Below are 72089 nucleotides of genomic sequence, written 5' to 3'. Positions count from 1 at the left end.
GGATTCAAGTCCTCCTTAAATATATACAAGTTAATCTCTAAATGCCTCCAGGCAATTTTTTCAGCTCACATAATTTGTCAATCTACATCTGAAGAGGGAGTTTCCACAGGAATGAAATCACAAGTTCATACCACCATTCTCCCTGGAGGGGAAAAAAAAAAAAAAATGTGTTTGGTATTATGCACATGGATGATCATACCCAGGATCTCATCATTATTCACAACTGTTCCACTTTCTTGATCAAAAATTCTGACATTTCTTGATCTGACCATAACCCATCATTCTACCTCTCCCTTTGCTTCACCCCTTCTAAATCTGTCATTTGTCCTTATCATAACCTCCAATACTTCTACCTCCTAGTGTCTTCTTAGGCCATTACCCTGGCACTGACTTCACTTTTCTCCCTTTCTAATCTTGCCCTTTGAGCTAACCATTATAACTCGACATAAAACAGTTCTCTATAATACTTCTTTTATGTGTCTTACCTACTTATCCCACCACCTACTTCAAACTCAAATATTGATGAAGGACATTGACCAAGATGCTAGTTGCGTATCTTTTAAGTTTATTTTTATCTAAACCTCAACTGGGCCCTCATGGGAGGAAGTAAAGCTCTCCATTTCCCCCTAATTAAATCTCCATCTCAATCATGGCAAAAACCTTCTTTTCTCTCTTCAAATTTCTTAAAATTCTCCTTTCTCCCACAAGATCAAGTGAAGATGACACCTTTTATATGAGAAATTTTTGGTCCTTCCCTATCAAACCCTCTTCTCATTTCTCTTTAACTCATCCCCCACTCTTATCACCCTTAAATACAATCTCTAATAATAAAATAATCTTTATCTTTTCCAATTTCAACCCATCTATATGTGCTATTTATCTCATTCCCTCTGAACTCACCAGCAAATTAATTCTTAATAATCAGTCAACTATCTCTTTCTTCTTATCTATTAGTTCCTTCTCTACTTCTTTCAAATAATACCTAGTTCTTTCTCATCCTTCCTAAAAATTTTTTTAAATTTTTTTAAAATAATGTTCCTGAACTATGATCCTATAGTTTTTTCTTTTCTCAAATACCTAGAAAAATAAATTATGTATGTGTGTGTGTGTGTGTGTGTGTGTGTGTGTGTGTGTGGTTTTGTGTGTGTGTGTGTGTGTATAAGGACAGTCATTTCCTCCATTTACTCAAAGCTGGGTAAGCAGCAGACGATTTTCAGGATACCTTTTCTAGCTCTTTCCTCACCCTTGAAGGTGAGCAGTGCAAAAAAGGCTGTTTATACACTTAGGGCTCTATCGAATCCCACTGCTGCTTGCAGTGAGATGACCCTACTGATGGGACTGATGTAGACAGTTGATGATAGGCACCAAATATTGGGGTCTAGTCATGTGAAGAATTCACAGTGGTGATTATCTTTGGCAAAAGGTGGGTTTATTTAGTTAAAGAGATAATAGACAAAATGAAGAAACATAATAGATATCAGAAATGGTAAATATGAAATAGAGTTGGAGGAAAGACACCAAAAAACAGTGTACCATGGCTGACTGACCCAAAAGAAGATAGCAGTGAAGTCATGGTCATAAATTGTCTTATATAGGAAATTTATCTTCAGGTACTTGACATGACTTGGATTTCTAACTGCATTATCTCTAGAGGGTGGGGCCACAGAACTAAACTGTTCTAGAGTATGAGAGCCTTCTTCCTGCCTGCCCCAGGGAATAATTTTTATTAATTCTTCAGTTTTCTCTCTGGCAACCATACCAACTATTCAGGACCTCACCACTATGTCCGGCTTAGTCTATGTACAGGATTGTGATTATAGCTCCCAGTATATATGCACCTGCTGCTTGCCATCACAGTCTTTAAGGAAGGAAATGGTAAAATGGTATGATTTTGATTCATGTATAAGTTGGATTTTAGTGAAGGAGGGTTGCATGAAGTTATCAACTTATTCTCTTCCAGAGCTATTGCTGTCCAATTGCAGGAGTCATGACGTGATCCCTCAAGATGCAGTGGATAACCTTGGTGTCTTTGATGCCTAATAAAATTCTCTATATACATATATACATAAGGGTGTGCCAGAGCCAACCCTAAATAAATCAAGTAAGTCCATTGTTAAATTTTCAGTATGAACTAATAAACCTGGATTTTAAAAAGTGATGAGGAAAATGTTAATAATGTAGAGTAAAATTAAAATATTCCATGAGCCCATCCCCACCCAGCTGGTTGTTAAATATTTACTGATGGGAACTCTAAACCAGCTTGTGAATTAAACCAGCTTATTCTCAGGAATTGCTAAAAGGAGCCCATCTGGTTCCTATTATGGTGCATATAATCAGGTCATTTCTCCCAATAGATCCTGTTTGCATAGAATAATGTAAAAACTAGTTCAAGTTCATTGCTAATCCATCCATTGTGTCTTCAGTCTCTGAGACTGTCTTAATTAGTATATCTTTTGAGAACCAACTCCTTTCTATTTCCTCCTTTACTCTCTAGATCCTGCCCCCCACCTCTTCCCCTGAGATTTTTAAAAGTTACCCCCTCCCAAAGGAAAGTTGTTTAATCACCTGAGTCTGCCTTGCTAAGTCATTGTTCGTTAAGTCTATCATACACACACACACACACACACACACACACACACACAAAACGCATATATGGACAAAGTATAACAGTATTTGGAATAAGAAAGACCTATGCTTAAATCTGGCATCAGACATTAGCTGGGTGAGCCTCAGTCAACCCAATTAATTTTTTTTATCCTTAGTTATTTCAACCATAGCTAAAATAACTTATACTCAAAGGATTGATAGAATATATTATTATATATTATTTTATTATTTATTGTTATCATCTATACTTAAAAATGTGATGGAGAAAATAATAATGTAGATTTTAGTTAAAAGTGTGTTTTTTTCTCCAGAGAGCTAGTTGTTAAAACATCTGAGCAAACCACTGCAATACCTTCCTCCTGATAATATTTTGAAGTTCAAATGGGAACAACTATATCAGAATGATAATGTGCAAAGTCCTTAAAAATATCATCAAAAAATATTGTGCTTCAAAGAAATCATTCAAAGGATAAGGGTTAAACCTATGATTTTATTATTACACAAAACTCCTAGATAAGCCAATATCCTCTACTAATGCAAGTCAGTCTCAGAGTTTCTTACACCAGGGTTTTGTTGTTGTTTAATCATTTCAGTATGTCTGACTTTTTGTGATCCCATTTGGGGTTTCCTTGGTAGAAATACTAGAGTGGTTTGCAATTTCTTTCTCTGGCTCATTTTACAGATGAGGAAATCAAAGCAAATACGGTAAAATGACTTGCTCAGAGTCACACAACTAGTCTCTCAGGTTGTATTTGAGCTCAGGTCTTCCTGACTGCAGACTAGGTACTCTATCTATTGTACCATCTATCAGAGTATCAAATTCAAATTGAAATAGTGCCATTGGATCCATACATAAGAATCCCTGCAGTTTGCATATTGAATTAGAAAAGTACATTTTAACATTATCTATATCCTATTGTATTTTCATTTATCTTGTTAAATATTTCAAATCATATCTTAATTTAATGCATTGAAATGTTGGCCAGTTGAGATGCTTAATACTTGTGGCTGAAAGCACTGAAAGATGAAGTGAATTCTTTCCAGGGTCACTAAGTCAGTACATTTCAGACCATACCTTTCCATTTGAAAGAGTATAAAGATCATTTGATCCAACCCTTTCATATTAAAAATTAGGAGAATGAGACTAAGGAAGTAAAATGATTGCCTTAAGTCTGAAGGAAAGTACAAGGCATAATTAGAACTGATCCTTGATTTTTTTTTTTCTTTCCTGCAAGTCCAGCCTTCTATTCACCACACCAAGTTGCCTCAGGATAAATATATATTTATCAGAATTATCAGAATAAATATATATTTATTCCAACAAAGTTCAAAACTTTTCTGCTGCCTCTCTTTACTTCAAAGCTATTTTGCAAGTCTACAAGGAATTTCATTTCATTATTTTTCTCCACACCTAATTTTTGACCCCAAATTACATTATCCAACTCAACCATTTATTCTCCAGACTTGGCTGTGTTTGATCTTTTTCTGTTTCCCATACTCAAATGCCCCAAAGCACTTTGGATTATTCCTTTCCACTGATTATATTTTATTTGATGTATTTATTTGTGTCTATGTCTAATGTCCACCATTAGATCAAAAAAACTTTGAGAGCTGAAGCAAGGTGACATTTAAGTTTTTGCATTTCTACCAGTACTGAACACAGTGCCTTACATAAAGAGCATTTACTCAGTGGTTATCTATTAAATGCTTTATAAAAACTGTGCCGAGTTAAACACTCTGAATACAAATACAAAACCAAAAACTTTCCTTGCCATCAAGGAGCTAACATTACCTGGGGGTAAGTGGTTATGATGGTATGCATGTAAATACTAATAAATAATTACAAAGTAATATTGATAAGGATGCCTCATGGCTGGGAGGATCATTATGTAGGATATAGTGGTTTTTGAATAAACTAGGTATTCTAAAAATTAGGAGTAAGGAGACAGAACATTTTAGACATGGGGAAACATTTTCCAAAGATACAGAGGTGGAGTAGAAAATAGGCCAAATTTTGGGCTGGCTAGATTGTAGAATATGTAAAATAAAATGTGAAATAAAGTGTTTGATAATCAGAAACCAAATATTGTTTGAAATTACCAATTTTCAAGAATCAATATTTGCAACATCTAAAGCCAGTCAAAAGCCCTTATAGTCCCCAGTAAAGACAATTCCCAAAGTACTTCCAAAGATATTCTGAGTAATAGCAATCTCAGTGGAATAAGCTTATCATATCATTCCATGTTGACTCTTTTGAAGCATCATGGAATTACAGCTAGAAATGGTTCCAGAGACCATCTAGTCCTCATTTGAGACATCCTTCACCAGGTCCCAGTTATGGGACCAAAAAAAAAAAAAAAAGTCAGGTATGTTACCTGAGAATCTGAATTCATATTAAATTTATGCCATATGTAAATTCAAGGGAAAATTGAGAGTACAACCAACAGTACACCTTCATCAACATGCCTCCTAGACAAGGTTAGAGCTTTGCATTGCTCTTTGGATCTAAACTCAACATTAATCTAATTCATCCTCCTAATAGCATAATTTTGAAAAGGATTAGTTGGAAGACAATTACCTGATGAATCCTATACAATTGTTTCTTTCTTTCTCTTATATTTTTTATATTTTTCCCAAATTATAATTCAATCAGATTCAAAAACTGCTATGAATACATCTTCAACCAATAATCAACAATTGATGACTTGCAAGTCATCTAGATTACTAAGGAGTTATATGCCTTGATTATCATGTCAAAAATTATGTCCAAAAAGAAAAAAATATTAAAAAAATAATTTATCTGTTTCCCCCTTTGTAATTATTTCATTTTTTTGTATTTATGTTTATGTGTTAGGCCTACTTAAATTAAAAGATATATTTCTTGCCTGCCATGAAGTTTTAAATTTTTAATATCTTTTGGAAACAAAATGAGAACCAGAATGGACAATACTGCAGTAAGACTTTTACTTATTATAATCTGGAATTGCTAATGTCCTTGTACCTTGATGGAAGCATAAATAGTACCTGGTGGTACTATTCTATTGAATGGACAATTCTATTGAAGGAAGGATTGGGGAAACCAAGAAATGGAGTTTATGGGAGGCACCTTTCTTTCTAATAATAATGGGGAGGTAATGTTATATCTGTGTCACTATAGAATCTAGATAGAAGAGATCAATCCTTCAGTCTCTGATAAGAAATTAACGAGGGAGAGGGAAGTTTAGGGGCCTGTTGTTTGAGGGGACATTGATCAGGTGGTGGCCCAGAAAGAGTTTCAGCATCAACTTGGATCTGTAGACAAACAGCATGCAAGAAGGTAACACATTTCTAATTACAATCAACCCTCAATATTTCAACAAATCATTTGAGTATTTTTGTGAGTGACCTCATTTTCATTTTTCATAAGCAACTGGGGACATTTGCAGCTATTTGCAATAGCAAAAAAATGAGAGTCATATAGTAGGCACTTCACTGCTCTTGTTCATCCTACTGTTTAAAAGAGCTCCCCATGCATTTGTGACATTTTCATTGTCTGTCTTAAAAACTCGAGTTTTGAGTTGTGATTATGTTCCCTGCTGATCTGATTATGCCGATATATTCTGCACAATTTCCAATCCCATTCATCAGTTGTGAAGAACAGAGTTTGAGAGGTGATATCAAGTCTCCATGTTCTAACAATACCATCTAAGATCCCAACAACTTCTCCTTTGGTTATCAAAAGGCAGCAAAGGTAGTAATAACAATGTTCTCAAACCTCTGTCTGACACTGTTGTATGGAATAGAGAGACATAAAGTGAAGAACTTACAGGAATGGGTGAATTCTTTTTCTGTATTTTATTTTCATTATTTCTGTCTTTCCCCTATGACCTGTATAATATGTGCAGGTTCATATTTACTTGAGCCTTGGCCAGTTAGAAACATATTTACTTAACCTGAGCTGATGATATTTATTAGTATTTGACATTTATCGCTATTTAGTCTATTAGCTGGACCACTGTCTGTTTGATTAAGTCTGAAAGCCTGACTTTCTGTTTCCTAGAAATCAGGAGATTTCAGGGAAACAGAAACCTTCCATTCCAATTTTTCCAAATAGCAACAACCAATTAGATGACTCCCCCTCCCCTTCTCAATGCTCTCTTCCTTGTGATGTAATTTCTTGTAGAAAAACTATATATCTTTACTATTTCTTTAGCCCTCCTACCATGAGCTTTCTCTTTCTTATCTTGTGATGGGATGGCTCATCCTCCGAAGGTTTTCAATAAACAATTTTTCTGCCTTCTACTGAGTGATCTCTAAGTAATCATTTTGGGTAAGAGTCTTCTACATCCCTAACACTGTGGAAGGTAATATTCAGGACCCACGGGCCAGATGGGGCAGCTGAGGACGATTATCCCCTCACCCAGGGATATGAAGTTTCTTTATTTAAAGGCCCACAAAACAAAGTTTTTGTTTTTACTAGAGTCCAGCCCTCCAACAGTCTGAGGGACAGTGGACTGGCCCCCTATTTTAAAAAGTTTGAGGACTCCTGTATCTAGAGAATTACTAGTGAGAAAAAAATGATTTGCAAGTCACCAGTTTTATTTTGTGTACTTCATTTTATGGTTTATTTCATGGTTACTGTGTTAAGAAAAGCATTAATATGTCATTACTATGTTATTCAAAGGAATTGCATGCAGAAAAGTATATTTTCAACAATCTCTAATGAAAGCAATGACCAGTTTTTTAATGGTCATGGGAACATAACTCTCTGTATCTCCTAGGTTCCATATATCAATATTTACATTTTTTGCACCATTTTCTGATACTTATCCCTGACAAATTTGAGGATTGGCTGTATTTTGTTCACTCTGATGTGTGATCGGGGTTTACTGAGTTTGGTAAAAGTATTATCTACTTTTTGACCCTAATATTCTTGGAGCTTCTCCTAATCATTAACACCACTTTACATTGGTAAAACTACTGTGAATTACTCTTGATGTAATTCCTACCACATAATGAACCTCTTCAGGGAACCATTACATTACTTATCTTGTGTTTTTGTTTTTTGCTTTTTTTTGTTTTCTTTTACTTTTACCTCAATTGAACTTCTTTTCCAGTGCTACTTGCCACAGGCATCTTGTCCTGTAATTGTCTAATAATGAGCCTGAAGCTATTTGAATAGTATAAAGTCCCTTAAAAGACGTTGTCAAGAAATGGGTTGTAGTAGAAGTGACAGATACTCTATATGCTCTACATGCCATGAAACTGTCTTTGAAAGAACTGTCTCCCAGAGCACCACAGATCAAACGGTTGTCAAAGCTTAATTTTTTTTTTTTCTGAGTGTCAAAGTCCTAAGTGTGAAGAGTAAATCAAATCCCAGACTTGTCATATTCTTTTAATGAGGGGTGTCATTTTTGCAAATGTAGAGGAGAAGAGATTTGTATCCAACTGAATCAACACTGTGTCCTGGATAAATATTCTTTCTGTACTATTGTCAAAAAAAAAAAAAATCTCCTTTGTTAAAGGTTTTATGGTCTATGAACATTTCATCTGCTTCTAATCTTAAGTAATTAAGATAAATCCTGAACAAAAATTTTGATGAGAATGAAAAGTTCAGTTTTAGTATCCAGGAAATCTTTGAAACAAACAAACGCTTTACTTTTCCCCAAGTGTCTATTGCATTAGCAAGTTATTTGAGTTGGAAAATTGTTGCTTCTTTTAGTAAGATTCTTTCAGAAAAGGATAGAATTTTGAACACACACACATACATGCACACACACACACACACATACACAAACAGGTAAATGTCAGGGACAAAATAAATGTGAGATATTTAATTGTATAAAAAAGAAACACACTCTAAAAAGGACACTAACCACTCAAGATCATCCAGGTAATCAGTGACAAGCCAGGCATTTTTTTCCTAAGATGGGGGGGAAGGGGGACTCTGAGACACAGTGACAAATAATTTCATCTCTGAGATACAGTTTCCTTATTTGAAAATGGAGATAATGCTAGTGATACTTTGTGCACAAGGGAATTTGTGTGAAGAAAAAAAATGACAAATCTTTTTTGCCCTCCCCCCTTTTTTTATTATAGATTTTTATTTTCAAAATATATGCATGGGTAATTTTTTCAACATTGACCCTTGCAAAATCTTCTGTTCCAAATTTTCCCTTCCTTCCCCCCCACGCCCTCCCCTAGATGGCAGGTAGTCCAATACATGTTAAATATGTTAAAATAATATGTTAAATGCAATATATGTATACATAAAACTTACAAATCTTAAAAATTATATGAATTTTTATCATTATGGAAAATTTGTCAAAAGCATCTATTATGCACTAAATATGTAGTAGGTATTATAGTAAGCATTGGTGACACAAAAAAGGTATGCAAGAATAAAACAAAACAAAATGATCTCAGGATCAGTCTCTTATTTATTTATATTTTAGGTTACATTTTAAGTTCCTGATCTGTCTCCCTCCCTTCTTCCTTGCCCTCCACCATTTCATACACAAACACACACACACATATAGACATATAAATATGATTATGGGCATGTGTATATGTGGACACATATGTATGCATATATTCAGATATGTACACATACATACACAGATGAGCATATACACATAAAAGATATTTCTATTTATCAATTCTTTCTCTGGAGATGAATAACATGTTCCTTCATAGATGTTTTGCAATTTGATTTGAGTATTTATAATACTCGGAATAACTATTCATACTCAGTTATTCTTCAAGCAATATTGCTGTTAACAATTTTGCTGCTACTGTATACAACATTCTCTTGATTATTCTCATTTCACTCTTTGTTATTTCATGCAAGAATTTTAAAATGTTTTATTAATTTTTTTTAAAATCAACCTATTCATTGTTCCTTAGAGAACAGTATTACTGCATCACAAAAATCTACATCCTAATGGGGAAAACATGTAAATGACTAAGAACAGTTATATGTGCATACAAAATATATAGAGTTTAAAAGAAAGAAAATCTCTTTTATTTTATAGTATTTTATTTTTGAAAATCCATGCCAAGATAATTTCCAGAATTCACCTTTGCAAAACCTTGTATTTCAAATTTTTTTCTTTCTCTCTTCTCCCTCTCTCATCTTCAAGACAGAAAGAAATCTAATATAGGTTAAGCATGTGCAATTCTTTTAAACATATTTCCATGTATGTCATGCTATACAAAAAAATCAGATCAAAAAGAGTAAAAAAAAAAAAAAAAACACAAGAAAGAACAAAAACCCAAGCCAAAACAACAACAAAAGATGAAAATACTATGCTTTAATCTACATTTAGTCTCCATAGTTCTCTTTGTATTTAAATGAGATTTTCCATACCAAGTCAATTGAAATTGCTTCATTGTTGAAAAGAGCCAAATCCAACACAATTGATTATCACATAACTTTGTTATTACCGTGCACAGTGTTCTTTTGATTCTGCTCACTTCAGTTCATAGAAGTTTTCCCAAGCTTTTCTGAAATCATCCTGCTCATCATTTCTTATAGAACAATAATATTCCATTACATTCATATACCATAACTGAATCATGCATTCTCAATTTCCAGTGCCTTGTCACTGGAAAAGGGCTACTACACACATTTTTGCACATGTGAGTCCTTTTTCCTCTTTCATGATTATGGAAGAAAATCTCAAAGGAAAGAGATGAGTATTGGTAGGGATTAGGTAAGAACTTCTACATAAATTAACATTTGAACTGTGTCTAAAAGGAAGCCACCAGGGAAACCAAAAAGCTATGGTGGTGAAGGAAAGCATTCCAGCCGTAGGTTATCTATATTTGCCCAGTAATCTGAAATAGCCTTCCAAAGGAACAATATCACTCTTTGAATAATCTCTTTGCTATATCTCCCATTAGCATGTACTTGCCTGACTCAGTCCTACTTCTACTGTGAGAAATAGCCCAAAGCTATACTAATAGCAAAGGAAGAGTCTCTTTAATTGGTTCGAGACAAGTGAAGTTACTATTCCAAATTCAAAAGGAATCAGTCATTGAACCACAGCAGTTCTGCCATGTTTACCAAAACACGATGGCCTAAGTTTCATAGATATTGAGCTTTCTCCTTTCCAGAGCAAAACAATGTCCTCCTTCAAAGATTATAGTCATAATTAAGATCATAGAAGTTAGAATTTGAAGTAACCTGAAAAAAATCTGTTCTACTCTTTCAGTTTTACAAATGAAGAAACTAGAACAGGATAATTGACATGCTTGAAGGTCTTCAGGAAATAAGCATCAGTCAGATTTTGAATCTGTCTCTTTACCGTATAGTCAGTGTACTTTTTTGTCATACAAAACTATTTTCCAACTACATTTTTATTACTTTGCCATAAACCATTTCTTGCTACTGCTGTTGTTAGAAGCAGTCATTAAGAGGTAAGAAAACAGTGGCAGCTATCCCATATTTATTCAGAATATGAAAATAACTTTCAGCTGAGAAAAGGAGATTTTTTTTTTCAGAGTCTTGACTAGAAACCTGAATTTTAAGGATAGCTTCCTCAGCTTTTAAGGCAAAAATTAGTCTAAACTGCATGGAGAAGGAAAAACGGAAAGGAAGGAATCCTGGTGGATACACATACTATTATAATATGTATTCTGATAATCGATCAATCAATGTACACTTATTGAGCATTACTATATCTAGGCATTATAATAAAGTTTGGGGAATGCCAAGAATAGTGAAGCAATCTCTGTCCTCAAAAATAACACATTCTGTTATGGGCCAGAACTCTGAAACAAGGACTCTTACAAGGTGTTAAGTCAATGGAATTGATAAATACAATGGTTATCTAGTTTAATATGGTGCTGAATAGTTCTCTAAGTTCAGTATGATTGATTTAATCTTACAACAAATAACAGTTTCTTAGTGATATAATGATTGGTTTGTACTCAGTGTAGCACATATAAGCTGAGACAAACTCAACCAAAGGAGGCAGAGGCATTCATTCCATCTTCCACCTTTGTGGTGGCTGAAGGCTGAAGCAAAAGTCTTGAGACTCAGAGGGCAGAGAATACAAAGGACTGGAGGCAGGAGCACAAGCTCTTGGAGCCAAGGAAAGAGATTCATTTCCATCTTCATCAGCCTTGTGGTGGCTGGCCTGGTCTCCTTAACTACTCCACTGAAACCAAGACTCCTGAAGGATCTCAAGAAAGCTAGCTGGGCACTAGGCAAGGAGATAAGATTTTGAAGGAAACAATAAAGGATTTTGACTTTAACCCCTGGCTATTCTTGTGGTCATTATTCAATTGAAACAAAGGCTGCTCCCAAGACCTTTGGAAAACCACCAAGAACATTACAACATTCTAGAAAAACCACCCAATAATGGCTGTCGAACTTTTCATGATTCTAGAGGTGTAGGGGTTTTCAAGTATCCTCAGCAATGAGACACTAGCCAATGTCATGATTTTTTTTAGAATTAAATGTAATTTTAAAAACTATCACTTCTCCAAATTATCTACATTTTTCATATAATAAATTTGCATTTGTGCCAAATGAATAGCTCCTATTTTCCTAGCTTTAAGGTTTTGGTATAGTTCTTTTCCTTCCAACAATCCAATAAGATGATCAACGAAAGTATTATTATTATCTCCACTTTACTGTTATGTGCCAGACTCTGAACTTGAAACAAGGATGCTTACAAGGTACTAAATGGAATCGAGGAGACAACGGTAATCTAGTTTAGCATGGTTCAGTATGATTAATTTAATCCTACAACAAATTATGATTTCCGGACTTCCGGTTAAGATGGCGGAGAGGAGGCTCACAGTTGCATAAGCTCCGCGCTTTCTCTCACTATCCACTTCATTACAAGCCTCTGAATCAATGCTTGACTGAAAAAAACCCACAAATAGTTACCAAGAGAAGCCATCCTTGAGATCTGCCAAGAAAGGTCTGTCTTTACTGGAGGGCTGGGGCGGTTTTAGATCGGGCGCAGGCGGCGGGCAGCGGCAGTGAGAGCACGGGAGCAGACTGGAGAGGGGGTGGGGAGTGATCGCAGCTGTCTCTGCGGGAGAGCTTCGCTACAGGTTTGGAACCTGCAGCAAGTCAACAGCCCAGCAGAGAAGCTAAAAACACCGGGGCTGAAGAACACAACCGCAAACAGCTGGAGTCTCTCAGGACCTGGCCGCCCCCCCCTTCCCCCCCCTCAGTGACTCAGCACGCTTTGGGATCTCAGAGCGCAGGCGCAGCACAGTCCTGCTAGTGCCTCACTGCTGCCCCCTGCAGTCTGTAGAGGAAGCTCGATAACACACCCAGCCCCCCCCAAAGAAAGACTCCAGTTTTTTCTGTTTTTCTTTGGTAGTTTGTCTCTGATTAATAGACAGAATGAGCAAGAAGCTGAAGAGGACTTTAACCCTAGACAGCTTCTACACAGATAGAGAGCAGACTCTAAATCCTGAGGAGACTAAAAACAGGCAGTCCCCAGGTGATTCCCCAAAGGAGGAGATCGTCTGTTCCTCAGCACAGATGAACCTCATAGAAGTGATTAAAAAGGCTCTCACAAGGGAGCTAGAAGAAAAATGGGGAAAGCAGAGTGAGGCTTGGCAAAAGAGAAGGAAGCTTGGGAAAAGGAGAGGGAGGCTTGGCAAAAGAGCATGGAGAAGTCAGTTAAAGAGAGAGTGGATAAAGAAGTAAAATCCTTGAAAAATAGGATTAGTGAACTGGAAAACAAAATTGGCGAAATGGAAAAAAATTCCACAGAACAAAAGAACTCAATTGGACAATTAGAGAAAGATTTTAAAAAAGTGAGTGAAGAGAATACTTCACTGAAAATCAGAATTGAACAAGTGGAATTGAATGACTCGAGGAGACAAGAAGAATCAGTCAAGCAAATCCAAAAAAATCAAACAATGGAGAAAAATGTGAAATACCTTCTGGGGAAGACAACAGACCTGGAAAACAGATCCAGGAGAGACAATCTGAGAATCATTGGATTCCCAGAAAAACATGATGAAAAAAAGAGCTTGGACACTGTCTTCCAGGAAATTATCAAAGAGAACTGCCCAGAAGTCATAGGAACAGAGGAAAAAATAAACATTGAAAGGATTCATCGATCACCCACTGAAAGGGATCCTAAAATCAAAACACCAAGGAATATAGTGGCCAAATGCCAGAACCCTCAGATGAAAGAAAAAATATTGCAAGCGGCTAGAAAAACCCAATTCAAGTATCAAGGAGCCACAATAAGGATCACCCAGGATCTGGCAGCATCCACATTAAAAGATCGAAGGGCCTGGAATATGATATTCCGAAAGGCTAAGGAACTTGGTATGCAACCAAAAATAACTTACCCAGCGAGAATGAGCATCTTTTTCCAGGGAAGAAGATGGACATTCAACGAAGTAAGCGAATTTCATCTATTTCTGATGAAAAAACCAGAACTTAACAAAAAGTTTGATCTACAAATATAGAACTCAAGAGAAATCTAAAAAGGTAAAGATTAATCTTGGGAACTATATTTTGACTATATAGATGCATAAAGAATACATGTATACCTTGTTCTAGAAATTGATGTGGAAAGGACATTGTACCAGAAAAAGGGTAAAGTGGGGGTAGTACATCTCATGAAGAGGCATAGGAAACCTATTATATCTGAGAGAAAGAATGGAGGGGGATGAATATAGTGGGTATCTTACTGCCTTCAGAATTGGCTTTAAGTGAAAAATCTTAAGACATATTCAATCTATGGTGAAACTTCTCCCATCTCATTGAAAAGTGAGAAGGGAAAAGTGGAAAGGGAAGGAATAAGCTAAGCGGAAGGGAATACGGGAACTGGGAGGGAAAGGGGTAAGATAGGGGGAGGAACTCTAAGGCGGGGGGAGGGACACTAAAAAGGGAGGGCTGTGAGAAACAAGGGGTGCTCACAAGCTTAATACTTGGAAGGGGGGGAAAGGGGAAAGAAGGGAGGAAAGCATAAACCGGGTTAACAAGATGGCAAGTAATACAGAATTGGTCATTCTAACCATAAATGTGAACGGGATAAACTCCCCCATAAAGAGGAAGCGGTTAGCAGAATGGATTAAAAGCCAGAATCCTACAATATGTTGTTTACAGGAAACACACCTGAAGCGGGGAGATACATGCAGGTTAAAGGTAAAAGGTTGGAGCAAAATCTACTATGCTTCAGGTGAAGTCAAAAAAGCAGGGGTAGCCATCCTGATCTCAGATCAAGCTAAAGCAAAAATTGACCTAATTAAAAGAGATAAGGAAGGACACTATATCTTGCTAAAGGGTAGCATGGATAATGAAGCACTATCTATATTAAACATATATGCACCAAGTGGGGTAGCATCTAAATTCTTAAAAGAGAAACTAAGAGAGCTGCAAGAAGAAATAGACAGTAAAACTATAATAGTGGGAGATCTTAACCTTGCACTCTCAGAATTAGATAAATCAAACCAGAAAATAAATAAGAAAGAAGTTAAAGAGGTAAACAGAATACTAGAAAAGCTAGATATGATAGATCTCTGGAGAAAATGTAATGGAGACAGAAAGGAATACACTTTCTTTTCAGCAGTTCATGGAACCTATACAAAAATTGACCATATATTAGGACATAAAAACCTCAAACTCAAATGTAGTAAGGCAGAAATAGTAAATGCATCCTTTTCAGACCACGATGCAATGAAAATTACATTCAACAAAAAAGCAGGGGAAGTAGACCAAAAAATAATTGGAAACTAAATAATCTCATACTAAAGAATGATTGGGTAAAACAGCAAATCATAGACATAATTAATAACTTCACCCAAGAAAACGATAATAATGAGACATCATACCAAAATGTATGGGATGCAGCCAAAGCGGTAATAAGGGGAAATTTCATATCTCTAGAGGCCTATTTGTATAAAATAGAGAAAGAGAAGGTCAATGAATTGGGTTTGCAATTAAAAATGCTAGAAAAGGAACAAATTAAAAACCCCCAGTCAAACACTAAACTTGAAATTCTAAAAGTAAAAGGTGAGATCAATAAAATTGAAAGTAAAAAAAACTATTGAATTGATTAATAAAACTAAGAGTTGGTTCTATGAAAAAACCAACAAAATAGACAAACCCTTAGTAAATCTGATTAAAAAAAGGAAAGAGGAAAATCAAATTGTTAGTCTTAAAAATGAAAAGGGAGAACTCACCACTAACGAAGAGGAAATTAGAGCAATAATTAAGAGTTACTTTGCCCAACTTTATGCCAATAAATTCGACAACTTAAATGAAATAGAAAAATACCTCCAAAAATACAGCTTGCCCAAACTAACAGAGGAAGAAGTAAATATCCTAAACAGTCCCATCTCAGAAAAAGAAATAGAACAAACTATCAATCAACTCCCTAAGAAAAAATCCCCAGGACCAGATGGATTTACATGTGAATTCTACCAAACATTTAAAGAACAATTAACTCCAATGTTATATAAACTATTTGAAAAAATAGGGATTGAAGGAGTCCTACCAAACTCCTTTTATGACACAGATATGGTACTGATACCTAAACCAGGTAGGCTGAAAACAGAGAAAGAAAATTATAGACCAATCTCCCTAATGAATATTGATGCTAAAATCTTAAATAAAATATTAGCAAAAAGATTACAGAAAATTGTCACCAGGATAATACACTATGACCAAGTAGGATTTATACCAGGAATGCAGGGCTGGTTCAATATTAGGAAAACTATTAGCATAATTGACTATATCAATAACCAAACAAACAAAAACCACATGATCATCTCAATAGATGCAGAAAAAGCATTTGATAAAATCCAACATCCATTCCTAATAAAAACACTTGAGAGCATAGGAATAAATGGACTTTTCCTTAAAATAGTCAGGAGCATATATTTAAAACCATCAGTAAGCATCATATGCAATGGGGAAAAACTGGAACCTTTCCCAGTAAGATCTGGAGTGAAGCAAGGTTGCCCACTATCACCATTATTATTTAATATCATATTAGAAACACTAGCCTCGGCAATAAGAGGCGAGAAAGATATAAAAGGAATTAGAGTAGGCAATGAGGAAACCAAACTATCACTCTTTGCAGATGATATGATGGTATACCTAGAGAACCCCAGAGATTCTACCAAAAAGCTATTGGAAATAATTCATAATTTTAGCAAAGTAGCTGGCTACAAAATAAATCCCTATAAATCCTCAGCATTTTTATACATCACCAACAAAACCCAACAGCAAGAGATACAAAGAGAAATTCCATTCAGAATAACTGTTGATACCATAAAATATTTGGGAATCTATCTACCAAAGGAAAGTCAGGAATTATATGAGCAAAATTATAAAAAAGTCTCCACACAAATAAAGTCAGACTTAAATAATTGGAAAAATATTAAGTGCTCTTGGATCGGCCGAGCGAACATAATAAAGATGACAATACTCCCTAAACTAATCTATTTATTTAGTGCTATACCAATCAGACTTCCAAGAAAATATTTTATTGATCTAGAAAAAATAACAACAAAATTCATATGGAACAATAAAAAGTCGAGAATCTCAAGGGAACTAATGAAAAAAAAATCAAATGAAGGTGGCCTAGCTGTACCTGATCTAAAATTATATTATAAAGCAGCAGTCACCAAAACCATTTGGTATTGGCTAAGAAATAGATTAGTGGATCAGTGGAAAAGGCTAGGCTCACAAGACAGAATAGTCAATTATAGCAATCTAGTGTTTGACAAACCCAAAGCCCCTAACTTCTGGGAAAAGAATTCAATATTTGATAAAAACTGCTGGGATAATTGGAAATTAGTATGGCAGAAATTAGGCATGGACCCACACTTAACACCATATACCAAGATAAGATCAAAATGGGTCTATGACCTAGGCATAAAGAACGAGACTATAAATAAATTAGAGGAACATAGAATAGTTTATCTCTCAGACTTGTGGAGGAGAAAGAAATTTGTGACCAAAGATGAACTAGAGACCATTACTGATCACAGAATAGAAAATTTCGATTACATCAAATTAAAAAGCCTTTGTACAAATAAAACTAATGCAAACAAGATTAGAAGGGAAGCAACAAACTGGGAAAACATTTTCACAGTTAAAGGTTCTGATAAAGGCCTCATTTCCAAAATATATAGAGAACTGACTCAAATTTATAAGAAATCAAGCCATTCTCCAATTGATAAATGGTCAAAGGATATGAACAGACAATTTTCAGAGGATGAGATTGAAACTATTACCATTCATATGAAAGAGTGTTCCAAATCATTATTGATCAGAGAAATGCAAATTAAGACAACTCTGAGATACCACTACACACCTGTCAGATTGGCTAAGATGACAGGAAAAAATAATGATGAATGTTGGAGGGGATGCGGGAAAACTGGGACACTAATGCATTGTTGGTGGAGTTGTGAACGAATCCAACCATTCTGGAGAGCAATCTGGAATTATGCCCAAAAAATTATCAAAATGTGCATATCCTTTGATCCAGCAGTGTTTCTATTGGGCTTATATCCCAAAGAAATACTAAAGAAGGGAAAGGGACCTGTATGTGCCAAAATGTTTGTAGCAGCCCTGTTTGTAGTGGCTAGAAACTGGAAAATGAATGGATGCCCATCAATTGGAGAATGGCTGGGTAAATTGTGGTATATGAATGTTATGGAATATTATTGTTCTGTAAGAAATGACCAGCAGGATGAATACAGAGAGGCTTGGAGAGACCTTCATGAACTGATGCTAAGTGAAATGAGCAGAACCAGGAGATCATTATACACTTCGACAACGATATTGTATGAGGACATATTTTGATGGAAGTAGATTTCTTTGACAAAGAGACCTGAGTTTCAATTGATAAATGACGGACAAAAGCAGCTACACCCAAAGAAAGAACACTGGGAAACGAATGTGAACTATCTGCATTTTTGTTTTTCTTCCCGGATTATTTATACCTTCTGAATCCAATTCTCCCTACGCAACAAGAGAACTGTTCGGTTCTGCAAACATATATTGTATCTAGGATATACTGCAACATATCCAACATATAAAGGACTGCTTGCCATCTAGGGGAGGGGGTGGAGGGAGGGAGGGGAAAAAAATCGGAACAGAAATGAGTGTCAATATAATGTAATTATTAAATAAAAAAACTTAAAAAAAAAAAAAAACAAATTATGATTTCCTAGTGATATAATGATTGGTTTATACTCAGTGTAGAGCATATAAGCTAGAAGCCTTAGCCAAGATTCATTTGGAGAGAGACAGAGGCAGAGAAGACAAAGGACTGGTGGCAGGAGCTTAAGGTCTCAGAACCAAGGGGAGAAATTCAATTCAATCTTCCTGATGGCTGGCCTGGCCTCCTGCACTTCCCCCACTGAAACCAAGGCAGGTCTGGAAAGGCTTTCTAGAAAGCTGCCTAGCTCCAGGAAGGAGATAATAAAGGATCTGGACTTTAACTCCTGGCTACTCTTCTGGTGATTACTGAACTGAAAGGAAATCTGTTAGGATTCTTACAAGGTGCTAAGACAATGGGAATTGATAGAGACAGTAATTATCTAATTTAGCATGGTTCAGTATGATTGATCTGATCCTACAAGAAGATGTTATGGGCCAGAACTTGAAACAAAGTACTAAGTGGAATTGAGGAGACAGTTATTAAATCTAGTTCAGAATTGATTTAATCCTACAACAAATAATGGTTTCCTAGTGATATAATGATTGGTGTGTACTCAGTTTACAGCATATAAGCAAGGAGCTCTCCGGGCCAGAAGGACAAGCCCACTAAAGGACTACAAGCCCACTAGAAGCTCTCAGAGCCTCAGCCAGGATTCAGTAGAGCAGATTCACAAGCCAGAGAAGGTAGCTTATGCTCTCGGAATCAAGACTACAAAAGGCTTCTAAGAAAAACTAGCCAAGCCCTAAGTAAAGGACATAGACTTTGAAGGAGACAATAAAGAATTTGGACCTTAACTCCTGGCTGCATTTGGGGTGATTAATTACTTTGAAGTGAAACTAAGGCTGCCCCTAGAAGCCCCCCAAGAAATCTGCTCCCAGAGAACATTATACTTTAGAGAAGAACATTATAGAAAGCTGCTCCCAGAGACCTCCAAGAAAACTGAAACAGAGAACTTTTACACTTTACAAAAAAGAAAACTGAGGTTTAGAAATTTTAAGTAACTTTCACTACTCAAGCTATCTTCATTTTTATACAAAATGAATAAACTCATAGATGCATGAAACTCTAAGAGATCTTAAATATCGTGTAATCACAGAACCTTAGTATATGAAATTTAGATCTGGAAAAGAATATAAAGGACATTAACTTCAAGCCCCATAACTTTAAAAAAAATAGTTCAATGAAGCTCTAATTTTGTAGTTTCTCTCCCCTCTCACTTTTTTCCCTTCCCTTTAGAAACCTTATGCCCCAATACTGTCAAATGCTATCCAAAGTACCTAGTTTAGCATCTGGGTTAAGTTGAACCTCTCCCCCAATAGTTTCTCTGTTCCACCAAATTTCAATTAAAATTCTCATTCCTTCCTTGATCTCAGTTAAATATAAGACAATAATCTCATTAAATAAATTCACTTGAGGGACTTATGTTTATAGTAGACTGAACCTGACTCAGACTGGCCCCCGTTTATTTAGATTTAATATTGGAATGAAACAAGAAACTCATAGGTCATTCAGCTGTCAATAATATGAAGTTTACATAGCCAAAACATAGGAAGGATATTCAACAAAGTCACTGCATCACTTAGTTTGGGGAGATATAGCCATCCTCTCCCACCTCTTCACAACTATACAGAAATATTCTGAGTCAAATTCTGATCAATATAACTTTGGAAGATATGTCAAAAACTGAGAGATCTTGCCTCCATGTGTATGAACATTTTTATACCCTAATATAAACATGAAACCAAATGTAACCAAAGGCCTCCAAGAAGCTGCATTATTAGAGAAACAGTCTGAATCTTAGCATTCTGAGATAATCAAATCTTTTGGACAGCTTTCTAGCCTGTAAAAAAAAAATATATATATATATATATATATATATAATATATATATATATATATATATATATGGTTAAACTACATGACAAGGTCAGGAAAATAGATGACCCTGGAAAATACTGATCCTTTCATATGATTATCATTCAATAAATTAATATTTATTAAACATTTACTATAAGCAAAGCCCTGTGCTAAGTTCTTGAGATACAAAGGCAAAAGTGAAACAGGCCCTGACATCAAGAATATTTTAGAATACTATTTTGGAATACCATCGCTAGAAGCCACTTGGCTACTTCCCTTCTAAAATTCTGGGGGAGGGAGGAATAATTTTGAGGAGGGATTGGTGATGATTTTCTAACACTATTAGTCATGAATCCCCATTAATATTCCCCTCTATCATTTGAATACTTGATATTGACAAAATGTCAATTTGCTAATTGATATTAATCAGTTTGGAGGGGTTCTTGTTGGTTTTGATTTGTTTATTTGGCTTTTTTACAAAGGGAGCTTTATTAAGGTAGTATAAAAAAACAGTATAAAAATCTCCTCACAAAAGTTTAGGATATGCTCTTTCACAACTGAATACCTTTTTGCCTTTCCAAAATCCTCATTAAGTTCCTTAATATGTCGTTTGTTATTAGCTCCCAATGCAACATTTCTATCAGTCATTGCTATTCTTTGAAAACAGTGAACTTTTTAAAGTTTGCAAGGAATTCTTTTGATCAAGTAGTGAGGAAAAGTAGGAGGAGACAGGACTTTCTCCCCCTCCCCACTACCAACACAATTCTCTATCAAGGTTTTAATCTGGACTTTTCCAGGGCTCATAAAAAAATCTAGGCCTACCTCTTTGTAATGGCCAGAAACTGGAACCTGAGTGGATGCCCATCAACTGGAGAATGGCTGAATAAATTGTGGTATATGAATATTATGGAATATTATTGTTTTGTAAGAAATGACCAACAGGATGATTTCAGAAAGGCCTGGAGAGACTTATATGAACTGATGCTGAGTGAAATGAGCAGAACCAGAAGATCATTATTTACTTCAACAACAATACTATAGGATGATCAATTCTGATGGATGTGGCCCACTTCAACAATGAGATAAACCAAATCAGTTCCAATAGAGCAGTAATGAACTGAACCAGCTACACCCAGGGAAAGAACTCTGGGAGATGACTATGAACCACTACATAGAATTCCCAATCCCTATATTTTTGCCTGTCTGCATTTTTTATTTCCTCCACAGGCTAATTGTACACTATTTCAAAGTCCAACTCTTTTTATATAGCAAAATAACTGTTTGGACATGTATACACATACACACATATATATATGTATATATGATATATATACATATATACACACACACACATATATATATTGTATTTAACTTATACTTTAACATATTTAACATGTATTGGTCAACCTGCCATCTGGAACAAAAGGATTTGCAACTGTCAATGCTGAAAAATTACCTATGCATATATTTGTAAATAAAAAGCTATTTAAAAAAGTCTAGGCCTAGTCATATAGATCTATGAGCTATCTTCACAGAAATGAGAATTCAGCATGTGGGAATTAATGATGTCATGAAGTAAAAGAATATAGTGAGAAAGGAAAGAGATCTTAGAACCCAGGACAGAACTTTGGTGATATTTACTATTAAATGATTAAAAATAAACACTTCAAATTCTGAGATTTTTTTCTCATTAACTCAACTGATTTATAATTGATGAAATTTCTAACTTTCTGGAAGCAGGTTTTGGAGAAAAGAGAGATAGGAAGGGAGAAATGTGTCCCATTAAATAACCCTATTATTGTTTTATATGCCTATTTACATGGAGAAGAGCAAAAGGAACATTTTGATCCCCAATCCCTTCATTTCACTTTGGAGAAAAGAGGGATGAAGCTTAAAGTAGACCCTGGCTCTATAGCCTTCTGAAAAAGCTCCCTGGATTGATAAACTAGCAAAATCTGAGTTTAGGCCACTCCTTGTTTTTATGGGGTATTCATGAAGTTCCAAGAGCTTCTAGACTTCCACAACTAACAGGTATGTTTACCTCAAGGTGTTAAATAGGATCCTGAGACCAGTTGATTCAAGAAGAGACAATTCCTTCTCCTCTGCTATGAGCAATTTCACTTCACTGATTACCAAAAATGTTTTTAATATCAAGAGAAGGAGATCCACTTTTGGGGAGGATTGGAACTTGTTAAATGAAGGGACTTATGAATTCTCACCCAAATGTACAAAAGTGTGTGTAGCAGTCCTTTTTGTAGTGGCAAGAAACTGAAAATTTAAGTGAACATCCATTAGTTGGGGAATGGCTGAATAAGTTATGATATATGAATGTAATATAACATTATTGTTTTATAAGAAACAATCAGCTGAGTGATTTTAGAGAGGCCTGGAGAAATCTACACTACCTGATAGAATCAAGAGAACACTGTACATAGTAAGAAGAGGATTATATGATGATCAACTCCAATGGAGGTAGCTCTTCAATAATAAGATGATTTAGGCTAATTCCAATGGATTTGTGATAGAGAGAGCCATCTGCATCCAGAAAGAGGATTGTAGGGACTGAATGTGGATCACAACATAGTATTTTCATCTTTTTTGTTGTTGTTTGCTTGGTTTTTTCTCATTTTTTTTCCTTTTTTCAATCTTACTTTTCTTCTGTAACATGATAAATGAGAAAAAAAAGTATAGAAGTGTTGCACATTTAACATATATTGGATTGCTTGCTGTCTGGGGGGGGGTAGGGAAGAGAAGTAGAAAAACTTGGAACAAAGTGGTTTTATAAGGGTCAATGTTGAAAACTATCTTTTTATGCATTTTAAAAATAAAAAATATTAAAAAAATAAAATCACATGAGGACCAAAAAAATGTTCCTTTCTCTTTCCCATCACTCCAAAATCAATTTCTTTTTTGTATACCAAAGAAACAAGATTTGCTCCCTAAGACCCCCAAAACAGGGATTCAGAGGCCTAGAGAAGTAGCTTAGTACTTTACCCATTTTGAAAGTGAAAAGGAACCTTGTACCTTGTACTTGCATTTTCAGAGAACTTTTTACTTTTTCCACTTATTTGGGAGGGGAGGGATGATATAAAATTTTTCCCAGTAACAATAACCATGGTTCTCTGAGTATTTCTTTAAAACAAAACAAAACAAAACAAAACAAAATAACTTCTTGAATTCTTTGAAAGGCTTTTAAAGTGTTCCAGTTCACTTTTTAAGATCATGCAAGAACCTCTGCTTACAATACATTTAGATCTGTCAGTTTAAAGATCCTAAGAGCTTTTCAGAGGGTTAGATGTAGGGTCTACTTTAAGCTTTATCCCTCTCTTCTCTATAGCTGAAGTAAGGAGACTGGGGATCAAAATTTCCCTTTTATTCCCCTCCATGTGTCCAAGGATATAGAACTATTCTAAGGGTATTTAATAAGACACATTTTTCTTCCCTTCCTACCTCTCATCTCTCCAGAACCTCCTCCTAGAAAGTTAGAAATGTCATCAATTACAAATCAAGTTGAGTTAATGAGCAAAAATCTCAGAACTTGAAATAAGAAAATAATCAGTCACTTAACAGTAAATATTTCACAGTATTATAAGTCACTCAGTCCTTATTTGAACATTTTTAAGCAATGGGGTATTTTTATTACATTGAATTGAAATTTGCCTCGCTCTTACTTCTACCCATTGGTTTTTATGCTGATCTTTAGAGCAATACAGAACAAATCTCTATAAATTCCTTCTTTATGAAAGTCTTTAAAGTATTAGAGTCTAAATATGATATCATCTCTTTTTTTCTCCTTTTTTCCCAGGGTCATCATGGACTTTTCAATTACTAAACATTAGTGTCAAAGGCTTGGAATACAAATCATATTATTCCCAACATAATTTTAGTACTTTATGGTTAGCAAGCAATAGCTTGTAATTAAACAAATTTATATCATCTAATTAATATTTATTGAGTGCCTAATATGTGTTAGATGCTATATACTGAGTGCTGAAGTGTGGGGGGAGGAGGATAAAAATATATAATTCTTCATGGAATTTAAAGTCTAAGGTGATGGTATATGATATAGTAGAAAGAACTCTGGCTTTGGAGCCAGAGAATCCAGGTTCAAATCGCAACTCAGATTTTTATTTCTTCTCTGATCTTGGGAAAATCAGTTAGGCTTCAATTACCTCATTTATAAAATTAAAAGATTGGACTATTTGGCTTCTGAGCTCTCCCTCTGTGATTAGATGTACATAAATTATAATAAAAGATATGTGAAATCCTTTCACTGTTTGTTTAGATGAGATCTGGTCAACTTCCCAATCTTGCCCTGACCTTCAGAATAAAGTTGTTGTTCTAAGGTTGTTTTAAATTAAAAACAAAACAAACCATGAAACATTTTTTTAAAAAAGATCCTGTTAAAGGATGTGGGAGGTCACGTTATGAATCTCACTTGTAATAGAAAATGTTTTAAGCATTAACAGCTCTAGTAGTAATCTGTTATTAGGGAATGTGAGGGATGGAGTGATAACTATGCAGGTGAAAATTAACAACTTACTATAAAATTATTATTTTAATAACGAAAGCCATTTAAAAATGTCAGGTTCTTTTAAAAAATAGTCTGTTGAAATAGTTCCAGGAATGAACCAGCAGGGATTCACATTAGATCTGGGAGAGATTCTACTTCTCCAAATGGACATTTATTTCTCTATCCCTTTCTGACCTTGGCTAGGGATCACAATGTCATAGAACTGGGGCTGGCAAGGACCTCCAAAGCTTTTATGCATTGGCTCAAAGATACCCCCAGAGGGCACTCTGACTCTTGCACTTTGGGATCTCAGGAATTGACCAAAGCCAAAAGGTGTTAGTATTCATCTGATCTTTTCTCTCACCCTCTAACCCAGACCCCAGGCTCTATTCAAAAGTTAAGACCTTAGAACTAGAGACCTCATAAATCTTCCCTCTTAGCTCACACTTATTAACCACCTATTTTATGCCCAATCCTATTCTAGGTAATGCAAAAATCCAATCGGGATGTTCTGATTTAGAACTTTCCACCCTCCTTTGCCTAACAAAACTGTTAAGTCAATGTTGCTCTTATTATTATTCAGTCATTTCAAGTGTGTCTGACTCTTCATGACTACATTTGGGATTTTCCTGGCAAAGATACTAGAGTGGTTTGCCATTTCGTTCAATTAATTTAACAGATGAGGAAACTGAGTGTTGAGTGACATGATTAGGATCACACAGCTAGTAAGTTTCTAAAACTGGATTTGAACTCACATTTTTTCTGACTCCAGCCTCAAGTCTCAATTTGCTGTACAATCTAGCTTCCTTATTAGGCCAGTAGAGCACCAGAGATAAAAAAAGATCCTTTATTGCAGGGAAAATGCTAAAATAAAAGCTGCCTCTACCAAAGCAGTGCTGGTCTATAAGTCCCAGAGAATTTCCTGAGGCACATAGAGCTTATCCAGGGTCATACAGATGGCAGATGACAGAGGCAAGATTTGAGAGTGTGTGTGTGTGTGTGTTACCAACGCTCTATATGGAATTTTCTTTTCTTTTTATTCTTTCCCTTAGTAATCTCATTGGTCCCTAAGGATTGGTTCAATTATCATTTCTATGCACATATCTCGAAGATCTATATATTCAATCCTAGTTTCTTTCCTTTAGCCACTTATCACCAACTTATCACCTTTTTGAACCAGAAGTGCTTTAACTCAACACATCTACAATTTATATCCCCAAATCTTCTCCCACAAAATGGCTTCTTTTTCTTTCATTGTTTCTGTTAAGGGGATCATCACTTTTAACATCACCAGGTAGACAACCATAAAAAATAATCCTTGACGTCATTTTCCTTTATACTTCACATTCAATCTTTCTAAATCTTACCTATTTTATACCTCCAATCTCTCTTCTATTGGTCGTCTTTTTTTCATTCAATGTAGTTGCCACCCTAGATCAGTCCTATATCATTTTTCAGCTGGACAGTTACAATAACCACCTAATTATTTTCCCAGCCTCAAATCTCTTCCCCCTCTAATCTAATCTCTATGAACCTTCCAAAATGATATTTGTAGACATGGTTTTGTCTGTGACACTCTCCTGCTCAGTATATCCCAGTAGTTCCATATAACTTCTAGGATGAAAGATAAATTCCTCAATTCAGCATTTAATGTCCTCCAAAGTTTGGATCCGAAATTTCTTTGTAGCATTAATATATAAAACTCACTTTCATGCTCCTCACACATGGTGCTTCAACTTCTATCACTCCTCAGCTCTGCTCAGTTTCTTTCAAGACTCAGATTAAACTTTACCTTCTGCAGGAACCTTTCTGGACTGCCCCACATCCCTCCAAGCATAAACTTTTACAGTGAAATTATTATATATTTACCTTGTCTTCATGTTGCTTAGATTTACATGTTTACACATCATTTGCTCATAGAATATAGTTCCTTGAGGAAAGGTAATATTTTATTTTTAACATTGTTTTTCCTATACCCTACTACAGTGAGCAGCTTATAGTGGGCAAATAGTAGAGGTCTAAAAATTGATTGATTAAATAATTACTAACCTCAAGAAAACTTTATTCATTATTCTAGGCTGCTTATACAAGAATATTAACTATGTAATTATTATTCCTATGAGTATGTTTTTATATACACAGATATAGACACACACACACTAAGACAAACAGACAGGGAGGTAGATTAGATAGAGAGATAGACAGACAGATAGAAAGTATGTATGTGTATAAAGATGTAGATATATAGATATAGATTGGGTTTTTTTCCAGAAAAAACACTGGATTGGGCTCCTTAAGGAAAGACAAAAATTATTCAAATTGGCAGTTTAAATTGATTTTAGAAACCTAAAATGGTTATCAGTTTCTTAGGATAAATTACTTTATCCCACAATATTCTTCTCTGCATGGTTAGAAATTAATCTTGTATCTTTCTCCCCCTGTATTTTTCTGCCTTTGTCTCTGTCTTCCCCAACTATCTGTCTGTCTCTTTCTCTCATTCTTTGTCTGTTTCTCTCTATATATCTTTGTCCTTCAGTCTCTTTGTCTCTGTATCTCTCTTTCTATCTCTCTGATTCTCTATATTTTTGTCTCTGATTCTCTTTATTTCTGTCTCTGTCCATCTCTGTCTGTCTGTCTCTGTCTCTGTCTCTCTCTTTCCGTCTCTATCTCTCTCTGTCTCTCTGTCTGTCTCTGTCTCTCTCTCTGTCTCTATTCCCCATTCTCTCTATTTTCTCATTCAGACTGAAAGTTTTCAAACCATCTTCAGGCCTTGATCTGTGCCATTTCCAATCTGTGCTGGTTTACCACACCCTAGGCAGCCTGGTGGCCCTAAAATCCAAGAAGTTCTTCCTATCAATTCTAGACTTAGCTTTATTCCCACTGCTGCTCAAAACTCCACAAGTGATCTACTATCCCTACTCTTTCCAATAGCATTAATCATATCAAGAAAACATAAGTTATGTCAAGTTCTTCCTACTTAACTGAAAAGTTTTCTAATAGAGAGGCATGGGAACGGAATGTTTAATTCATCCAAAAACCAAGTTAGCCAGATTTGAAGAAACTCATCACCAGAAGGTTGTCCAAAGGATGATGAATTATTTCAGTCACAGTCACTTTGAAAGTTCAACTATTAAGTGATGATAGCCCTCATTATACAATGATAAATTGTAACATGCTTAACACATATCTGTTACTTCTTTCATAGTTCCAAATGGAAAAATATAGATGAGAATGTCTTTCACAATCCTGAGAAATCTATATGTACCAATTTCTACACAATACTAAACATCTGGGTTAAAGCTGAAAATGTAGTCAGTTATCAAACTGTTAAGAAATATATAAAAGTATTATGCCTGCATGTGTTTATACATATGTGTGAATATATTTATACATATAAAAATCAGGATGGTTGGCTAAATTTTGATATTGATAAATACTTGGATATTTGGGATGATATAATAACAAATACATACAACTTATAGCTGTAAAACCTTTTCCACCATTTACAAAAACACCTTCAGTAAAAATACAGATTTCTAACAAGTATGCATAACATAATCTTAACCCCAATTTCTGATTTTCATTAATTAGTGTTCTCATATAGCATTTGTCTGTCATTTTATAAGTTAACGGAGTGATAAGAGGTACCAAGTATATAAAGAATGATATGAAAACAGGAAGCTATTGGAAAAACATGACCAGACAATGTGTCAAATCTCTACATCATAAATTCATTTAGAGAATGTTTGCTGAAAGCCTGCAATGTGTGAAACACTATGCTAGACACTGGGGGATACAAAGAAAACAGTCTCTGTCTTTATGGGAATCAGTCATTCATGAATTTGATCATATTTCTTAACTTCTGTAATCAAACCAAGGCCTTTTATGCACTACCTTCTCAACAAATAGTTCCCTCTTTGTGGTACCAAGTGATATTTTTACAGAACTTTGACAAAATCCAGAGGGTTGAATTATAAAGGTTCAAATAAACGAAGTAAGTCAAATATGAGGACAATTCACTTTTCAGTTAAACCTCCTTTCTCCCCATGCCTCCTCAATTAATCAGCAAGCATTTGTTAAGTATTTTCTATTCTGGACAATGTGATAGAAAAGAGATGGAAGAAGGAGAAAGGAAGAGAAAGAAGGGAGGAGGGAAGAAGGGAAAGGGGAAGGGGGAGAGGAAGAGGGATGGGGAGAAGGAAGGGGAAGGGAGAAGGAGGGAGGGGGAGAAGGGAAGGAGGAGAAGGGGGGAGAAGGAAGGAGGAGGAGGGAAGGAGAGGAGAGAGGAGGGGGGAGGAAGGAGAAGGAGGAAAGGGGGAGGAGGGCGGAGGGAGGAGGGAGACAGGAGAAGGAGGAGGGAGGGGAAGAAGGGAGGGGAGGGAAAGGAGGAGAAGGGGAGAAGGGAGGGAGGAAGGAGGAGGAGGAGGAAGAAGGAAGGGAAGAGGAGGGAGGGAGAGAAGGGAGAGGAAAGAGAAGGGAGGGAGAGGAAAGGAGAAGAAGGGGGAGAGAGGGGGGAGGAAAGAGAAGGAAGAGGAGGAGTAAGAGGAGGAGAAGGAAGAGGAGGAGGAGGAGGAGGAGGAGGAGGAGAAGAAAAAGGAGAACAAGGAGAAGAAGAAGAAAAAGAAGGAGGAGAAAGAGGAGGAGGAGGAGGAGGAGGAGGAGGAGGAGAAATCTAAGAAGAAATGGGAAAAATTAAAAAAAAAAAAACCCTATGAAAATGTTAACACTTGAGTGTCTTGAAGAAAACCAAAGATTTGAAGACAGATTAAAAAGAGGGAATACATTACAATCAAGGAGACAGGCAATATTAAGATATTAAATACCATTTAAGAGGAACAGTATCACAGAGAGTAATATATAAGGCTGGAAATATAGGCTGGGTCCAGGTGATAAAGTATTATTATAAATGCCAAGTAGACAAATTTATAGTTGATACAAATAATAGGGAACAATTGGAATTTATTGAGTAAGGAAGTGACATGATCATAGCTGAGCTTTAGACCCCCCAAAAAATCAGCTGTGAAGGGGAAGGACTACAGTGGAGCAAGACTTGGAGAGATAAGTAAAAAGGCTATTGAAGTCTTCCCAGTGACACTTGATAAGGGCCTGAAATAGAGTAATTGTTGCTTTGATAGTTTTAATAAAGGTTTATTTCATTGTCACTACAATATTCTTTGCAAATAAGAACCTTTGCATACTAAGTCAAGGTTTTTTGTTTTTGTCCTTGTTTTTTTTTTTTTTTTTTTAACCTTTTTTTTTGGTCACTTTGTAGATAAAACAATTACCAACTGGAATTTGGGAGTGGAGAAGAGAGCATCTATGTAGGATGGTGCCAAAGGCTAGCTCTTGATATAATTAGTTTGTTTAACCATCTAGATAAAGGTTCACATGTCATTTTAAATATCTCTAATAGTGACTCTGAAATTATTTTATTCAGAAGGTACTTGTATTAATTCCTTTGCCCAAAGAACTCTACTCTTTTTTGGTGCATTCCATCTTTCTTATAAATGCAGATGTTTCAATTATTCACACAACTTTTAATTTTATGCACAAAAACAAACATACAACATACATATGCATACACTATGTATTACTTTCTGATGAAGGCCTAGTAAAAGGCATATGTGATTTGAGATATTAGAAGCCATATTTGAGATTTGCCCTTGCGAAAAATTCTGGTTCTCATATGTATAGCAAATGAAGAATATTGATAGCATAATTGATACATTATTCATCATTCTGTATTCCAGATTAAATGGATACTTCAACAGTTTGCAGACTTAGAAATGACACATTTTCTCATTTCCAGTAACTACTCCTAAGCCCTATAAGAATAGTGAACCCTTTATTTCCAGTGTCTAGACCTATAATTGTCTTCTTTTGTTTGTTTTACTTTTGTTTCTTTTTTCTTTCATTTTTCCCTTCCTTCTCTTCTTCCCTCTTTCATGTCCCCAACCATCTTTCATTCCTTCCTTTGTTCCTTCTTTCCTTCCTTCCTTCCTTGCTTGTTTCCTTCTTTGCTTGCTTCCTTCCTTCCTTCTCTTTCCCTTCTGTCCTCTCCCTTCTTCCCTCTCCCCAACTTTCTCTTTTCCCCTTAATGCTATATCTTTCTTTATCAAGATAAGGAAAAGGCACAAAAAGTTAAAGCCACAAAGATGTTAATTTCATCATCTGCAGGAGGAAAAAAACCCAAAATTATATTTTATGGGTTGGACTGGTTAACTACTTAAATTTAGCATTATCACCAGAAAAACTTGCCTATAGGGAAACACTTAAAGCTGCCAGGTTGCATCTTAAATTGGAGTTAGGATAAATCAAGTATTCACCTCAGTAAGGTAAAAAAACATGTTCTGGCAGTTAGGAAGACATCAATGGAACAAAGGGACTCTGGTGCCTGGAAAAATATAAATACTGTTTTATCATTTCCTCTCTAATGATGTTGGTGGTGTTGAGTATTATAATAAAATATCCATAAAATATTAACTAATATTTTTATTTGCTTTACGACTTACAAATTGGTCTACATACAGAATGCCATTTGATTATCATAAAACTAAGTGCTAAGGTTTTTATTTTAATTTTTAAATGGGGAAATTGAGGCAGAGAAGGTTTAGATGTCTTGTCTAGGGTCATCTAGTTATTCACTGTTTGTTATAGAATTTGAATTTATCTTCCTTATTCTAAATTCAGCATTTTTTCTGATAAGGTAGCCACCCTCCAAACCCTATTATTAATAGTATCAATGATTTATGGAATTTTTTTCTGAATAGATGAAAATGTATTATCTTTTCTTCTCAGACACAAAATCAGAAAAAAAAAACAGAACTAATTGGAAATGATTCTGCAAAGAAAATATTTTTGATGTTATACATGACTCAGCTCATCTTATTTCAGTCCCTTACATTGTAATAGAATATAATCTCTGTCTCTAAATCTTTATTGCCTGAACATAACAATCACTTATGAAATATCTGTTGATTGATATTCCAAAAGAGTTTTCAAAACTAATTAAACTGCATTGTATTGAAGGACATTATGTTTACCTGTTTCATTATAAACTATGAAATCTAGATTCTAAAAACTACCCATAGGTTAATGTATATAAAAGGCAGATAATAGAGTCAAGCTGTCCTATTTTTAATAATTTTTTAATCATTTATTTGTTTCCCATTAACCCTGCCAAGAGGAAAAAAATGTAATTCTTTTCATCATTCATAATATAAAATAGAGGATGTTTGTATAACACACAATAAAATAAGTTAGCTTACTAGATATTAAAATAAAAATCACATATGATAATAATTATGTTGAATAGACATATTTATTTTTTCCTTTACTAGCAAAGCAATTATAATTTTATGCTCCAAAAAAGTTCATTATTAATTTTTATGTTTGAAGTGGCTTTTCCAATCCCAAACTAATATTGTTACATTAAGTAGATGGCAAACAGTCCTCTGTAGTTGTATTAATTTGCATTTTTTGTATTATTAGAAATTTGGATAATTTTTATATAGCTATTGATATTTTTTATTTATTTTTCTTTTTGTAATTTTAGTTCTTCCTTAGTTTAAAGAACACAGTTAAAAAGTACATTTGAATATAAAATATAACAAAGAGAATTATATCTAAAAATATTATGTATATATTTTTTAAAAGACTAATAAATTCAATGCATAACTTTCAAATCTGTCATGTTTTTCTGTGTTTCTTTATTAATTTCCTTTTCATTTCTTTTAGGCATCTTAAAAATGTCTTTTTTTTTTCCTTTTGATGTCAGTATGGCTAGCTCCTTTTCCTTTTTACTCCTCACCTCCAATATGGAAAAGTCAATCATTCAATAAATATTTATCAAGTGCTTACTACATAGTAGGAACTGTGTTAACTTCACTCCTTGTAACAAATCAGTATAATAAAGCAAAAACAAACAAAATTCACATATTTTTCCTTTACCAAAAATGGACTGTCCTGTGTTAAGGACCACATCTAAATGTGAAGGGCAGGTCAATTCTCCAAAATCCCCCACAACTATAAATCAACACACTTGAAGGAATTGCAAATCTGCCTTTGCTGTTGGTTGTGAATTGGGAAAGAAATAAATTGGAGGCAAGAGGAAAGAGGAGAGAGGTCAGAGAATGCAAGTGTCTCTCAGTCTCCTAGTATTGTTATCATCCTCTCACATGAAGGGATTTAATCTGCTGGTCAGAATTGTAATGCCAGAGAAACTGAGCAAGATAGAGATTAGAGAGTCTTTAATCATTTATTAAATGGGAGAGATTTATTAGGGCCAAATGGATCCATGTTTGGTCCCAGGGCTGAATGAGACTATCATCTCCAAGAATCCAGCAGTGAATGTCTCTATAAAAGATTCTTTTATAGGGTAACAATAACAATGACATAATGGGGGAGGTACCTGGATGGGGATAACCTAACGGGGGGGGGGGGGAGAAGGAGGGGGCACCTAGGATGACCTAATGAATGGAGGTACTGAAGAGGCTCCTGATATTCTAATGATGTCTAAGATATAAGATCTTTATCCTATCAAACATTAAGAGGGAATGGTTATAACCTGAGGCAGAGTAACTGAGTAAGACAATTAGGGAAACTGTGTCAGGACATTAAAAGGGAACTGTGGCACAATATGACAGGCCCAAAATCTAAATTGTGAGGGCTTTGTTTCCTAATTATCAAGGATCAAATTGACTTTGGACTACTTTGCAGTATTCCTTGACAAGAATGGCCATAGACTTCTGGTATTCTTGAATAATACAGGATAAGTTGGGGAGTTTATTATACTTTTTTTTTTTAATCTTTACTTAAAGAAGCAGGTCAGGGATTCTCATTTTTATTTTTATCTTTCTTAGGAAATCAGGGACTGGTTCTGTTAGGGATGTAGAAGACCCTTACCCAAAATGACTACTCAGAAATCATTCAGTAAAAAGCAGAAAAGTTGTTTGTTGAAAATCTCTGGAGGATGAACCATTCCATCACGAGATAAAAAAGAGAAAGCTCGTGGTAGAAGGGCTAAAGAAGTAGTAAAGATACATAGCTTTTATACAAGAAATCACAAGGAAGAGAGCATTGAGAAGGGGAGGGGGAGGCATCTAATTGGTTGTTGCTATTCGGAGAGATTGGAATGGAAGATTTCTGTTTCCTGAAATCTGATTTCTTGTAAACAGAAAATCAGGCCTTCAGCCTTAATCAAGCAGATAGTGGTCAAGCTAATAGACTAAATATTGATAAATGTCAAATACTGATAAATGTCATCAGCTCAGATTAAGTAGATGTGTTTATAGCTGGCCAAGGCTCAAGTAAATATAAACCTGCACATATTTTACAAGTCATAGGGGAAACACCGAAATAATAAAAATAAAATACAGAAAAAGAATTCATACATTCTTACAAATTATTCACCTTATCTCTCTCTATTCCATACAGTTAAACCTTTCACATTACCATATCTACCAGAAATTCTCCATAACATATTTTTTCAAATTCAAACTATTTTAAAGAGTCTAGGAATTCAACATGCATAGATTACATTTTTTAGAAAGTTGGATTTCTGCAGCATAACTGGGATTAAATTTGGGGCTCAGAGTACCTTAGAAGGGAGAGGTAGTTGTTCAAAGCTTCCCAGAAAAGGGAAAAATCTGTGGGTGGGGATGGGAAGAATGAAGGGAAAGTCACAGAGGTGAATTTGAAAGTTTTCATAACAGCCCAGCATTTGTTCTCGCTAATAATCTCCCAGTTTGTCTATGCACATGGAGGACCCCTGCTTTTGAGGAAGCAAGGAAAACCTTAAGAATATATGTGGTTAGGGTAACTAGTTGGTGTAGTGGATAGAGTACTAGCCCTGAACTCAGGAAGACTTGAATTCAAATCTGACCTTAGACACGTAACACTTCCTGGCTGTGTGACCCTGCACAAGTCACTTTATACAAGAAAAATCAGAACAAAAAGCAAAGAAAATGAGAAGGAAAACAAAAATCAAGCAAACAACAACTAAGAAGGTGAAAATACTATGTTGTGATCCATATTCAATCTCCACAATCCTCTCTCTGGATGCAAATGGCTCTGTCTATCATAATTCTATTGGAATTGGCCTGAATCAACTCATTGTTGAAAAGAGCCATGTCCATCAGAATTGTTAATTGCATAATCTTATTGTTTGTGCAATCCTATATATGGCATATAATGGAATACTATTGCAAGAAAGAATGAGCTCAATTATTCTAAAGAAAACTGACACTCCTAGAAGATTAGAACTAGATGAATACATCAAGATCTACTTCTCTGTGGGGCTGCTAAATGGCATAGTGTATAGCCCACTGGCATCAGAGTCAGGAGGACCTGAGTTTATAATCCAGCCTCAGACACTTCCTAACTGTGTGACCTTGGGCAACTCACTTAACCCCAAATGCCTATCCAAAAAACACAATATAATAAATGTCTTTAAAGATCTATTTCTCCAACTGTTACATTTGATGTAGAATGCAACTGAACAGCTCATAGTAATTTAGTAATTCAGTAACAAAGTGAGGATTTGACTTCAGGGCTTCTTCTAGTCCAGGATTCTTTCTAAAATTCTACAAATATGAATACCAGAATTTCAGGACAAGCCATTTAATCTTCTTGGCCTCAATTTTTTTCATATGAAAAATGAGAGTGCTAAACTAAATTAAAAAAAAATACTTTTTTTTTTAGCAGAACACAAATTTCTTTTTATTTTATTTTGTTCTCATTTTGCAACCTTTAAAAAACAAAACTTTTAACTCTAGCCAAAGATTTAATAGTTCAAGTGTCTGATATTTCATAGTTGACATGAACAGATATTGTTTTCTCCAATATAATATGATTAAAAAGAGAAATTGACAAAGGATATTTGAAGATGATAATTTTAACTGTGGAATTTTGAACTTACATTCCATAAAATAACACTAGTGAAAAATGACATAATAATTTAAGGCTTCCACAAAATTTTCCAGCATTTTATATCTAGAACAGGCTTTATACCTCACTGAGTACCAAAATAAATAAATAAATAAAAATAGACATCAGTCAATCAATCGATACGTATTTCTTAAGTGCCTATTTTATGTCACATTAGTAGACCCTGCTCTCAGACAGCTTATGATCTACTGAAGAGTCACCTTCTATAATACAAGATATATAAAGTTATGGTTCTTTGAGATTTGAAGTGATAACATTTCTACTTGTTAAAGGGTTTTTTCTATTTCAATTTTATTTTATTTTTGTGTATCTTTTTTTTTAACTTTGTAAAGGGAGTGAAACTTAGTAGAAGAATTTTTACTGTGTTAAAAATGTGAGATTTTAAAAAACTCAGTTGTGTCTTGGAAAAGGTGAGACTTTGAACTGCCAGGAGACAGTTTATCAAGTGCAAGAAGCAGCAAAAAGCTGCTTATAGAAAGCAATATATAAGATTGAAAAGATAGATTTGGGCAGGGTCTTAACAGGAAATTTTGCATTTTATCTTTGAGGTATCAGGAAGCCACTTTATTGATGGGGATGGGAGTTGGGTTAGGGAGATGGAGTTATTATAGACAGACCTGTATAGTTGGAAATTCCTTTTAGTAATAAGGTGAAGGATGGACTAGTCTTAGAAGACCTTGAGACTAGGAGATCAGTTAGGAAATTATTGCAAAAGTCTAGGAGATAGATACTTAGTGTGTAGACTAAGGTGGTAGTTGTATATATAGACTGAAGTGTATAAATGTATATAATCTTTAATATATAATGAATGTATATAAGAATATACAAATGTATAGTTAGAAATAATAAGATTTGGAAATTGATTGGATTGAGGAAGAATGATAATGATGAGATTGCAAAAGTTAATGAATAGTGGTCTCTATAGAATTCAGAAAAAAGGTTGGAAAAGAAGTATATTTTAAGGAAAAACTAATAAAATCTGTTTTGGAAATATTAAGTTTGAAATGCCATTGTGATCTAAGAGATGAAGTGATATATGTCAATATTCTTTTCTTTCAAATTTCATTACTGATATTAAGTAAAATCAGGAGGTAATTTACAATGACTACTTTCTCTGAGATTATCTCTGCATCATCAAAACAGTCAATAGATTTGATCGGTGTATATGTGTCTGTGTGTTTTAGGAGATGGATGCAGGAAAAATTTAATAATAATATCTAATATACATTTAACAGTTGTAAGGTTTGCAAGGTATTTTGTGCATATTATCACATTAGAGCTTTACAAAAAATACTAAGTTAACAACTATTGTTTGTACAATTTATAGATGAAGAAACTGAAGCTAAGAGAAATAGATACATTTTTTTTCTGGGTGATAGAGTTGCTAAATGTTACAGGGAGGTTCAAACCAGGTTTTTCTAAATCCAGATCCAGCCTCTATCTATTATTGTGACACTGTACAGATGTAAAGAACAGTCAAGTGTCACTCAGTATTAGTTGATTGTTAACCTAATATAACCTATTAAAAATGTCGAATGTTTGATCTAGTAGCCTTTTAAAGATATAAATTTACTGACTAAATAACCAATCATTGAGAAGTGAAAACAACCCTGAGTTAGTTGTAAGAGCATCTCATTTCTAATCTCAGGTCTGATATTTATTTTGTCTGTGATCTGGAGCAAGCATATAAATTTCATTTCTCTGGACTTCAGATTCTTCTTCTATAAAATGAGGGGTTAATCCAATTGAGAGTTTTTTAATTTGTGTGTGTGTGTGCATGTGTGTGCATGTGTGCATTTGTGTGTGTGTGACAGGGATCCCTTTGGCAGTTCTACTTATATTGAAATAAAATTATCAAAACATTTTTTTCAAGGTCCCCCCCCCACATACATCAAAGTTTTCAGCATTCACCTTTTCAAAATCTTGTGTTCCAAATTTTTCTCCCCTACTTCCCCACTCTCCCCTCCTCTAGAGAGCAAGCAATCTAATATAGGTTAAATATATTAAAATATTTAAAAAAAAACACATTAAGATTTAATCAGATAATTTCAAAAATTTCTTTTATCTCTCATTCAATCACTTTAGGATCTCAAGCCTATTAGATAAACCAGTCCTGAAATACTTGTTCCCAGTTTCCAATTGCTTATTTATCCCTATAGGTAGAGTAAGTTCCCAAAGTTATAGTACTAATATAAAAATAATATTTTTAATGATCAACAACCTTTAAGGGCATAATTTGCTTCCCACATACACACCCAGTTCATTAACCTTCACACTCCAAACAAGTCCAGGAAGCATCAACAATACATTGAGGTAAAGAGAGATAATTACTGGGAAAATAGATCCGAATAGGAGGTTGGATGCTGCCTCAGGGACAAATTGGCTTATCATAAATGCCAAGAGCTGAATGCATATGCGTTATGCAATATTCATTCCTATTCCCAGTGCCCCAATAATACATACTACTGACAGCTAACTTGGCTAGGTTGTTGATTAGACTCCAGTTATATACCACATGACTAAGCAGACATTCCCACTTGGTGGTGACTGTTGGTTTCTGATGACTTGGCAAGGATTGTACATCAGTGGTTCTTGGTTTCTTTTGACATTTGTTATGTAGGTTTGCCTACATTTATGGAAGAAAAGAAAGGCCATCTTTCATCATGACTAACTACCAGAATATATTTCTTATAAATAAACATCAGTACTTTCTAATCTTTCTTAGGACTCTATGTTTAAAAAAGAAAAGAAAAACCTTGGTTTATTGATTGAAAATAAACAATAGGACTTGGGACAATATTATTTCATAAGGTTGGTGCTTTTCTTTCTCTCCTCTCACCCACTTTGCTAACAGTGATAATTGAGCTCTGTGTAGACCAAGGCTGTGAGAATATGCTTGTGTGTATATATGTATGTTTGTGTGGCAGTGTGTGTGTGTGTGTGTGTGTGTGTGTGTGTGTGTTTTCTTTATCAGATTGCAATTAAATGTAGAAAAGAAATTGCTGACAGATTCTGGTGAGTTTTGTTTTACTTCTTTCATTCTTAGCATTTTATCCCCTTCTACCAATATCCATAAATATTATTAATACTTTGTCATCTGAGTAGGTTCATGGAATTATGGACTCTTGTCTGTATATATGAAAACAATTTACTTTTAATTAGGATACAGAAGGCCAATCCAGCCCTTTCAAACTTGTTTGGCTTGACTGTTTCACCAGTGTTTTGTTGAAAACTCTTTAACTGCTCTATAGCAGGGCCATGATTCATGTTGCCCAACAAAGAATCATTAAACAGTTGTGACAGCTGGAAACATAAATAGCAATACTGCAAAAATAGAGAAGTTAAAAATAGGGATGGAGAAGAAAACATTTTCATGGGGTCTAAGTTTTGAAACATTGCCTAGGATTTAAAGAAATCATATAAAATGGTTTTTGTCCATAATCATGGTAATTTACTTTCATTCAATAATTAAACAAAATATTACTGAGCAACTTACTGTGTATAGGTCATTGTGTTTGTGAAATAAAATGCCAACCAATAAAAATATAGGATATACACTTCATTTCAGTGATTTATGTTTTTTTTATTTTATTTTTTCTAAAAAACTTTTCTAATATAAATTTCACTGGGACCAATATGACCTTATAAACAGTATAATCAAGCTTCTTGAGGTCAGGCACTAGTTGTCATTTCTAATTTTTCTCAGCAGAAGTTTGGTGCTTTCCATGGGGTAGGATTAAACAAATACTTGTTGAAGTGGATTAGATGAAATATTGTTCTAATACTTTTGTAAAGATGCCAGAGACATGCAAAAGCCAACAAGTATTGCCATTCTGTGATTGTATTGAAAAGTTTAAGTGTCCCAACAATCAGCCTTAGACACTTACTAGCTATATGATCTTGAGTCAATTACTAAATCTCTATTTCTCTCAATTTCTTCAGCTGTGACCTGGGGTTAATTATAGCACCATCCTTCCAAGATTGTTGTGAAGTTCAAATGAAACCATTTTTTATAAAAGAACTTAGCTATAAGAAATGATTAGGTATTAAGTAAGTTTTAAATATTGTTTTAAGGACCTATTCAATCTCCATAGTTCTCTCTCTGACTGTGGATGGCATTTTCCATCCCAAGTATCTTGGAATTTTCTTGGATCACTGTATTGTAGAGAAGAGCTAACTCTATTATAACTGATCACCTCATAATCTTGCTATTATAGTGTACACTGTTCTCTTGGTTCTATTCACTTCACTCAACTTCAGTTTATAGAAATTTTTACAGACTTTTCTTAAATCAATCTGCTCACCAGTTCTTATAAAAAAAAACTAACATTCCATTACATACATGTAACATTACATAACATACATTACATACATTACATAACTTATTCAGACATTCCTCAACTAATGGGCATCCATTCAATTTCTGATTTTTTTCTATTACATAAAGAGCTGCTACAAACATTTTTGTACATGTGGATCTTTTTCACTCTTTTATAATCTCTTCCACATATGTAGACTCAGTAGTGACAATGTTGAATCAAAGGATATGCACAGTTCCAAAGAACTCTTCAAAATGGCTGAATTATTTCACAACTCCATCAATAATGCATTAGTGCCCCAGTTTTCCCACATCCTCTTCAACATTTATCATTATTTTTCCTGTCCAAATTATACATATTTTTAAAGACACACTTAAAAGCCAAATTTGTTTTGCTTGACTGTTTTACAATGTTTTCAATTTTCTTGCTTTCTATGAAGTTATGGTGAAGAAGAGAAAATAAAATTTTGTTAATAGATAAATAGGTAGATAGGTATAAATGTATATATATATATATATATTATATATATATATATATATATATATATATATATATATATATAATATATAATATTTATTTAAAGGATAAGTCCTAAATCAGGGCCATCCATATACTTGGTATTTAATATGTATTTCTTGGATTAAATTGTACACTCAAAGGCTTTTTTTTTTCCTTTTCCTTATCTAGTACAGACTCAAAGATCTAAAAGGATGGAAGGAAGCAAAGAAGGAAAGTAGAAAAGAAGGAAAGAATGGAGGAAGGAAGAAAGGAAGAGGAGGAAGGAAGAAATAATGAGGGAGGCAGGGGAAAAGGAAGGGAGGAAGGAAGAAAGGAAAGAAGGAAGGAAGGAAGAAAGGAAGGAGGGAAGGAAGGAAGAAAGGAAAAGGAGGAAGAAAGATAACAAGGGAGAGAAGAAAGAAGGAAGGAAGGGAGGGAGGTAAGATGGGAAAGGATAGATGAAATAAGAATTTATTAAGTATATACTATATACCAGGCACTGTGCTAAATACTTTACAGATATTATCTCAGCTGATCTTCACAATAGCCTTGGGAGGTAAATGTTATTATCAACTCCATTTCACAGATGAGAAAAAAAAAAAAAAAGATTTTCTCAGGATCACATAGCTAGTAAGTGACTGGAGCTGTTTTTGAACTAAGATCTTCTTGACTCCTGTCCCAAAAATACTTTGAGAGACTACTACTTGCCAATCTAAACAAGTTAATGTTGACAATTACTTAATTTGTTTTCTCTCACTTCTAATATCATTTAAAAAATATAATAGCACAGCTGGGTGGTGCAGGTGAGCCTGAAGTTGGGAAGATATGAGTTCAAATCTGGTCTCAAATAATTACTAGTTGTTTAACCCTGGGCAAGTCATTTATCCACTATTTATCTCTTCCTCATCTGTAAAATGAAGATACATTGGAGAAAGAAATGTAAACTACTCTGATATCTTTGTCAAGAAAACTTCATGGACAACATCCATGTGGTAATGTAGCCATATCCTAGTGAACAGCAGCAATAATAAAATGTGGATAGCAGCAGGTAAAGTTTTCATGACGATTGTATTCTGGCCAGTGCCTCCACATAGTTTTCCATTTCAGGCATGGAAAACATTCCATTTTCAATCAAGAAAGAACATTTTCACCAACTCAAAAGTCTTTTGAGTCAAATCAATTGAACAAGCATTTGTGAAGTATTCACTATATATCTGGACCTGTGCTAATAATGTAGGATATAAAGACAAAAACTGTCCCTGTTCTCAAGATGCTCATAGGGCCATCTACTTCTCATTTCCCAGCCCTTCTCATTTCCCAGAATCAGAAAGAGAGTTGACTTTCTTATAGACTTCTCCAGGGAGTATATTGTGCCAGTTCTCCGACATTATTAAGCTATTGGAGTTCACCCTCAATTTCCATCCTCTTCCTCCTGCCACCTTCCATTACTTCTCCAAATGTGGAAAGTTTCATTCAATTTTTACTCTGGTATTCACCGTGAAATTGAAAAATCGAGTCTTTTTCACTCTGAACCTTTAGAATATTACTGTAATTTTATGGTTTACTTGGTGAAGCTTTAGCTCTTAGATATCAGATTCTGAAGATAAAAAGAAGGCTGTGTACCCAGGCCTGGACTGTCACCATGATACTTTGTAAAGAACTCTAGGGGAAATTTGTTATTAAGTACCAGGATAAGAAGAAAAAAACTGATGTCTGATTTATTAAATATTAATCAGAATTGTCAAAATAATAGGGATTGTAGCAGGGGTAAATTGTGGTTTTGTTTTGGTGGTCAACTAGCTAAAGAAGATTGCTTTATGAGGGATATCTGGAGATGAAATTAAGCAAGTTCACACAGAATCTAAGATCTGCTTCCTGTTCTCAGTAACAGGAATATAATAATACTACAGAACACATCTTTGACTAATGTGGGAAGAAGAGAACATCAGCTATCTTTATTTTTGACATACATAATTTACCCTAGCCACCTTGAAGTGAAACAATCAGTCACCTGTGATGAGAAGGTGATATTCTCTGAATTTTTAGGGGCTTTTAAGGAGTTTTTTTTTTTTGTTTTTTTTTTTTTTTTTTTTGGTAAACACAGACAGAAACAAATTGGACCTGAAAGTGTCTAATCACAGAGGAATGATTTACTGACTTTCCCCTTTTTTATTTATTTATTTATTTTTAGGTAAGCTACTTGTACAAAGATAACAACATGTGTTGAATATTTAGCCAGAAGTCTAATTTTTTTTAAAGGGTCAACAGAGAAGTTTGTTACAATTGAAGATAGATAACCAATTATTTAGAAGGCCATTTATTTTTTTAAAAAACTGAACATCCAACAATATGCTTTTCGATAAAACTCTCAGAATACCTCATCTGAAACTGCATTCACTGGATCAGGGTCAATTCTTTTGTTCCTATACAAACATATCTATGCATAAAAGGAATTCAGGGATTTATGGAGGAGCTAGATAGCCAAAGAAATAAAAAAACATATCAGAATGAATATGTGGGATTGGAAACTAAAGCACAGGGAAACAGATATTGAAGTAGATGTATAAAGGGAGTATAGGGATGCCTGAGAGGCCTTTCTGTATTCTAATCAGCTCTGGCAGGAACCTAGGTGGGAGATTTCTTCATTCACTATATTATTAAAGGTTTAAACAATTTATAAGCTATCTCCCAAATTTCCACCCCTGAGGGTTCTAGTCTTTTTAAGAAAAGAAAGGAAGCTATACAAATCATTGGGAAAGTCAGAATTGAAACTGTAATTAAGCATTTTCCTTCTGGCTAATATCCCACATAATACTTCTAGTTTTTGGCTAAATGTTTTGGCTAAATCACAGTTGGATGGCTGCATCTATGCACAGGAGGAAAGGTGGAGAGTCAAGGCCATTTTTTTCTAGATTCAGGGTTCCTCATTTGCCAAATAAACAGAGTTAGATGAATAATCTCTGACCTGCTTTCCAACTCTAGCAGTCTATAATTTAATAAATACCAATAACTAATGGCAAAAAAACAAATTCCCCTCCATTTCTTTGCCATATTATTCTGTATGTTTTTTTTTTTTTTGTTAGAATTTCCTGGATTATCTGAATTAGGGTCAAATCAATGAATATTTATTGAGCACCCATAATATTTAGGACCTGTATTTGCAGATTGGCTGTACACAAAGATTAATTTTACTGTGTAATTGCTAGACACAGTTACAAAATGAAGCAGAGAGATAGATCAGCATTAATTCGGTATTATGCTTTTTTACAAAACACATATTGTGGTTATTGTAAATATGGGTAAGTCTGTGTTGTTAAGAAAAGAGGGCCCTACTTTGTACTTTGGAGAAATCTGGGCTTAAATGTCAGCTCTAACACATCCTCTTTTCCTAGGCTAGTTACTTGATTAGTAAATTAATTAGTAAAATGTGGAATAGCAATAATTTTATTGCCTACTTGACAGGGTAATTATAAGGAAAGTACTTTCTAGTCCATCTACCCTAGTAACACACCTACTAAAAATGATGTCCATCTTTAAATGAATGATCTATACATTTAATCCTGGAAAGGGCCTCAGAGTAACCAAGTTCAACTTGTTTATTTCACAATTGAGGAAATTTAGATTAAGTGATTACCTCAGGCCACAGAGAAAAGAGATAACAATGGAATTGGGATCTAGATTCTGTTCCAGATTTAGGATTTTGTCCACTAGTATGTGGTCATTTGGGGCTTAAAGATAGAAAAGGTGGATTTAACTTTCAGTTCTGCCACTTATTTTTATTGTATGACCTTAGTCAAGACAATTTCTCTCTCTGGATCTGGACTAGATAGCTTCTAAGGTCTCTTGCAGTCATGGCCAACTCTATATGAGAAAAGTGGAAAAAGGGAAGAGAATAAACATTTATGTAATGCTTACTAGGGCAACTAGGTGACACACTGGGTAGATTATTGAACTTGAAATCAAGAAGACACTTTCTTGAATTCAAATTCAGTCTCAAATATTTACTGACTGTGTTACTGTGGGCAAGTCATTTAACCCTGTTTGCCTCAGTTTCCTCATCTGTAAAGTAAACTAGAGAAAGAAGTAACAAGCACATCACTCCAGTATTTATTTTATTTTATTTATTTATTTTTTTTTGGCAAGAAAATCCCCCAAATGAGGTCATGTAGAGTCAGACATGACTGGTCAACTACAACAATGTTTACTACATGCTGGCTATTATGGTAAGCACTTTGACACCAACATTATGTGGGGTAGAGTTAAGATGATAGTTTCCTAGCTTCTAGTGTAAATTATCTTTCTGTTTGTCATGTGACTTCCTTAGCATGGTACAAAAATCAGAATGTTCCTAAAGTTACAGTAACAAATAATTTTTCATCATGGAAAAAAAAAATTAGTCATGTAGCAGTTAATGAGATCCAAAGCAGTAGAATAGAAAGATTGCTTAAATGTAAAGTTATGAGACCTGGCTTTGAATCCTAACTCACCTATTTCCAAACTGTGTGACTTTAGGTAATGTTTTTCATTCTTAAAGTATTTGGATTTGAGAAACGCTAAGGGCCCTTCTGCTTTTAAGTCTGTATTCCTACACTGATTATTCTCCACCTACAAATTAGTAAGAGATTCATATAAAAACTTGCTGTTTAGCAATATATTTATTCTTCTCTTTTAGTCAGTTTGGACATAAATTAGATAGAACTTTTAGACTTTTGTGGCTGTTAATTTTTTTGTGATTGTTGCTATTATTTAAGTTTATTTTAAGATGAAGCTGGCCTTTTGTATTTAAACACTCAGAAACAGAAGTAATAAAATATGGGGGATTTTTTTTTAATATGACTACTAAAATGTACAAAATTGACAAAATTTTCCAGTGTTTATTTCAGCTCTCCCAATTGAATGGTAATCAGATAGTTGGGACAATCTTTCTAAAGACTAATCCAACTAAATCCTACAGATTAGTAGGATTTCAATGCACTCTATTCTATAAATAGATATACTCATTAAGAATTTTAGCCATTATTATCATCATCATCATCATAGCAAACATTTAAATAATGGTTTAAAGGTTGCAATACACTTTACAAATCTCATCTCATCCTTACTAAAAGGAGGTGTATTGTATTCTTATCACTATTTTACAAATGAGAAAACTGTAGGCAAAGGTTAAGTACCTTTCCTAGTGTCACACAGCTAGTAATATCTGAGACAGAATTTGAATTCAGATATTCTCAAAGACAGACATTACATTTTATCCACCTAGTTGCCTCTACAGACAATTTGTCGTTAATTAAAGGTACCAGACCTACCTCTCTGGAACCTGAAGTGTTGTGTGTCTTTACATATCAGTTCATATAACTCTCTCTAGCATTCTCTGTAATCATCCTGCTGGTCATTTTTTATTCCATAATATTCATATACCATAATTTATTCAGCCATTATCCAACTGATGGGCAGCTACTCAGTTTCCAATATCTTGCCACTGCAAAAAGGGCTTGGGCACAATTTCAAATTATTCTCCAGAATGGTTGGATAAGTTTATAATTCCACAAATAGTGCATTGGTAACTTGGATTTTTCATGGTCCCCTTCAACAGGTGTCATTTTCTTTTCTTTTAGTTTCATAATCTTATAAATGTGAGATAGTAAGTCAGAGTTATTTTTAATTTGCATTTTTCTCATCAATAATGTTTTTATACAACATACATTTATTAAGTACATATTATATGCTAATCACTATGCTTGTGAATTTATTAATTTTGTAACACACATTGCTTTATGAATCAAGTTGAGAGAAAAAAATAAGAGTAAAAGGGAAAAACCATGGGAGAGATTAAAAAAATGAAAAAGAAGTGAATATCGTATATGTTGATTTACATTCAATCTCCTTAGTTCTTTTTCTGGATGCAGATCCAGATATTTTCTGTTCAAAGTTTATTGGGATTATTGAACCACTAAAAAAAAAAACCAAGTTTTTCATAGTTGATCTTTGTACATTATTGCTGTTGCGTACAATGTATTCCTGGTTCTGTTTGTTTTGCTCAGTATCAGATCATGTAAATCTTTCCAGGCCCTTCTATAATTAGCTTGTTCATCATTTTTTATAGAACAATAATATTCCGTTACTTTTATATGCCACAACTTTTTTCAGCCATTCACTAATTCAACTCCTTTTCCAATTCTTTGCTACCACAAAAAGAACATTTTGCACATGTGGGTCATTTTCTCTCCTTTATTATTTCCTTGGGATACAGACCCCATAATGGCACTTCTGGGTAAAAGTGTATATATGGTTTTATAGCCCTTTAGGCATAGTTCCAGATTGCTTTCCTGAAAGGTTGGATCATTTCACAACTCCACTAGCAATGCATTAGTGTCCCAGTTTTCCTACATCTCCTCCAACATTTATCATTATCCTTTCCTGTCATCTTAGCCAATCTGAGAAGTATGAGGTGGTATCTCAGAGTTGTTTTAATTTGCATTTCTCTAATCATTAGTGATTATAGATGGCTTTAATTTTGTCATCTAAAAATTATCTGTCCGTATCCTTTGACCATTTATCAATTGAAGAATGACTTGTATTCTTATAAATTTGAATAGTTCTTTATATATTTTAGAAGTAAGACCTTTATTAGAAATACCAGTTGTAAAGATTTTCCCCAGCTTTTTCCTTCCCTTTTATCCTTGTTTTTGTTGGTTTTGTTTGTGCAAAACCTTTTTTAATTTAATGTAATTAAAGTTGTCCATTTTACCTTTCCTAATGTTTGCTATTGCTTCTTTGATCATCAATAGTGATTTGGAGCATTTTTTTATATAAATATAGATAGCTTTGGCTTCTTCATCTGAAAGCTGTGTTTATATCATTTTACCATTTGTTAACTAAGGAAAGACTATTTTTTAATAAATTTGAGTCAGTTCTCTATATATTTGAGAAATGAGGCCTTTATTTAAAAAGGTTATTTTCTACCAATTTCTTTCTTTCCTTATAATCTTGGATGTATTAGTTTTGTTTGCTCAAAATCTTTTTTTAATTTATTGTAATCAATATCCATTTTATATCTTATTATACTCTATCTCTTGTTTAATCATAAATTCTTCTCTTATCCATATATCTGACAAGTAACATTTTCTATGATCCCTTAATATGCTTATGATTTCACTCTTTAGATCTAAATCATATATCCATTTTGACTTTATATTGCTGTATGATGGGAGACATTGGTGTAAATGCTTTTCAGTTTTCCCAACAGTTTTTCTTTTTTTCCCATCAAATAGTGAGAATGTGACACAAAAAAAGTTTAAAAGGGAAGTGTCAGGTCTTAGGAAGGATTCTATGACAGCAAAGGGGGATACATGATGACAAAAATAAAAGAATGGAATTAGGACCTAGACCAGGATTATAGAATACTATTTTTCCCTGAACTCTATGGACTCCATCCAGAATTAATACCCATCATAGATTCTAGGGAATTCTAGAGAAAGTAAGGTGTAAGAAAGGCAATGAAATAATACTTCCTAGAAAGTTGCATTATGAATGAACATTAATGAAATCGAAGATTGGATAAGTGGAAGTGTTATATTAGTTACAATGCATGATATAATATTGATATAAACATAAAAAGATATCAATAAAGTCTATTGAAGGTATTTAACAACATTTCTTTTTCAAGAGAATTTTATGTCTTTATAAAGAGAATTAAGTAAAAACAGTTTGGATAAAACAAAAATTTGAGAAAAATATTTTCTATCATACAAATTTGGGTGGAATAAACTGAAATAATCCCTAATACTTCCAATAAATATGAACTGAATTAAAGTTATACTAAGTATTAGGGCCGTTAGATAACATACTGGACCTGGAATTAGGAAGGCTCATTTTCTTGCATTCAAATCCTACTTCCAGTACTTACTAGCTATGTGATCCTGGGCAAATAACTCCATTTATCTCAGTTTCCTCATCTGTAAAATGAACTGGAGAAGGAAATAACTAATTACTCCAGTATCTTTATCAAGAAAACCTCAAATGTGGTCCCAAATAGTCAGACATGACTTAAATGGCCGTATAACAGCAAAGTACATTTAAATTCAGAATTATGGCATAGGGTCCAATGAATGATGAAACTTTTTATTACATTTGAAACCCTATTTTTACCTCCCCCAAAATGCATCCAACTACAAGTTAGAAATGATAGATATTATAGCTGAGGGGCAATATTATCTAATGAGAGGAAAATTGTATTTGGATATGGGAGACTGAGATTCTGGTCCTGATTCTGTCATATATATTCAGCTCTGTGACCTTAAACAAATCATTGAATTGCCCTATGCTTTAGTTTCCTTACTCATAAAATGGAAATAAACATGAATATAAAATCGCTTTGAAAAAGTGGGAAGCACCTATGAAAAAGCAAAACATTTAACCTTTGGGAATGAGATGAGATCATGTTATGATATTTAAAAGAGGCTTAAAAATCATTTAAAATTAAAAGTGGAAGCCTAGTCTCTTAGCCAAAATGTTCAGAAAAGGTCAGAAATATCATCTGGAAATAATGTGTTATATCCAGTTTTACCAGGTTCGCCATAGATTCAAGGGTTTGAGGGTTTTTTTATTCTATGGGATCTCTGCTTATGTATGGGAAAAATCTGTTTTTATAAAATCTCTTCTGTTCATATTGTAGCCATTCTCTCTGTCTCTGTCTTTGGTTCTCTTTCTTTCTTTCTCCTCTCTCCCTCTCCTCCTCTCTTCTTCTCCCCCTCTCCTCCTCTCTCCTTCTCTTTTCCCCCTCTCCTCCTCTTCCTCTTTCCTCCTCACCCCCTTTCCCCTTCTCTGCCTTTCCTCCTTTCCCCTTCTCTCCCCCCCATCTTTCCTTGTCTCTGTTATCTCTCTTGTGTCTGTATCTGTGTGTGTCTCTCTGTCTCTGTCTCTGTCTTTGTCTACCTCTCTTTGTCTGTCTGCCATCTCTGTGAGTGTCTGTCTCTGTCTCTGTTTCTCTAGTCTCTGTGTATGTGTGTTTTGGTCTTTGTCTATCTCTCTTTGTCTGCCATCTCTGTGAATGTCTCTGTTTCTGTCTCTCCGTTTCTCTCTCTCTCTCTCTCTCTCTCTCTCTCTCTCTCTCTCTCTCTCTCTGTGTGTGTGTGTGTGTGTGTGTGTGTGTGTGTGTCTACCTCTGACTCTGGCTCTCTGGCTCTGTTTGTGTGTGTGTGTCCTAGTTAACCAAGTTTTGACAATCATGAATTGTTTTGCAAAAGAAAAGGGGAAATTAATTTTGGTCCATAAATAATACTACCAATTCACCATGACAGTTTCTGAAATGATTAGTTCTATTTGCAGTGTTTCCTTCTATCCCAGGATGCCTCTTGGATTTCCTCTTTGGAAATAACAGAATTGTCTACAAGCAATGGTGTGTAAATATTAAGGCTCAAAGCTTTAGGATATCCTGGAAAAGTTTTCTATTCATGATGTTCCATGTACAACAATTTGAGATTATTATAGCCAAGTCAATAGAAGGAAAATGTTTTGATACCTGGACCTATCTTGTTTTAGCTTCTTTGTTTAAAGCCCATGAATAATAAGCTTACTGAAAAGATTATATATGATCATAGATATGCCATATATCACATGGGAAAATAGGGATTTTTTTCTTGTTCTTGAATGAATGACTTAAATCTATTCTGCTTCAACTGATCATTAAAGAAAACAAGACAATTCAATTCAATTCACAGGAAATCTAGGAAATCTAAATTGAATATGTCTTTTTTTAGTGGAACAAGCTTTTGGAGACAATTTCGGTATAGTTAGAATGTTCTGGAGGGCAGCTTCATGAGAGAAAGAGAATGTGAAACAGGGAGTAGTTTTCTCAGCAGAGGTTATTACAAGAGAGATATGTGCCCTGTTTTCAGCTTTAGGAGAATCCAAGGAAAGTACGATACCAAAGAGGGAAAAAAAACCAATGGATTTCTGACATCAGAGCTGCCACATGTATCATGACTGAGCGCCAAAACTCTATGAATGTGTGAATAAGATGAATAGAAAAGGAATCTTGATTGCTTGACTTCATTGAAAATATGCCCTCCCCACTCTTTTCACCTTTTAACACTTCTTCCCAGTAAAAGTGCGTCCCTGTTCTAAAGTCATCTGGTTCTTTACACTTTTCATTTAACATATTCCAGTGCCAGCAAGATAAAGAAATTATCATAACTGCTTCTGATTTTGTGTTTCATTAATTATGAAGGGAACAGCCTCAGAGAGACAGTATTTAGTGACTTACAATATAAAAGAAATGTAAAGAAACAGAGAAGATACTTAACGTATAACAAATTGCTTGCTATCTGCGAGGGGGAGGAAGGGGGGTAAGGGAAGGAGGGAGAAAATTTAGAACACAAACTCTTACAAAAATAAACATTGAAAACTATCTGTAAGTGTATTTGAGAAAATAAAATATCATTGGGGAAAAAAAGAAACAGTGAATGGTGGTCCTTCTCTGTCTGAATGTCAAGAGAGAAACAATTCTCCTCCCTAGTTAGCCATAGAAAGTATAGTAGCTAAATGAGAGAGATCTTAAATGATATTAGTTTCCTATTTTAATAATATAGCTTCCAATGTAGGGCAAATTTTGATCTGAGGCTTAGGAGCTAAAAGTTGTTGTTTGTTTATCCAGAAGATATGGAACTGATGTTGTGTCATACTGCCCTGTCCATATTTCCTCATCTATTTACAGAGTAATTTCTCTTGAAAAGGAGGTAAGTTTGGTTACTACAAAGAAAGTATTATCTGTTAGAAAAAAAAGGTCAATGGCTAAATAGGGCCAGCTAAATCCATCTTCCCAAGCTAAGGATAATTAACTAGTCTTCTTAATTTTACCTTTATTCACCAATCTTATCTTAATTTTACCTTTCAATTAAACTTCTAAAATTCATGAACACCTGAGGACATACTAATTTATTATTGTTTTCTAGCTGGTCTCTTATCAGCTTTAGCTAAAAAGTTCTCAAGTCTTTATCATATATCAGAGAATCCTGCTGGAAACATCAGGATTTAGCTGGTCCTTACTTAAAACTATATATTTAAAGCACTCTTACATCTCATTAGGTAAAGGCATTCCTTTATTTTTTCATTAACAATATTTTACTTTTCCAAATGCACCTTTGCAAAAGCTTATATTCAACATTTTCTCCCTCTCCCTCCATTCTCCCTATCTAAGACAACAAACAGTGCAATTCTTCTAAACATTAGTTCCATACTTCCAAACATTCCATCACACTGTACAAGAAAAATCAGATCAAAGTGGAAAAAATAATATGAGAAAGAACAAAAAGCAAACAAACAATAGCAACAATAAAAAGTTTAAATACTGTGTTTTCTTGCACTTTCAGTTTCCAAAGTTTTCTCTGGATTGCAGATTGCACAAGAAACATTATTTTATTTAATGTTGGGAAGTGATAAGAAACTGGGGGTCAGGAAAGACTTTAGGACTAGATCAATAGATCTAAGAATCATCTGCATAGGCATGATAATTGAATCCATGGTAGTTCGATGAAATCAATGAGACAATATAAGTCCTAGGAGAGAAACTTGGAGTACATTCACAATTAGTAGGAGTGATAAAGAACAAAGGAGATTGAGAGTTGTCAAATAGATAGAAGAAGAAGGTGATTAATAGTATCCAAAACTGCAAAAAAAAAATGTAAAGAAGAATGAGGATTGATAAAAGATGATTGGATTTGTCAATTAAAAGATTCTTATATCAATTTCAATTGAATAAAGTAAGAAGAAAAACTGCAAAGGGATTGAAAGAGAGTAAAAGTAAGTGAATCATCTATTGTAGACAGCTTTTTGAAGGACTTTAGTCATAAAAAGTTGGAAGTTCATAGACATATAGCTAGTGAAGATGGTGAAAACAAATAAGGTGGGTTTTTTGAAGTATGGCAGGAAAATATGGACTTATAATGCTTTGATAAGTAAATATTGAAGAGTAGTGAGATAGTGGGGATGACATATAGGGCAATATGTTTGAGAAGAAGCAATGGAAAGTAGTTAAAGGTCCATGTGCAGGGAATTGACTTAACAAAAAATGATAGACTACCTCTTTCATGTGAGACAGGTATGGATGAATGATGAAATTTTGGTGGAAGACATCTGAATGATTTGAGATGAGGAGAAAGTAAAGGAGAACATTCAACAAGGTTATTAACTAACAGAATAGTGGGAAAGATGGTAGGAGAGGTTTGAAAAAGAATAAAAAAGTTTGGAAAAGTCACTGTCATTAATGAAATAATTAATTGATGGGAGACAGGGATTGCAAAAGAATTCCCTAACTGTAGAGAGGTCCCAATTAAGATTTTATAGCAGTTAGTACAGTTTTGTAACTAGTTTTATAGAATTGTTGAGCAGCACTTGAAAAAAAAAAGTAATGGTGGAAGTAATACACTGTGTACAGTAATTGTGTGCTTCATTAATTATGAAAGGAACAGCCTCAGAGAGACAATATGTAGTGACTTGCAATATAAAAGAAATATAAAGAAATAGGGAAGATAACCAAATTGCCAGTAATACATGGTAGCTTTCCAAGGCATGATAACAGATGGGATATTGGGTCATGAGACTTGAATGTAGAGCAGTAGATCTCAAAATATTGTCCAGAAACCTCTAGGAGTTCCTGTGACCCTTTACAGGGCCATCACATCAAAATTATTTTCATTATATTACTAAGACATATTAATTTTGAATATAATAAATATCAATAGATATAGCCTACATAAAATTTCAGTTTGAGGCAAATAGGTGGCATGGTGTATTATAGACCCCCTTGCTATATATATTAATGTGGGTAAGTCACTTCACCTCAGTGTCTCATTTTCACAATCTATAAAATGAAGTGTTGGACATAATGTCCTCTGAGGATTACTCTAGCTTTAAAACTATCATCTGTGATAAGTCCATTCTCAGCAACACTAGCCTAGCAACTCAGAAAAAAATGAAGATCACTAGGTATTGGAGGTTGAACAATTTTCTCTTTCATATTCTCCTCAGCAAGCACAGGAAGTACTCTCTGTTAGCTTCTCCTGAGAATATCAATTGTCTACTTTTTGGGTTGTGGAGGGGCAGGAAGGAAGAATCTTTCTCTCCTCTTTCTTATTGTATTGCATTTTCGTCTGGAAATGTAATTGAAAGAAATAAATAGAAATAAAATGGGTCAAACCATTTCATAGCTTGATAATATGGATGGAAAAAAATCTTTTTTTTTCTTTTTAAAATTTTCTTAATAATAGTTTCTTTTTTCAAATACCTATTAAAGATAATTTTCAAAATTCACCTTTGCAAAACCTTTTGATACAAAATTTTCTCCCTCTGCCTTCCTTTTCCATCCCCAAGATAGCAAGCAATTCGATATTGGTTAAACATGTGCAATTCTTCTAAGCATATTTCTATATCTATCATGCTGTGCAAGAAAAATCGAATCAAAAGGGAAAAAAATATGAAACAATAACAAAAGTGAAAATATTATGCTTTTATACACATTCAGTCTCCATAGTTCTCTTTCTGGATGAAGATAGTACTTTCCATTACAAGTCTTCTGGAATTGCCTTGAATCACCACATTGTTGAAAAGAGTTGGGAATTAATCTTCATAAAGATAGACAAAGGCAATGGCACTAGTTGGTTAATCAATAAACATGTATTTAAGACTTACTGTGTGCTAGGTACTGTACTAAGTGCTGGGGACCAATGAAAGGAATTAGCGTGTTCTTTCCATAAGGTGTTAGGGTTATAAGTCTAATTTCATGGGAAATGCCTTTCTAGACAAAAGTTCACACCTTATATTCATATCTAGTTGACTAGAAGATTCATTAAACTGACTGCCTAATTAATAGCACTTATATTGACACCCTGAATTTTATCCCTGGACCTGCATTCAACAAATCACAAAAACACAAGGTTTCTCATAATAATCGTTTGGGAAATTCTTTTTTAGTCCATGACTATTGGGAAAATAGGATTCTTTAAGACTAGCTGGCACAAATCAGTAATGGCTGATTTGAGGCCTAGTGTGAGTCATTAATAAGAGCCCCATTTGGTTTAAGTTATGTCAGAGCCTAGTTCAATCCATTCTCTCATAAAACATTATTTATATTGATATTGTTTTTAAGGACAAGCTCATTGGTTACAAAAATACAAACATTGTTTGAGGTTTTAATGGATTTTTTTTTACAGTGAAACCAAAAGTAGTTTTCTCAGTAGGCCAAAGAGTAAATTTTATAGCTCTGATTTACTTACAGCCACAAAATACAGCTGCAACTGAGCAGCTTTCCTTGGAAATAATTTGCTTATAGATCCATGTGTTCTCTGGTGAATATATAAGGACTGAACTAAATCATTAGGTTAACTGGGTTGCAGGTGAGGAATGACCTCTGCCCCAAAACACCCTGAGAAAGCACACAGAAAGGCATTAGAATTCACCAAGAGACAAAGGAGTGTTAGTGAACAGGTAACTCTTTCACCATTAAAAAAAAAACAGTTATTATGAAAAAAAATACTTTAGAAACCTTAAGAAGCTTTAAGAAATAATTCTAAAACTGTGTTTTAGGAATATCTATTTGGCAACTGAGGAGTCAGGGAAATATAGCACAAGGTTATACTAATAATCCAGTTGAGAGCTGAATGAAAGTTGAGGAAGAGTTGACCTGTGAGTGGAGAGATGACAAATATAAGAGACACTGTGAAAGTAAAATCAATAAAAATTTGTCAAAAAAATTGATGTTCCCTATTAGATTACTATATGATGATTATCATATAGTAATAAAAAGTATTTTCACTGACTATGGTATCAGAACGAAGTGTGAATACAAAAGGTTCAAACAGATTCTCTCTCTCTCTCTCTCTCTCTCTCTCTCTCTGTCTCTTTGCCTCTCTGCCTCTGCTTCTGTTTGTCTTTTTCTGTCTCTCTTTTCCTGTCTTTGTCTCTCTCTCTTTCTCTCTGTGTGTGTCTGTCTTTCCATCTCCTCTTCCCTCCTCCTCTTCCTCCTCCTCTTCCTCCTCCTCTTCCTCCTCCTCCTCCTCTTCCTCCTCCTTCTCCTCTTCCTCTTCCTTCTCCTCTTTCTCCTTCTCTTCTTCTTCTTCTTCTTCTTCTTCTCTTCTTCTTCTTCTTCTTCTTTCTTCTTCTTCTTCTTCTTCTTCTCTTCTTCTTCTTCTTCTTCTTCTTCTTCTTCTTCTTCTTCTTCTTCTTCTTCTTCTTCTTTCTCTGCTTCTGCTTTTTCTGCTTCTTCTACTTCTGCTAATTTTTCTTCCTTTATAAAAAAAGCATTTGTTTTCAAAGAACTCACATTCACACACAGAAAAAAAAGTTTCAACTGCAAGTCACATGGAAAAATCCAACAATCCTTTGGCTACCAGGGCAAAGTCTATGTTAATGTCTATTTAACATAATTTGCATTAATAAAAGCATATCATGTTCTTATCTCAAACCATCTGAAAATGTTGATGACAAGAACTCTTCTTTCTGGGTATTCTTTAGCCATGACTATAATAGTTACCAGATTGTACCTCCAAAGGGTTTGTTTCCAAGATGAATGTTGATAGCACTGAATAGAAGCAATGCAACACCGAAGGCCAATAGGGTCATGGTCTTGAGTTATCTCCATTAGGATAGGAGAGGAGATGGTGGTCAAGAGTGTAGTGATGGTTTGCCTTGTCTGGATCATGCTACTTGTTGTCTCTATTTCGGGAAGCCTTTATGCTTCCGTTGGGCTGGCTTACCTGCTTAAGAAAGCAACAGGTATATGACTGTTATAATTATTCTTTCTTGGTCTTAGGTCAATGCACATCAGAGACAGAACAGAGTAGGTTGTGATCATATGAGCTTTGTAAGGTCAATCAGAGGCCCAGCAACTGAAATTAGTTATAGAGCCTGCTAGTAACTAGTAGCTGAGTCTGGTGAAGAGTCTGGTGAGGAATGAATACTTTACTCAGCATGTCAGTCAATCAATCTGGTAGCAAAGATATTGTGTCCTGAAAGCAAGAAAAAGACTTATTCATCTGTATGCCTTATCCAGAAACAATCTTGTTAGGAGTAATGTTTTATAGCAACCATTCTAAATTTGAGCCTATTTTCCTCAATACTTGAGATGGTTAACAAGAGTTAACTGCTGGTTTAGGATATTCTGCTTCAATCCTTGTTATTCATTCTTAGCAAATACTCCATTTAAAAAAACCAAATTGGCATCACAAATCACATCGAGGAGATATTAATTGCAAATTTATAATAAGGGGATGCATAGAAGGGGGGCTTTAGAGTGATTGCATTGTAAAAACCATTTCCCAAACCTTTAAGATTATACCTGTAACCTAAAGTGGAAAAGGATTTCCCTTCTGGAGATTAAACTGCTTGTCTGCATGAATTGGGGGAAAGAGATCAGATTTTATTTCCTACATAGGCAAATGCTACCAATTGATGGTCAGAAAAGGAGAACAGTAATCATCAATTATATGTCTAGGATAGGGATTTGAAATCTCAGAAACCATAAGAAAAACCTTAAGCCAAAGTAACAGAGAACCTCAAACCAGTTAATCAGTCCCTGATTTTCTAAGAAAAAGAACACTCTGCAATTTGACAATCTGAGGAAGGATGTTATAAGGAATGTTTTAAATTCATTTCTATGCTGCTGTTCCTTCTGCATTTTGTCATCTTAGCTAACTATGAATAGCTGTGTATGATCCTGATCATTTTATCTCTATGATCCTCAGATGCCTCATGCAATAAAATGAAGATAATAGCAAAAACTCAAAAATATGCTTCAGTGTATTGGTATAAATAAGACTATTTTGTAAATCTTAAATTGCTAAGTTAATATGAGTGATTTTTACTGTTTTATGGTCATCATTTTTGCCATATCATATCTAGTGCTGCATCCCCCACCATTATTAACAAAAGATATTTTATGCTTTACTGTGTTAGGTGCCTTTTAATAGCCTTTGATGTTTCATGATCTCTCAGAATTTGTCATGTCTTTATTACCACATGTTTTCTAACAAATGAGGACTATACACATTCTTGGATAATCTTTTAATCTATCTACTCTATATAATAACAGTTGGTAACTTTGGACCAATACAAACTGTAGTTTCAATTTCTCCTACATCTTAAAGAGATTTGGATGGATCTCAAAGTTGACAGTTTTCCAAAACTGTATCTTTGCCATTGATGTCATCAAGTATGAATTAGGAGACATTGTCTTTTTTTTTTTTTTTTTTTTTTTGTAAAAGCATTGTTTATATAGACACTTTGACCGACCACGTGATCATTTATAAAGCATTTATTTGATTAGACTTCCCCATTTTCTCTAACTCCCCCTCCTTTTTTTGGAGGGGGGTGTTGTTTGTGTGTTTTGCTTCAAATCACATTGGTCAAACCCCAGACAGATATTTGTCACTCTATTATTGTTTTAAAGTGTGAGTCTCAGACACTTAAGTATTATTGGAATGCAATGAAAAAACCCCACTATGTTTTAAATCTCAAATGGGGTAATAAACTGCAGCCAGAAGCTAATTGTCCTGAAATTTGAGCCTCTCGAACATGTTACTACTGTAATGGGAACACTCAGCACTGCTTTGGTGGGGTTGTTGTGTAATTGGGGATACGGTGTGGTGCAGACATATTAAAAAATGTCAAATCAGACATTTTTGCTCATAACTTGTAGACCTCAGCATAATTCTCAAAGCAATCAATGCATTTCATCCATTAAACAAGTGATGGGGGAGGGGCATTAATCTATGTAATGTTTAACTATCCACTGTGGATTTTCTACTTGCCAAATTTTTTCCACCCAAGAAGTACTGAAATGTTTCTCCCAACAAAATAAATGAATTATTAATTAAAAAAAAACTAGCAAAGTCAGAAGTAAAATGAAAGCAGGGAATAATATGTATATATAAATACAAGTTTTAGATATTCTTACTGAAGTCTTGATTCATCAAATGGATTGATACATGAGGTTCTTGAAAGGGATTGAATACAATTCAAGGAAGAACAAATAAATTATGCCATTGATTGAATATCTAGGAGGTCTGGATCTATTTTCTTCATTTGTAATTATGGGGGAGAAGCCATTTTATTAACTACAGAGTAACAGGTTACTTAATTCCTCTGAGTCTCAATTTATTCAACCATAAAAGGTAGATACTAATATCTGCAGTACCTGTCTCACTGAGTTATTAAAAGCTTAGGCAAGATAATATATTAAAATCAACTTGAAAAATGTGTACCAATATATTGATATTATGAATGCTTGGTATACACCTAAATCATTTAAATTGGAGGTATTCATATCAGAAATTCCAGAGACAGATACAAGTTTCTGACAGACAAGAGTACCATATATTTGGGAATAGCTTCTTTCCACAAATGATAAAGCTGAATCTGAATGAATCTGACTGAGATAATCCTGTTTCTTCTTCTGGTAATGTCTAAGGGTTAGGGGAAGTGTCATCTGCATCCAGAAGAGAACTATAAAGACTGAATGTTGATCAAAACATAATATATTCACCTTGTTGTTTGTTTGCTTCTTTTTTTTCCTCCTGATTTTTTTTATTTTTAATCTGATTTTTCTTACATAACATGATGAATAAGGAAGTAAATTTAGAAGAATTGCACGTTTAATTTACATCAGATTGCTTGCTGTCCTGGGGAGGGGTCAGAAAGGTAAGGAGAAAAAATTGTAACACAAAGTTTTGCAAAGGTGAATGCTAAAAACTATCTTTGCATGCATTTGGGAAAAAATAAAATAATATAATTTTTAAAAAGACTATGTCAGGATTTGGTTAATTTTGAACTAAATCCTTCTTTCCTTCTCAGAAATCAAGATGGTAGGAGGTTAACTAGGACCTGTTGGGAAAAATGTTTAAAATGTTTACATATATATATATATATATATATATATATATATATTGCTTTACCTCTGAAGTAAATATTCCTGTGTTTAAGCCAGTTCGATGATAAATGGTTAAAAGGAGCCTTGCTTGCTTTCTTAGACCTCAGCACAAGCAATGAAATCTGTGCCAGTGACAGAAATAAGAGTCCTCAAACCATGCTATGGTTACTTGAAAACTTTGAAGGAGGGGTACAAAATAAAATACTTGGCTTTAAGACAGTAGAGGCTAGAGAGAATTTTTTTTTTAATGTGGCATCTACTAGGATGTGCAGATCTAACTGCAGTCATCTACCTATCATGTTTCAAATGTTCTATGAGTTTTTCTGAGTCTTATTTGTGTGTTTCTTATTGTTGTTATTTGTATGTGTGTGTTTTATGGGAAAAATTATTTCAACTGAAACTTTGTTTTCTGACACATTATGGTTAGTTTTCTTATATTATTTCTTGCATTATGGAGTTCAGGCATTTTGACTTAATCATATTCTTCAGGCATAACTATAATATCAAGATGTCTATTCATTCTGTCTTTTAAATCAATATAATTTGTTTGTATAAGATCAGGTTTTCTTTTAGTGTTAATTGTTCTTATTCTCTTCTTCCTGCATGCTCTTTAATTTTGTTTTTTGACATTCTGAACAGGTTATTCCTTTGTTTATTTGTTGATGCTTAGAACAATAAATTCACTTTTTCTATCCTATGCATTTTTTATGCTGAATAGCCAATAAACTTTGCTTTCATAATTTTTAATTCCCTTTTAAATCACTCAGTAATATCCTAATGTTATTCCAATTTTCTTTGGAATCCACAGGGAGCTCTTTCCCATACAGTGTTGATTAATTTTTTTTTCTTTTATATTCATAGATATCTGGATTCATTTAGTTGCATATTCCCTTCTGTTCTTTATCTCTTCCCTGTTTGTTTACCTATTCATGGTCAAAGATTTTCATGAAGTTTTCTACTTGAAATATTTAACGATTTTAGTAGTTTTTGTTTTCTTCTAAAGTCCCCTATAAGCTCTCTTTCTGACTCTCTTCCTTTGATGGTGATAATCGTTAAGGCTGGTTTCCAAATCTTTCTCAGACATCTCCCACACTAGGAATTTTACTCGAGGTGAAGTAACTTCTATTGCATTGCCCTAAATTTTATACTATAGAATATTTACACTTCAAATGTGCTTCTTATAAATAATATATTATTGATTTCTGCTCTCTAATCCATCCTTCTACATTTTATAAGTCCATTTATCTCAATCTCTGTGACAGTATAGCGTATTTTGTTTTCACTCTATCATCATATTTTCTTTAAAAATTTCCTTTCCTTTTTCTCCCATTTTCATTTTACAAAAAAAGTGAAGGAAGAACAAAAATGGAATCTACATGAGAAATCTGTAATTTAAGTATTCAGAAATGATTACTTTAAATTCCTTTCTATATTCTCTAAGTTCCTACCTATTTCCATGCTAAATTTAATTTAGTTTTACACCAAACTTTGCTTGTATGTGTATCCATTTCTTAGCCCCTTCAGATAAGACAGAGGTTCATAATGCTAATTCCCTATACTTTTGTCCATCAGAGTATGTGATTTTTAAAAATTACTTTTTCCTCAATGAATCTCAATTATGGGGAATAAGATGTTTCTTTCACTTCTTTTAACTTTTTGTCCTGTTTGGGGCTGGCCTTACCTTTTGCTGTGGTTCTAACAAAAGATCTGAATACAGGATTCTTAGAGGTGTAATTTTTGCATGACTCTATGTATTTGTAAAGTATTTTACTGGGGCAGACTCAACCTCCTCTTTCCCACTATAAGCAAAGACTAAGATTTCATTAATGTTAAAAGTAAATTAGATTTCATTTAGGTTTATTACTACGTTTTCTTGAGTATGGCTTTAGGCTTTGAATATAGAAACCAAAAAGGTTTCCTGATGCTCAGTCTACTTCAGAATGCCTATCAGTTTCTAATCATCTTCTTGTTCAATTCTGGACTACATGGTATTTCTGTTTAGTCTTATTGATCACAGTTTGCTTTGTACCCTTAAAATAATTTCTAGAGGCATATTTTTATGAAATCTTAGTCTTTGTTTATAGTGGGAAAGAGGAGGTTGAGTCTGCCCCAGTAAAATACTTTACAAATACATAGGGTCATGCAAAAATTACACCTCTAAGAATCCTGTGATACCAGGTGGCAAAGACTGATACCAAGTGGTAATCTACATACAATAGCAAATTGTTTATGTGGTGCATATGCAGTGTTGCTTTAGGTATAGAAAGGTATTAGGGTATATAACCATGAGAGCATTTGGATAAACAGACTCCATTCTTGACCATCCACAAAAGTCTTGCCTCATCACTCCTCCATTAAGACTAAAGTCTCGGGCTGGCCCTGAGGTCCTCCAGAGAGCTAGTCCAACATGGGAGCTCTAGAAAGCACACTACAAGTAACCTTTAAAATCTAAATCTAATTCTTATGATTTAATGAATTGGGAGAGATAGTCAAAGACATTGGACTAGAGTGGTAAAAGGAAACAAGATTCTAGTATATCTCATCATCATAATCATTCATAAATATACAGACAGTAAAAGATAGAAGAGATCTCAGAAAAAACTCATTTTAGAAATGAAGAAATGAAAGAGAGATTAGGTAACTTGCCCAGTGTCATAGAGCTAGTTAATGAAAGACCTAAGACTCAAATTCATGTCTTGACTCCCAATTTAATGTTCTTTTCATTGCATAACACTGTTTTAAAATTCTCTCTTTAGCCCTGAATTATTTTTGTGTAATATAACTGTCACTTGTTGAAAAATAAATAACTCAGTTGAATAATTACCTATTTTATTTCATTCTTTCTCAAATTTTCATGAACCAACTATTCATTTGTCAGATGAGTAGAGATGTTGATTGTGGTTTTGAGATCATGGTCCTTAATGCAGTCTGAAGAAGTATTGTTTTGCTAAAGAGCTTTACTATATTAAGATTCAATTTTCATAATTTCAAGGAAAGAAAAACAAAACTCCATACAATAAAAATTTTCGTCAAGAAAGAGAATATAGGAATTAGACTTTCTTGGATACCTGCCCAGAAAAGAGGTAAGGAGTGGATGGGAGAAAGATGCAAGAAGAGGAAAAAGGGGAAGAGCAGCTTAGAAGTCAGTTTTGTATCAATAGCATACAAATAAATCAGGACACCAAACAATTTAACCCAAATTGCTACTATATATTTATCTTTGAACCTGACAATTTCCAGCTTAGAAATATTTTTCATGCATTCTGATTTCATGATATTAGATCAAAAATTCAGTTCAAATCAAAAACTGAATAGAAAAGACTGACTATTTTGTAGTTTTACAAGAGAGAAAGTATTGGTAGTTTCTTGTGAAATTATTGGAATGTAATTGTAAATTAGAGTAGTCTACTCCTACTAAAGATATTACTACCTCCCTACTCTTGTTTCTTTTGTGAGCATAAAGTAGGAATTGTGCTGAAAATGAGAATTGAAGTTTTACTTTCCAAAAATGGGGTATCATTCATGATAGATAAAATGACATGAATGTGTGTTACCAAACAAGATGTCTAGAATTTCCATGTGCAAATTCTGCAATTTTGATGAGTAATTCTAATAATCTTGCACCATAATAGGCACAAGGCTGATTCACAGATTTATTATGGGGTCTATCTTGGTACTTATTCTTCCAACCTCAGAGGCAAAGATCTACATATGTAACCAATACATATGACTGAATAGGAACAGGAAAGTAAGTAAAACATGTGGCCTTCTGACTGGATCCTGGACTAAAGTCAGGAACACACAAAACTACAAAGATTCTGCTCAGAATATTTACTATTCTTCTCTACTTCACAATCAAGCCACGAAAATGAAAGGAAATGTATGGGAAGAATAGGGGGCAAAAGTGGCTGTAACTGAAAGAAAGTGGAATGACAGACTAAATCTAATCTATATCCCTCCGGCAAGAGATTTATAGAAGCTTTAAGGTATGACCTTGATCGGATGGGATGAGATGTATCCATGAGCAAAGATCAAAGAACTAGAAAATGAGTAATTAGTAGTACAAATAAATAAATAAAAGTCCAATATAAAGTTTCAAAAAAAATACAAGCACATCAGAAGAGAGAATAAGAATAGACTACTCAATTATAATACAACAGTTTGTTAAATATTATAAAAGAAATTGAAATAATTCTTCATGAAAAACAGAATCCTGCTAATTTCCAAGAAAGTACAGAACAACCACAAGAGAATCCAGATCTGGTCGAAAGAGAATTGAAATTCAAAAAAGAAGAAATCATGAACAAAATCACACCAGAATTTAAAACACTAGATGCAAAATTTAAGCATTCATTTGGTAAATTAGAAAATGTTGATCACATGATACTGACCTTCTCTACAGATGTGAAAGAATGACTACCACATTTTGAATACAAAAAATACTAAAGAAAAATTTAATAGAAAGGAATCAAGAGGCAACAATGTTAAAAAAAAAAAACGACAAGAAAACATGAAGTTCATATAAAGCAAAACAATTGATTTTGAAGACAGGGCATATAATAACAATATAAGAATCATGGATCTAATGAAGAACACAACACATGGAAAAACCTAAACACCATAATGCAGGAAACAATATAATAAAGCTGCTTAAAATTTCTGGATATAGTACACAAAGTGACAATCAAGAAAATAAACAGATTATTTCCAGAAAGCAAATGAAAACTAAAACAAATATGCATGCCAAAGTCCAAGACTAAAAATAATTAAACAGGACAATTTTGATGGTAAGTAGAAAATTCTGCAAGTAGCCCCCCCACCTCAACTTTTAAATTTAAATGCAAAGGAATTCAAATAGCATAAGATTAAAGGAGGAAATGGAATATTACATTCCAAAAAGCAAGGGAACAAAAGCTAGAACCCTGGATATACCCTGGAAAACTGATTTTAATTATTAATGAAAAAAGATGGATATTCATAAAAAGAGTTATTCTATGCTTTTTTGGGGAGAAATGGAGGGATTTTAGCAGAATAGTCAGTTGAAATCACCAAAGAAAGAATAAGTAATGAAATAAAGTATCCCACATCACAAGATATTTTGTAGAGACAGATAGACAAAGGAAGATATGAAGTCAAACACATAAACAATAAAAAGAAAATTCCAATTCAAAGATCTATAAATATAGCATTTCTTTTGGAAACGACACACATTTTTTTGATTGAATAAAAAGAAGCACGATTTTTACATAAAGTACTTTAGCACAGCACTTTCAGGGTTATAAACTGAAAAGCAAAATATTTTTATAATTACTAATTATTAAAAGTCATCCAGGGTTAGAGTTGGAAAGGAAATTAGAAGTCATCTTTCGAAGTGCCTCACTTTATAGACAAGGAAATTGGCTCAAAGATTAAATTAATCAAACTGAATAAATGGATGTCAGTGTTTTTTGGTACTTGTAGACTTCCAAAGGCAAAGTTATATTTTGATCCCTGAACTTTATTTATAGAATGTGGATTTATTCATGTTCCATGACCCTAGATTACTACTTTGCTTCAGAAATAAGCATATTGGAAAAACTCATCGATTTGGAGTCAGAAGAAATCTTATTTTAATTCTAGACTTGTCATTATCTCTTTAGACACTTTTGAACAAGTCATTTGTTCTAGGTTTCTCTTTCCTAATTTATAATGATATTTTATGCCCCTCTGAGAGAGACAGATCAGGAAAGGGAAGAAGAAAACAAAGGATTGAAACTCATCTTAGAAACAAAGGAATAAAGAAGTAGGAGTTGTTATTACCATGAAAATTCAACTATCTGACTTTCATCCCTATATTTCCAGTTTCTCTTCTGGTAGTTGGAAATGAAGACACGTGGCGCAATTTTTTATTATTATTGAATCTTTTTATTTTCAAAACATATGCATAGATAATTTTCAACATTCACCCTTGCAAAATCTTACGGTCCAAATTTTTTTCCCTACCTTCTCCACCTCTTCCCCTAGATAGCAAGTAATACAATATATGTTAAACATGTACAGTTCTTCTATACATATTTCCACAATTATCATACTACACAAGAAAAATCAGATAAAAAAAGTTTAAAAAATGAGAAAGGAAATAAAATGCAAGCCAAAAACAACAAAAAAATGTTGTGATATGTAGTGATCTCCCCTCAGTCCCCACAATCCTCTCTCTGGGTGCAGACATGGCACTATTATTCACTTCAATGTTTATTTGTCTGTTTTTGTTTTCCCATTTATTCTTTCTTTCTGCTGACTAATAGTATAACTTCCATCAAAGAATCTTCCCTGACCTCACGACAATAGAATAGACTACAACAGTCATATTCACAAATGCTGCAAGAGTGAAACAATAACTCCCAAGATTTTTTGTTTGTTTTGTTTTGGGTTTTTTTTTTGGAGGAGGTCTAAACATGTAAGTAATATGAAAAACAAATTTAAGGATCCACTGAAACTATTAGTGTCTATTTTTATAGATCACTGAGTTAGCTGTTCATCTTGAACTGACTTTTCACCTTATAATTAAAAAAATCATTCTCAGATATTTAAGTGAGAAAGACATTATTATATATCATGTTCTTATTCAATTTATGTGTCACAGAAAGTTTTGTGGAAAAAGTTGGGTTCACTTGAACTACTTTTTTTTAAAGATTCATCTTATGGAAAGACTCAAAAAACATCAAAGTCCCTCTTGTAACTTTTTATGATTGTTATAGTATTTGATAACTTCTGTTTCCCTCTGGCTATCATTTGAGAGTCTTTCCCCTCCCCCTTTCACTTGACAGCAATCATTTGTTGTAAAGTAATGACTGTCAGCCAGCAATAATTTGTAATGCAAACAAACTTGACGCTCCCTGACATTTATTGAAACCTCAGACCCTATTTGCTGGTTTCACTGTTCCTTTCTACTCTGTTTTTACAGACAGACAAGTACTTAGATTTTGGTTTAATAATGAGGAGAAATTTCTCTTTGGCCCTGATTTGCTTGTATTGGCTACACCGAGGACTTGCAACAGCTTGGTGGTTGGAGTTAATGGTGAGAACATTATTTGACCCCATCAGCTCTGCACCAGATGCTGTGCACCATTTTAGAGACAGACATCAGCAAAAGAACACTGTTTAGGATGGATCAGAATGTATCATTCTCACTCCACAAGAAGAAGAATGAACACCCTAACAAGCCCTTATCCCAGAAAGATTTACCACCAACTGCACTCTGGGTTTTCCCAACACTTAAAACTGGTAAGGCTTTAAAGGAAGGAAGGAGAATTCAGTCATTCAGTGCAATGTTATAAAAAATGGCAAGAAAATGAAAGTACAAATGTTCTTGTCAAAGGAAAATGTGTCATGCTTGAGTATCTTTATTCTTGAAAGTGATATTTGCTCTGGGGGCCATAATAACAGGGTTACTTCCAGTTTGTATCATTAAGATATCTTGTTGCTTCCTAGCAATCAAAGTACATGTCAGGAAAGGATGATCTATTTACAGAATGTGTGAAGGGAGACAAAATTATAGCAGCCATCAATAGTACAAATTACTTGCAACTTGGTCCTCCAAGACCATTTGCACAGAAATATTTTCTTTGGTGAAGTATTCCAAACTCTCTACCTGACTGTTGGTTGTATTGTGAGCTGATCTCAGAAATCCAGAAAGTAACTTGAACTCTGCCCAAAGGCTACAAAATTGTGTATACTCTGATCCAGCAGCATCACTACTAGATCTCTATCCCAAAGAGATCAAAGGAAAAGAACCTATGTGTACAAAAAATATTTATAACAGCTTTTTTTTTTTTCTGTTGACAATGAATTAGACATTGAGGGTATGTTCATCAATTGGAGAATAGCTAAACCCAAGTCATGAAAAAACAAATGCTCTAAATCACTATCAATTTTCATCAATATAAAAAATTGACTAATATGACAGAAAAGGAAAATGACAAATTTAGAGGGGATGTGGGGAAATTAAAATCCTAATGTTGGTGAGGTTATATACCGATTCAACCATTCCAGAGAGCAATTTGGAACTATGGCTTAAGGGTTATTAAAATAGGCACTCCCTTTGACCAAGTAATCCCAAGACTAGTTCTGTTTCCCAAAGAAATAAAAAAAATTAGGAAAAACACCTTTGGGGACAAAAATATTGATAGAAGCTCTTTAAATCTTGTCAAAAATAGGAAATTGAAGAACTGTCCATCAATTGAGGAATGGCTGAACAAGTGGTTGTATATGATTGTGATGAAATACTATTGCACTTTATGAAATGATCAGAAAGATGCTCTTGGAGAAATATTGACTCACATAAACTGATGCAAAGTAATTCAAAAGGATTCAAAGTGAAGTGGCTAAAAGAATATTGGAAACAGTAATGGCAATAGTGTATGATTTTCTACTATGAATAACTTAATTGTTCTCAGAAATACAATGATCCAAGAAAATTCCATAGAACTTAACCTGAAAGATGACATCTATCTCCAAAAAAAAGAGAAAGAACTGGTGGAACCTGAATGCATATCAAATACACTTTTTCTTTATTTTCTTTGTTTTTCTGGTTTTGCTTTTTTTTTCTTTTACAGAATTATTTATATGGAAATGTGTTTTGCCTGACTACACATGTCTAATATGTCAAATTGCTTGCTTTCAGTGTGGGAGGAAGAAAAACAATTTGGAGTTCAAAATTTTAAAAAAAAATCTTAAGTTTTTTGCATGTAATTGAGAATATTAAATATTGGAAATATTAAAAATTAATGTTAACTTTTTTGTTCACATGAAATTGAGAAAATATTAAATAAAAATTGAGTGTGTAAAAATGTTCTGTTTCTGAATTGAGGGATGGACTTGATGAAAGTTTGTGGAAAGAGAAATTCTTGTCTTCTGGCTTCCAGCTTTGATAGAGGACAGACTCTTCAAAGGTCTGAAGGGAAATTATTACATAGAGAAACCAATATGTGGATCATGTTTCTACCCTCTGCTTTCCATACTAGAGACTTAAAGAATTTCTCCTTGGATAAGATTTAGGACAATCTTAGTTAAACTGAGATATTTGTCCCCAGTGGAAGAGTACATTTGTTTTGTATTGTCTGGGACATAATCTCATTTGTATAGTTTCTGATTTCTTTTTACTATCATCTTGGATAAATGGGTTTATTTGCTGTAAGTTCATTGTGGATTTAGCATGCAGTAGAATATGATTCAACCTTTGGATATAGAACTTGGCGTACTACTTATTTGTTAAGGGAAAGTGATTAGGAACATAACTTAAACATAAAAAAATTATCTCAGACTAACAATATTTAAGGCAACAGATAAATAATTCTAGTCTCATACTCCTTCTCTGAGGTAAGCAAAACTAAATTTTGGATACAATTTCTTGTTTTCTCTCTTAGAAGGAATCAAAGTAACCTTCAGAGAAGAATGGGTAGGGAAGACTGTAGACATCCATGCCTCTCTGTAGTCAGATCTAGATAGACAGACCCAAGTAGCATAACTAACTTACAAGGATAATAAACCACAATACATTCCGCTCACATACAATCTAATTCTACTATACTTTTCACCAGCAAAGGAGTATTGTACATGGGATAGGTGCTCTGCAAATAATGTTGATAGTAACAGTGCTAGAAGTATTATTATTGGTTGTGGAATAAGCTAAAATTATAATGATGGATATATAAACCTCATGAAATTCCAAGATGAAGAGGACCTATACCAGGCTTAGAGGAAATAAGTGGGTATACGAGGTGTTACAAAGGATAAAAGCAAAAACAACAGGACTTGACCATTGATTGAATATGGAGTATGAGAGAGACAGACAGAGACAAAGACAGAACACACAGAGGGAGAGACAGACAGAGAGACAAAGATAAAAGCAGAGATAGAGGCAGACAGAGACAAGTTAAGAAAAATATGTAAACTGAGAACATGGCTAATTTGTGGGATGATGATGCTCTCAACAGTAATCTTAAAGTTGAAGAGAGGAGGCTAAGGGAAAATAATAAATTCAATTTCTTTGCAAGACCAAAAGCATTGTCAGGGGTTTGGGGCATGCCTGAGACCCAAATAGCTTTGGAAGATCTCTACAGAGAAAGGAAACTGACCACGGCCAAAATTCTGAAATTATACATTCTCCTTATAAAGGGAAAGGATGTGAGAAATTTGCCTCATCTGAAATCAGGTATGAGAGATTTCTAATTCTCTAAAAGAGTTAAAAGTTTAAGCCTCTGTTATCTATACCAAAAGAGACTGTCCCCTACATAAGGATTCCATTATTTCCAATAAGCACAGAAATAAGACCTTTACTTCCATGAAGATATGTTTCCCACAACCACAAGGTCAACAGAAGGCACATAAGCAGGGAACAATACAATGCCATGCCTGACTGCTTTGGAGAAACTATATGCCGTGTAAGATCATTGGAGACCAAACCAAGCAGGATCAGTGTAATGATGTCATTAAAAGATTTTGGTAGCCAGATACTAATGTAGGTTTTCTGCCCTGGTTAATTTTTTCCCCTTAGGTATATACCTTCCAATCATACATATGATCTATGTATTTCTCCATGGATGTTCCATTTGTTCGCTGCTGATAATGTTAATATTAAGTGGAGAATTTAGTCAACATATGTTGAGGAATTTTTATGTTGCAATTTTTCTTGTTTCTCTTAAACAGTTTTAATTTGAACTTACATCTTCTTATTAGTAAAGGGAAATATATCAGTGGGGACTATGATTTTGTGTCTTATGTCAGACTGCCTTGGTATCCCATATGAAAGTGGGAGGGAAGAAACACTCAATGTTGCAGGATCATAGATTTTGATCTGGAAGAGATCAAAGAAGTACTGATTCCCTAAAACCTGTGTCTTGGGAATGGTAAGATAGTATATACTTTTATGTGAAGAAAGAGAGATTGGTAAAAGGGAGAACTTATCTATGATTTTGTTATAGTCCAAGTAGGACGTAAGTATGGACTGAAATAGGCAGGTGGCAATGGGAATCAAAAGGAAGGGATGCATGCTTCATGAAGAATGCATCAACAAAACTCAGTGACTGACTCTTTTCAGACCATCTGGTGGAAGGTATTATATTCATCATCTTATCATCATTATCATTATCATCATCATCAAACATCTATTGAATATTTATTATTTGTAAGGCCTTGTGTTAAGTACCAAAGAGTAAGGGAAAGAAAAATAAACAATGCCTGAGTTTATGAAACTAAGTCACTGAGGCAGAGTTGGTGTCATTAACAGCTTTAGAAAAGTCTAGAAAGAGAAAGGAGGGAGTTGTGAGTTTAATTTTATTTATTTATGGATATTTTAATAAGTAGTTTTTCAGACAATGGTAAGTAGAGTGATAATGAATAGAGACCTAACCTTGGAATCAGGAACACCTTGTTGATTGTACATGATGGATACAATTATCTCTCCTTTTTTTGCTATTCTATTATATTATAGAAATGTTTGTTTTATATTTTAAGGTCAGAACAAAATAAATATTTTTATGTAAAATGATTTTTAAGTAGGTGGTACCTCACAGTAACCTATTCTTTATGATTACAAGCTCCAGTGAAGGTCCCAAATTGCAATGGTAAGATATCATATTAGAAACTCTCAATATTAATGAAATCACAGATCTCATTCCTCTGGCTGTTTTTCCCCCACCACAAAGTTTTCCAACAGTAACAAAATCAATCACACTTACAAGTAATTATTCTATAATCTCACTTCTCTTTCTCTTTCTTTTTATCCTATTCCTGGTTCCACTTCTGTTTAATCCCTTTTTTCTCTTCCTTTTGCCCCTTTATCACTTATTAATAACATTCATTTTTCTTTTATAAACAGACAGTATTAGCTGTACTTAGGCTGGAAAAAATGGCAAAGCATCTAGGAAGAAACTTCCAAATAAAAGCTGAGAATGGAAGGGTGAACCAGAAATTCAAGAGTCTATCTTAGTTAGGCATAGATGGATATATAGAGGGAGATCAATAGATGCCTCTAGATACACCTATAGAGAAATTAATCTCTCTGTAAAGATCTGTTGATTTCTGTCTACCTTTATAGATTGATAGATTTCTATATAGAATTTATATATAGACCTATATTTATATAGATATTTATCAAGATTTCTCTATCTTTACCTCTTCAATCTTTATCAAATGCATCTTGAATTTCTGTCTCATATCTCCATTATCAACTTTCTGGGTTGAGAGAAACCAGAGAAACACCTACAGAGACAGAAAGACAGGGACACAGAGACAAAGCAAAACAGT

The sequence above is a fragment of the Antechinus flavipes genome, chromosome 4 (genome assembly GCF_016432865.1).
Source record: "Antechinus flavipes isolate AdamAnt ecotype Samford, QLD, Australia chromosome 4, AdamAnt_v2, whole genome shotgun sequence".
In the NCBI taxonomy this organism is placed as follows: Eukaryota; Metazoa; Chordata; class Mammalia; order Dasyuromorphia; family Dasyuridae; genus Antechinus; species Antechinus flavipes.
Note: the sequence above shows the minus strand (reverse complement) of the source record.